The sequence below is a fragment of the Raphanus sativus genome, chromosome 8, assembly GCF_000801105.2.
Source record: "Raphanus sativus cultivar WK10039 chromosome 8, ASM80110v3, whole genome shotgun sequence".
NCBI lineage: Eukaryota > Viridiplantae > Streptophyta > Magnoliopsida > Brassicales > Brassicaceae > Raphanus > Raphanus sativus.
In genome coordinates this window covers 20,128,305-20,200,393 of record NC_079518.1, presented here as the reverse complement: position 1 = coordinate 20,200,393, position 72,089 = coordinate 20,128,305, and the positions used below count along the sequence as shown (strand labels likewise).

Here is a 72,089-nt window from a genome sequence, read left to right as displayed (position 1 = left end):
TTTCTCTTAGGAAATTTTGATGTGTCTTTCAACCTATAATCTCAGCTGTTCATCATGGACATCTTCTTTTTTTCTTTGAGTTTGTTAAGGTTTCAATAAAAATTAGAGCTCTGGGTCTGGGTATGTCTGGCTCTTCCTCCCTGCATGGTTTTAAGACTCTTTCTTAAAGAGATCATTCCAAAAGTTGATGTTCAGTTTCTGTTGGAATTGTGGAAGTCGATGTCCAATTCTTTATTGTCCGGTTTGAACAATATTGTCCACTTTGGACTTAAAAGGCTGACCGCATGGATTTTCTTTTGGATTTCTTCCCAAAAAGCCTCGAACTAATTAAAGGTTGACATCTATTTATGTATTAGACACTTCTTGTCTAATCTTCCAATATAGAACTTTGTTTGATATCTCATATTCTTCTCCTCATAATAAGAACCATACTTTTCTCGTGTGTTTTTCTTCCGGCGAATCAACTTGGCACCATCTTGTACCAGTTATCGCGAGGTTACTATGAGTATGTGTTTCCCACAACAACACATGTTCCATGATTTTCTGAATATTTTCTGTCACAGACCTCCTCTTCCGACTTGAAGGACCCCATTCCTATTCGAAAGGTATTTATGTCTTCTTACAGATCTTTGTCATACCTCTCTAATACCAATTGTTGGAATTGTGAAAACCTATTTACAACTCTTTATTGTCTGATTAGTACGATTTTTTCTATTTTGACTTTAGAAAGTGACCCACATGAATTTAGTTTTGGATTCCTAAGGTCTTGTACTAATTAGAGTTAGATATCTGTATATATATTAGACAGTCTTTATTTAAGCTGCCAATGTGAGACTTTGTTTCTTATCTTCTTTGATTATGCTTGCTTTCTTATGGTAAGGTATAAATCTCCCCGCTCTTATAGATATCCCTGATAAGGCTTAGCTTGGAGTTTTATCCAATGATTGAAATCAAGTGATGAGGGATTTTAAATGGATTAGGGAACGTATTAAGTAGATCTGTGGTATTTTGAAGTTGTCTTAACGCATGATCTTCTTCTAAGTCCGTTTGATTTCCTTAGAGTTTCAAGAAATAGATGGATGAATGCTCTGCAAATCTTACTTTGGCGATAAATGCAGTCGGAGGGTCTGGTGTTTTCGAAGAGGAGCACCATTTTCTGGTGAAGAAGGTTGACCGGAATACTCGCTTGGCTTTGGTGGTCTTCGCTAGTGAAAGAAGTAGCCGGTAGCACCTCTCCCCAATTCAATATTTTCATTGCACGTGTTCTACGTGTAGAACGTGGTGTTGTGCTTATCTTTTTAATTATGGGCTTTGATTGTATTGAGTCTCTTCAATTCCACTTTTTAATCTATTGTTGTGTATCAATAAGAAAAGTTAACAAAAAATTATCATATTTAGTTCCGTATAACATAATTTTTTTTAATATAATAAATTATGATTATAAAATATATAATTTATGATATAATTTTCATTCATAAATGATAAATCAATATTTATTTTATGTAGAATAATATTGCATTAACAGTTGAAAATAAAGAAATATCTATATAAAATTTTGAAAATCAAAATCTTGTTATAATATGATTAAAAATTGTTTTAGAAAATTTTAAATATATATTTATATGATTAAATTAGCTAAATAAGAGTTATCTCTTTTAGGTAGTTCTAATATTATACATGTAAATTTGGTTAGGTTAGAATTTAGACTGTTCCTATTTTTAAGGGCTGAATATTTTTCGCTTAATATAGTAGATAAAATCAAAAAACTGTGTTAAGGAATATTTTTAAAAATATTTTATATTATTAAGATTGGTGTACATTTAAAATTTTAGTATAGCCATGATCAGTTTTCATGTTTCATGGTTTTTATAGATCTACAAATAAATTTTATGGAGTACCATTATAATTTAATAGTTTATTTAGATTCATGTTAGGTGTTTTTAGAATGTTTACATTTATGATTTGTATATCCTGTTCAAGGGACCCTTTTCTAAGGATTTAATTTATGTAGAAAATCTAATATTGTATGAGGATGATGATATCCGTCATCCATTTACAAATTCAGCCAATGAATTGTAACCTAGAAAAATGTGTATTTCATTTTTTTTTTTGTAGAAAATCGCTTTTAGTCGCTAATCGTGTTCACTTTACAACCTAGTTATTTTAAAAATAAAGGTAATGAATGGTGACTCTATCAAGTAGTGCTTTGAGAAATAATTTAGAAGACCATTTGTTTGTTGCCATTCACATTCTCACTTGAATAATACAGTTTCTGACAAAACCAAACAGCAATAAAGCACCTATTTTTCATACATCTAAAAGTAAGAAAACCACCCTAACAATAGCCAACATTGAAAAATAATTTCAATAAATATTTTTAAAAGTATTCAACATCTTTACTTTCACCTGATAAAATAGTTAATTTTACCAAATCCATATTTATAAGAAATACATAAGTTATAGTCATTTTAAAAAGAAAACATATGTTAAACTGTTTCATATAAATTGGATATGTATATATTATAATCAATTTCAGGTATCGGTTCTGTTCGTGTTAGGTATTTCATGTGTCGGATAGAGGGCTAAAGGATCCATATAGGAACATGTGAATTTTATTGTTTGGATCGGTTCATGTAGTTGCAGATTTGGTCGGTTCGGATAACTAAAGTAGGAACTGTGTAATAGCCGAAATAAATCATTTCCCATTTAGTATCGGTTCCTTTTCGTTTATTTTGAGTACTTTTTCAGTACTTTTGTTATATTATAATTAGTATTTCTATACATCCGGGTACTTTTTTGGTTCACATTTTTGTTATTTAAAATATATAAATAGGAAACATTTGAATATGTAAAGGTTTCAGTCCAGTTATGCTTCAGTTATTTTGGTTTCTTCCTGTTTGAATCTTCGGTTCCCTATTTTTTTCCCAATCATAAACTTAACCAACACTATAAATACTTAACCATAGTTTCTAATAACTAAACTCTAGATTCAAATGTAAAATATTTTTTTATTTCTATCTAGTTACGATTTAAAAAAAAAAATTATGGTATTATTATTAAGCAACAAATTCAATTTCTGATTTTATAGCATATTTATTTTATGTTCTGTTTCTATCAGAAATAAATACTTATTATTAAAACCACATTACATTTTTATCAAAAATCTATTACTTTTTTTTTATAAAATCTGCACTTGTCCCACAAACCGCATAAACTGCAGTGAAACCGTACCGCACTCTAATTCCACACTGATATACCATGAATTTTACCTGGTATATATTCTTTATTGAGTCTATTATATGAATTTGGAGTATATTTTATATTGTTTTCAAGTTTAGGTACATTTTGGAGAATTTTGGTGATTATGGAGTTTTTTGAGGTGCAGAACTGCACAGATGCGCCATACGTTTATTTATTGATGGAAAACCTTCCTGTGATGCGATTAAGCTTATATGATTGAGTTAGATCTAATGTTATACCCGTTTTACTGAAGGGTGATCTGTCTACCTCACGAGAGGAAGCTGTCAAAGTGATGAAGGAATGGTGGTCGAAGACAGACAAATTGCGTCGATTTTTGGTGATGCTAGAACTTGAACCGAGTATATTCCAAGACCGAATTAAGACCAGAAGTCATTAAAAATTACCAGAATACCCCTGACCAATTTTAAACCCTATTTATATGTTTTAAAAGCTATTGTTGACGACTAAACTTTCTATTATTCTCTATTCTTAGTTTTAGGGTTGGAAATAAGAGAGTAATTCCTTCAGTTTCCTTTTGGAACTCAATTGGCTTTTGTTTTATATTATATTTTATGTGACAACTATAATGTTTGAATAGACCCATCTATTAGGTTTAGGTTTTCTAGGGTTTTGAATGAACTTCTGAATTATAGAGCTTCCAGGGTGATTCGTAGATCCTTCACAGAATTTTTTCTTACTGCTTGTTTCTAAAGTAGCTAACTATAAATCTGTTCATAAGATAGTTAGTCGCACGCGAGAGCATAGTCTATTACTAAATTGAATTCTGCTGAGCTAGGTTGTTTGGTCCATGTGACGGCTGGTTTAGTTAACCTAGTAAACATATCGATTATGGAATTAAGGCTTGGCTAAAACAGTGTCGATCGGCACTCATACCATAGCATCGATCGACACTCGGTCCATGGTAACATGCGACAGCTGAATAACTAGAGTTAGTAAATAGACTAGACTCACAGCGAGAGCTAGTCGTCTTTTGCATTAGAAATCAAGTTCTCGGATTAACCTTTAGCATCTATAGATTGAGTTATGATAACCTGAATGAAACCCTAAGTGTAGCAACCCTCCTTCCATAAAACAACTCATCAATCAATCGAACAACTGCCTTGTTCAACTTATTTACTGCTTTTAAATATATTGCCTAGCTTAATCGCGACTGTTAAGTTTATTGTGTACACTTGCTCTTTGTGGATTTGATCCTTAAGTACTACAACTGAAACTCTTATTTAAGAGACTAAAATCACTTCTTAGGGTAATTTGAGTGATATCAAATTTGGTGTCGTTGCCTGGGAGCATTGGATCGCCATTAAACTCAATTTGTTTGATTTTGTCTAGGTTTTTATATATAGTTTACTTACATAAATTTTTCTTTCTTCTGTTTTAGGCACATGAACATGAATACCATAAGCAACAAGGGGATATAACTTTTACTCGTAGAGGCACTGGATTTAGAACGTGTGAACCATAAGTCAAAGTGGGAAGTCAAAACTCTCCAATCAGCGATTGATAGCGTAGAAATATAAGTATCGAGAGACACTGCTCCTCCAGTGTCGATCGACACTCTCCAAACAACAGCGATCGACATCAAAAACCAAGTATCAAGCGACACCATCATAACATCGTTGATCAACATTTGTTGTAGAGAGAAAAAGATGGTTAAAGTACTCATACTCAAGGTTGATGGGAATGGAGTCTTCCGAGTCAAGGAAGTCGCACTCGCAACAAGGCAGGAAAACTCATTTATTTGAAGGGGATGCCATACCTGATGATACTACTGTTGCTGTGAATGTTGGGACTGAAAAATATAGGTCACTTAGAGACTACAACATGCCTGAGGATTTCTATGCTAACAGTTCTGCATTGCATCGTTCAACACTGCATAATACTGTCTTTGAGCTGAATCCTGCATATACCTCTCTTTTGGATCAACATCCCTTTCATTGTCTTCCTCATGAAGATATCACTGACCACCTCGAATCAATTTAAGATCTAGCATCAACCATTAATTGCAATGGAGTCTCTAAAAACTACTACTTCTACAAATTATTCCGATAATTTCTAGCTGGAGAAGTAGCATGTTGGTTCAAGACATCACAAACGCCTTCCTCAACAAATATCTCTATTATGCAGCAACAAATCTAGAGATTGAGATGGAATCTATGTTGATATATATGGTAGAGGATGATGAAAAACTTGGATCTGGATAGCTGACTATAGTGGAAGAAACTGATATTGGTGACCCGGCCTCAGCATCAATCGACAAAAATCTCTGTTTTTGATCGGCACCTTTTGAAATCCATGAAAGATCGAGTTGTCTTCAGAACATTGCAGACAGAGAAATCACCATGGAATATTGTCCACTGAAACATGACTCGGCATATCGGTCTGGTCTAGTTTCAAAACACTAGGAAGAATAATAATTGATTGGCAAAATATTAACTTTTGAATAATATTTGTGAAAATAATGAAATATATTAATATATATACATATTGGTGAAACATATTATAAAGTTATATTTAAAATGATTCTCTAATATTTTGAATAACGATTTTGATTCCTTTTGTAATATAATTCCTCATTTCGTTAGGTATAGTAGTATGTTCAAAAATTCTATAAATTAAAAACCTTAACAAATAGTATTAATTCAATTGAAATAAGCATGTACAGTATAAAACCGCAGCAAAATTGAGGCGGAGACAAAATATTTGCGATTTTAAGAAAAATAGAACAAACAAAAACAGGTGTCTGCAACTCTTTTAAAGTGCGTTATTGTAGAAGTTACACTTGTCTAATCATTATGTGATAGAATGGTGACAAGAGTTGAATATCGCACTCACTATTATAATACCGTCCCGCTAATTGGTTCCCATTCATAACGTTAATGTTGACATCGAAGAATGCATTATACATAACTATTTCATACAGAATCCTTGATAAGGATGATGAAATTCTAATGATATTAAACGAATGATTAGATAAATGTAGTCCATGTACACATATTAAGTGCACTATCATATATATGTAGATATTTTTATTCGTTTGAATAATTATATAGAGACAACATTTAACTCTGTTTGAGACCTCTAAGAAAATAGAGGTTTCATAGATATGGAGGGTAATGGTCTCTCTCTCTCTCTTTTTAGAGATAGAAAGTTCTCTCAAATTCTTTCTTAACACACTTAGTATTTCATAAGGATTGAGATATGCCTTTTTGCAAGATATTGGATGTTAGGATCGATTTAGAACTTCTGATTGCGGATTTTTGTTTTCAATGTGGCGAGTTTTTGTTGTGTTCTTTCATCCAAAACCAGGCAGATCTTAAAATGTTAATCTTCTTTCCTGGGTTTGGAGAGTGGTGCTTGGCTCTTTCACATGCGCTTGTTTACAGCTGGCTACTGCATGAACTCTCTGATAATCTGTTTGTCCATAAATCTTCCAAGGAGTATAATGATTTACTTCCCTAACATGATTAGTAAGATAGATATAAAGTTGGACAATTATTTCAAATAGCCTTTTATTAAGTTTTTGTCACAAAATAGCCTTCAAAAAATAAAATGACCAAAATAGTCCTTTTTATTTTGAAATTTTTAATATATTTTTTTTATGTTTTGAAATTTGAAACTCATCCCCAAAAACTTAAAAATGCTATTTGAGAGAACTGTCCAACTTTATATCTATCTTACTAATCGAGCTAGGGAAGTAAACATTAACTTGAATTATAGTGCTAGTTTATGTAGTATCTGTTTAGACCAACATTAACCAGTAATGTGTATGGAATGTACTCCATTAAGTTATGATATTGGGTGGCAGTGATGTTAGGACTTTTCAAGGATCCCTAACCAAATATTGTAGTATAAAAGATTGTCGAACCAATCCTAAGTGATTCTAATGCAAAGGGAATGCAAGTCTATGCTTAATCTAAGTGCAACCAATTGAGTGAAGTGAAGTCAACTAAAACTAGACTAGAAATGCAATAAAAGAGTGAACTTTCTTTCTCAATATGAAGCAAGTGGATTCATGGGGTTAGGCATTTGATCTTGGGTGATGTAGATCCAATCTAAAGGTGACAAGCTATCAATCAAGCACTTTCCTTATGCCTAGACACAATACTAAACAAGCTCTATCCCTAGATGAATGTTCATTTGCTAAAGCAACTCAAGCATCAAATCCCTTTGGTTGAATGTTACTAAAGCAATCATTATGGACAAGTCTACTAGCAATCTTAACACCTTTAACAACAAATCTCTTTGGCAAAGTGCATTAAAAGCATTGAAGAGTTGGTTCAGGCATTTCATCATACACCTTCCGGGCATGAAATGCCTAAGGATCTATTTTAGTATGATCAAGACTAAAATAGCATTGAGAACCCTCAACAAGCAAGGAAAGAAATAGATTTAACACTAAACACCATAGATCTTCACTAATCACCCTTAATCACCCTAGCCCATGAATCCTAGATAGATCTACTCACTAATAGACATGATTAACCCAAAAACCAAAGATGATTCAAGGTTAGACATGCTTAGTGAACAAGATAATCCAACAAACACAAAGAAAATAAGATGAAAAAGGATCAAAGATCCAAGCTTTCTTCAAGGTTTACAAATGTGTTTTTGAGAGAAAAATAGTTAGATCCAACATTAGGATAACAAGAGTATTTATACTTAGGTTTAGAAAGCCTAAAACATCAAGATAAAATGACTAAAATGGCCTTGGGACACTTAATTCTCGACCAAAGACTTAAGAAAAACGGCCTGGGTAGACCGAACCGATCCTCCCCGCGCGTCTCTACCCGCGCACTTCGGATCTTCTCATCCTGGTCATTCCCGCGCGGGTACAGCTCCCCTGTCAGTTCTCCCCGTTCAGTTCTCCACATGCAGGCCGCACGGGTGGAGTTCCCCGGTGGTTCCTCCCCGGTCAGGTCGCTTCTCTTGAACTGGATTCAGGCCGCGCGGGTGACAGTCCCCGCTCAGTTCTCCCCGGTCAGTTCGACCAACATGCTTGTCTTGTCGTCAAAGATGAAGAAGGATTAGTAGCCATTGCTACTAGTTATTTCATGCAAATCTTTGAATCCTCCAACCCATAAGATATTGAAGATCTCTCGGAGGTATCCACAACGATAACTGAGACGATAAATAATGATCTCACAGCTCCGGTTACGGAATGGGAGGTCAAATTAGCACTTTTTGCAATGCATCGAGAGAAGGCCCCATGACCTGATGGAATGATAGCACTATTATATCAAAAAAAATTGGATATTGTAAAGGAAGATTTAACTCATATGGTTAATTAATTTCTTTTTCATGGATCAATGGCAAGTGGTTTGAACGATACAAATATCTGCCTTATCCCAAAAACGACTAAGCAAAACGAGATGATGCAGTCCGACCCATTAGTCTCTGTAACGTCAGTTCCAAGATTATCTCCAAGATCTTATGCCGGAGATTAAAAACAATCCTGCCAAATAGAATCTCTGAGACCCAATTAGCCTTTGTTGCTGGAAGACAAAATTCAGACAATATCAGGACTGCCCAAGAGATGTTCCATGCCTAAAAAACTTAACTGAGCGGCAGGAACAAAAGGATGGTCATTAAAACAGATATGCGTAAAGCATACGACCGTATGGAATGGTCGTTTATTGAGGGTGTAATGGGAAAGATGGGCTTCTCTAAGATATGGATTACTTGGATTATGAGGTGTGTCACATCGGTGAAATACAAGGTACTCATGAATGGACATCCAAGAGGAAATATTGTTCCAGAAATAGGTTTACGTCAAGGATATCCTTTTTCTCCTTTTTCATTTTTATTATATGCACGGAAGCGCTCGTTACCCTTCTTAATAAAGCAGAGAATCAAGGGAAGATAACGGGATGCGTGTTATCCGCGCGTGCACTTCGGTATCCCACCTTCTCTTTGCTGATGATAGCATTTTCTTCTGTAAAGTGGAGCTCCGTGAATGTGAAGAAGCAATGAAAGTAGTCAGAAAATATGAAAAGCATCTGGACAACGCATTAATTTCGATAAATCTTCTCTACTTTTTCGTAAGAGGATTACTGCAGATGTAAGACAACATATCAAAGATACTCCGGAGATCCAAAATAAAGGTGGTATGGAAACTTATCTAGGAATCCCAGAAGATATTAGTGGATCAAAATGCAAATTGTTTGCGTTTTTGAAGGACAAATTACTGCATAGAGTTAATGGATGGACATGCAGATGGCTCTCAAAAGGTGGAAATGAGGTAATGGTTAAATCAATCTTACTAGCTCTTCCAACATACGATATGTCTACCTTCCTGCTCCCATTGGAGATTTGTGAGAACCTTGCTAGTGCAATTAGACAATTTTGGTGGAGCTCAAACCTCCTAAAGAGAGGAATTCATTAGGCAAAGTGGGAAAATGTATGCCTACAACGGGAAGAAGGTGGGATTGGCTTTCGCATGATCCATGAATTTAACTTGGCGCTTCTAGCAAAATAACTATGGAGGTTAGTGCAATACCCGGATTTTTTGTGGCAAGAGTATTGAGGGGGAGATACTATAGAATGAGCTTGCCATTTCGAACAATTTCTGCAAATAGCCCATCATATGTGTGAACCAGTATCTGGGCAGTACGAGAGTTAATATTATTGGGCATCAGACTTTAGGTACATTCAGGATACGAGATCAAAATGTGGTAGGATCCTTGGATCCCTACAATACAATCTAGATCAACAAGGGCCTTGGCCCCAGCTGTGCATCTGAGCATGAGAGTTAGCGATTTCATTGATCAAGACTTTAAGGAGTTGAATGTTGGGTTACTGGAGAGCTACGTTGATCCGGCCGATATAACTTATATAAGAAGCTTGGCTATAAGTAAAACCCACAGAGGGGATACTTACTACTGGAACTACACCAAAAATGGATAGGATACAGTCGAATCAGGATATTGGGTAGCTCGGAACTTACTTGATACTGAGGAAAATGGGGAAGTACTGGAACCTAGCATAACAAAACTCCAAACCTTTTCTTGGAAGATAAAAGCTACACAAAATATTTGTCATCTTATATGGCAACGGATAACTGGTCATGTCGCAGTGACAAAGAACCTAGTCCGAGGTAACATGAGATGTGACAATTACTGTCCACGGTGTGGAGAGCCGGATGAAAATGTGACTCATGCAATGCCCACAAGCCTTACAAGTTTGGTCTCTTTCAGAGACGCCAATGAGTCAAGAGATGTTCCCACTTCCAAGCATTTATGCCAATATGGATTATCTCTTCTAGAGAAAGAACAACATTGTTGAACGAGAACTAGGTAGAGATCTTTATCCCTGGATAATTTGGCATCTTTGGAAGGCCAGGAATGATAATTTGTTTAGAGGTATAGATAGAGATCCTTTGGAACTGGTTCGCTATGAGGAAAGTGAGTGTCAAACCTGGTTTGATGCAAATGAGAGAACACCTTCAGCTTTACAAAACCCTAGTACTGAAATATCCCAAGTCTTAAGTTTGGGCATGCTAGATGGATCATGGACATCTACTGCAAAGTTTAGTGGATGTGTGGTTGGGTATGGCTTGATAGCATGGGGAAGTCACAACTTATGGGGACACGAAACCATATTCGAAGAGTATCTGCTTTACATTCAGAGGTGGAAGAGTATCTGCTTTACATTCAGAGGTGGAAGCACTGAGATGGGCGATGGAGAATATGCTCGAGCACTCGACATGTCAAAGTTTTGAAACGAACTGTAAGGACTTGATTTCAATGATCAATGACCCTCACAATTGGACAAACTTTACAAATGAATTGGAGATGATTGACACTCTGAAGATTTGCTTACCCATATCTCACGAGCGCGAAATAGGATCGTTTCATAGGCCTCTTTATTTTGTTGATTTCTGGTTACCAACAAAATAAAGAGGCCTATGACTATTCCGGTCTGGTTACCCAGACCGCTTCAAGTTTGAGTAATAGAATAGTCTTTTGATGTCAAAAACAAAAACAACTGTAAATGTATAATCATATGCACCATTTGAAATAACTAGAACAACGACAATATGAAAAGCTTGACTAACACATATAGTTTCCTCAACAATTCTTCTTACTAGAAATTGTTAACAAACTTGATAGTCTTGTTTAATCAGATTTCTGTGACTATACACACACGTATGAGATCAATTTTTAACTATCCAACATATGAGATCAACAACCATAGTTGCTACCCTTACAATTACCTTGTACCAATCTCCGGCGGGAATGCTCAACCATTCAATCTTACCATTTTCTCCAGCGTTAACTCTTTTTAGGTTAGCCCCTCTTTATATCACGCTCGATGAATCTTTAATATCTTCTTTCCATATTCTTTGCAATCCATCCTAACTGTTAGGATCGTGATTTTGGAATCTTCAAAGTTCTTAACCCAGAACTAATTTTGCTTCTTGGTATCTTAACGGAACCCAACTGATCGAGTTTTCATACCGGACTTAACCTTGATCAACACATTCAGTCTACACCACTATGCAAGAAACGTGGTAGAGAAATGATAGTTTGCTTCTGGTATGTTTTCTCTCGATTAAAATCATATTGATTGCCGGTTTATTGTATGGCTAGAATTTAATATTTCTGTTTTATCTCATGTATATGTTTTGATATAGCAAGGAATAACATAAGGCTGGCTAATACACATAAAACCTACATAAAATTAGGACCCTTAATGTTAGGTTGATTTTTATCCATAACTAAATTGTCCTTAATAAACTCTCTACTTAGTGAATAAAATACACTCTCCGAAATTATAAATAACACATGGAGATAAATTTCGTTATAAAATAAGACTATAATTTTTTTTTTCCAAAAATCCATATTAATAAATATATTTATATCTAATAAAATGTGAATAGCTCCAAAAAATCTAAATCAATAAATATATTTATTTCAATAGATAAAAGTACGACTCTAAATTAATAGAGTGGACATTTTGTATGGCATATATTATCGGTACGTCGGTACGCTACCAGTGGCGAAGAACCTTAAGACACGTGGGATTGATTGTGACTTAAGGTGCAGTATTTGTGGGGCAGACGAGGAGTCAACTAACCATGTACTATTTGAATGTCCACCCGCACCATAAACATGAGTGTTATCCAGGATTATTTCCCTCCGTGCATCTTCCCATCGTCTTCTGTCTTTACCATCATGGAATATTTTTTGGATGCTTCCGAAGGATGGTGATTTTAGGTACTTTCCATGGATATTGTGGTATATTTAAAAACAACCAGAAATGAAAAGATTTATAAGAATAAGATTGGAAATCCAAAGGAAATTTTTTGTATTGCAGAAGTGGAAGCAGCGTCGTGGGCTGAGGCACAATTATTGGTGACTGAACAACGTGGAGTCACTCAAACTATTTTTAGTTGCCAATCACTGGTAAATACTAGAGTTTGTTATGTTGATGGTGCATGGAGAGAGGAAGATATATACACTGGACAAGGATGTTATTGTCAAAAAGTAGGTTTGACTTAAGTGAGGATGGGAGCGATGAATATGCGACGTAGTCGATCACTTCTACATGCTGAGTGTGAATCTCTGATCTTGGCAATGAAATGCATGAAAAGCCTCCAATTTCCTGATATAGTAGTATTCACGATAGATTGTTCTCATTTGGTGAAGATAGTGTCGTCACCTGAAAAATGGCCTGTTTTTTCTACACATATGGAAGAATCGACGCATTGAAACTTTCTTCCCCAACTTTCGGATCAGGCATATTTGTAGAGCACAAAACATTATGGTGGAAAACTTTGCATGTGGTGTGAGGAGTTCTCATTCAGTTATGATTTATATTGATTCCACCCCTCTGGTTTGGTTATCTGAACCGGTAGGTCTCGTTTCTTCGTTTAATTGATGTCAAAAAGAAATTAATAGAGTAGATAAGATTTGCATAACCAGATCTAATCAAATACGATTTCCCACTTCATTCCCGAGATTGGCTAGACTATAAATCATTACGTTCACCATACAGATTTGAAGCTCGACAATTTATGACGGAAGAAATCACAGTGATAGACTCTTCTATGGTGGAGGAAGGAACAAGGAACTGATGGATCTCTCAAGCTGGGAGGAAGGAAACGTCGTCTGTCGGAGCTTGAGAAATCACACTCGAGGTTGCTTCGAGTGTGAGTGTTCACCGTTTGAGCTCATGCATAATTTTTATTATCGTTTTTAAAAAATGGATGGGGTTAAACTTTCAATTTTCTTGCTTTAATGAGAAAGAAGAGATATCTATATTATTAAAATTGAAGTACATTTTAGTACTGTTTGGGAACATGGATAGTAGTTCTCTAAATAAAAGTTGTTTGGAAACATTGATAATAATATTACATTTATTGCATTTCCATATTTCACTTAGCTTAACAATTTCATTAATTATATTACCTTTACGATAATTAACATCATTAGTTATATTACCATAATGATAATAGCGCAGATTTTTATTTATTAGTTAATCAATATAGATTTTGTGGCAATTATAAAATCAAAAATGTAAATAACTAGGTTTTATATATGGTTAGACGTTCGTTTTAGTTTGTTTTGGTAAAACATTTTTTTTTATTTTAGTTTCAGTCGGTGGAAAATAATGTAATCAAAAACATTATTCAAAGACATGTATTTGTGAATAAAATAATAATTTAAATAAAAAATAAAAAGTGTTACATTTATTGTCACTTAATTTTTCATTTAATATAATTATTTGACTAAATAAAAAAAAAAACTCTTTCTATTTGATATAATTTAGCCAAACACACAGATAGAGTCATTTTTACGAAATCAGTTAGGCATGAACATTGGCTATCCATTTAGATACATGTTGTTTTTTGTATCAATTTTTTTAAAATTAGGTCCAGCTTGAATATTAAAAATTTATGTGTGGGTTTTGAGTTGAGTCCTTCTTGGTCTGGATGAGTTTGGTTTTGATGTATAGAAATCTAAAAATATCTAAATAAACAATGTATCTAAAACGGGCTTGGATATTTGTACCAAAAATAACTATATTACATGTTTCGGTTTACGTCTTTTGAATATATTTAGTTATATTACGACACATCTAAAATATATAACACTAATTATAAAAAATAAATATTGATGTATAAAAATGTAAAAATCAATATCCGCACGGGAGTGCGGGTCAATCTCTAGTTTAGATTATAGGAGGATATAGTGGATTTGTTTTCCTTCAGTAAGGACATATGAGACTATGTCTGGAGATCACATATACCTAAATGTATATATCGCTTCACCTTACCCAGAAAAATAATTAAACCAAGCATACCAAACCAATTTTTATAACCTGAAATGTTAGAGGACTTTTTCTAGACAAGGGAGAACCACTTATTCAGGAATCAAAAGCGAGTGCTATCTTCTGGTTTGATGACTTTAAAGGTGTAACTGGTGACCATTAAAGGAACATTAGGAATAAAAAGGAAAAACTGCAGAGGAACAAAATTAAAGGAATGAAATTCCTTATCAATTTTGGTGAGGAATAAATTTATTCTATGTTCCTTTAAAATAAAAGGAATAACAAGGAATGGAAAGGAAAACCATCCCATATAAATGGTAAAAATAATTAGGAACAATAAGGAATGCAGTATTTTCTTGTATTCCTTGGTCACCAGTTAGACCCTAAGTATGAATGCATCTAAATTCCGTTGCAACTAGGCTAGCGTAGGAAAAATCATGAATGACTAGAAAACTTACCTTACCTGGTTGTCTGCCCATACATAAGTCTGAAAACTCCTTAACCAGTCCGGTTTAGAACCCGCCATAAAATCCACCTAAACGGGGAGAAATTACTTCCGATCTTAGGTTTCATGTTTTATGAGAGACCCAATAATATTTTTCAAGTGGGTTTTGGCCACTATAGTATCTCTGTTGGGCTGTGTAGAGTTTATGGTCTATATGTCTGACTGAACAGCTCGCCAATTTGAAAGGTCAATAGAACAAGATAACTTTTGATGAAGGATCAAGAATATAGGACAAGGTTGTTCATATCTTACATTCATCATAGTTCTATTGGTATCCTCTAAGGAATCCACGTCGATCCATCCAAATTGGGTAAATTCTGTTTTACCCGATTAGAAAAGTTAATATCTACATGATAAAGGGCTGATTTCACTTCTAAGGCATACTCCTGATGAGCTGCTGGCGAGCTAATTTCTAATAAATATATGTTAAATAAAAAAGAGATAAGGTAAGGAGACAAGAGCATAGAAAACATACATGAGAAGCCAATTATGATGTGCTAAAAAACAAAACACTAAGCAATATTTAGGCTAATGCTGAAATATCTGTGTTTACTCATTAATATTTGTAAATTGCTTACTCATTAATTTGTAAATTAATGACCAAAATCTTAATTCTTTCTAATTATGATTTATTTTATATTTCATCCAAAAACAGTGTAGTTGTTTTTTTTTTTTTTGTCAACTTTGGTCACTTTGGACCTTTAATCCTCAAACTGAGGTAGGGAGGGGTCGAACCCCTCACGCCAGGGCCCGAAGGCAGAGCTCAGTAACCACTTGGCTACGAACGACCCGGCAAACAGTGTAGTTGTTAAATATGTTTTTTACTTCTCATTTAAAATTTAGCGGGGGTAAAAGTGAATACTTCATTCTCTGTATTTTCTGATTCTTATCTCTACGTGTTCGCAAACTCACCATTATATGATAAGTAGAAGACAAAACTTACAGCCAAGTAGCTAAACTTATCTCTCTCCAAAACATTTGGTCCATACGATAAAGCAAGAAGAAGAGGAACAAGATGAAGCATGAAAGGAGAAACATGAAGCTACGATGCATATCCTTCTTCTTTCTTCTATTCGGTTTGCTTCTTGGAAATTTTGTAGTCCAAGGTCTTGTAGTTTCAACACATCTCCTGCATATTCTATAAATATTTTTAATTATAATCTATTGAATCCACATCAAGACGCCTAACAATAGTTTTTCTTTTTCTTTTGAAATTCTCTTGTTCGTGTACTTATGAATCAGCTTCAAAAGCTCGTTCTATCGACGATAAGCTTTCACTTCCCCGACAAGTCCATCTCCCGGTATATTCATAATGAGAGAATTGTTGTCTATTAGTAACTACTACAAGGAAACAAGCGATGATAGATGATTTAGTTGTATTAATATTGTAGAGCGTATGTTACAATCTTTTCACACAGTTCTCAAGGAGGCGTATGATTGGGTCGACGGCACCAACTTGTACTTACAACGAATGCAGAGGATGCAGATACAAATGCAGAGCTGAACAAGTCCCCGTCGAAGGCAATGATCCTATCAACAGTGCTTACCATTACAGATGCGTTTGTCATAGATAATAATGATAATCTCTTCTTCTTTTTTTTTGGTAAACAGATAATCTCTTCTTTTTGCACTTGTTTTGTATCGGCTTAATTGCATTTTGTTTTTTGAATGAGATGTTTTGGTCAAAATTATACTCCATCCTTCTCATATTATAAGATGGCGTACAGTTTTTTCTTCGGTATTGGTTAATTTTTAAAAAGTTTCGATGCAAAATTAATTTTAATACTGTATTATGGCAGTGTATTGCTTTTTTCGTCAAACTGTTTTAACTGATATTTTTTAATGCAAGGTTATCTAGGTTCTGAATATATGTGCATTAACCAAAAACATCATAAAGGGAAAAAATGAAGAATAACTCATTAATATATATATATTTTTTTAAAACTCATTAATATTTCTTGCTTAAATATTTCTATTAGTAAGACACTTTACTTAATAGCCATATTTTCGCCGGTGTTCTTTCTACGGTGTGCATGGGATAATAGAATCGTTTGGAGTTTATGTTGGGGTTCGTGTTGATGATGATACTGCTGATGATGATAATAGGGTGGGTGGTGGTTTTACATAAGTGTTTAAAAATAAAAACCATAGGGAGAATCACATGGTCATGTGGTCCATTTTTGAGACATACGTCAAGAAAAGATCACATGAGGGAACTAGAGTTGGTACGTTTGTAATTCTAGCTCTCCCTCTCTCTCTCCACTCCACTCCACTCCACTCCACTCCACTCCACTCCTCCTCTCTCTAGCTCGTTCATATTATTCTTCTTCTCTCTTCCGATGAGAAGCGGTTCAAAAAGGAACAACTATTTATGTAGTTCAGCAACTTTGAATTATTTATGTTGTATAAATTTGCAGTATGGAATAACTATGTAATTTGCTTTTTAATATTTTAATTACTAATTTAGATTTTTAGCTAATTATTATTTTTTATTTTGTATATACCTTTAATTATTAAAATACAAAATCCATTTATATTAATGTATATTATGAATATGTAAATAAAAATAATATTAGAATCATTTATTAAAACTAATAAATATATAATAATTTATTTTAAAGTGATAACAATATTTTTGATCGGTTTATGTAAATGATACAATTGTTAAAATTATTTTTGAAATTGGTATGAGATTAACATCAATTATATACAAATGATATAAATATGTTAAATTGTTTGCACTAAGTGATACGACTATTAACATCATTTCTATAAATTGATATTAATTTTATATCAATACTAATACAAACATCATTTAGAACAAACGATGTAAGTGGTAACAATCATTTTTAACAATGGACACATGCTAACATCACATCAAACAATCTATGGAAACATTTGCTATCTTTTACACCAGTTTTAAACAAAATGATACAAACTGTATATGCATCACCAAAAAGTAAGTACTTTATTTAGCAATCTAAAAATGTATCTACGTCATTTATAACTAATACAAATATCAAAATAACTTATTTAAACTAACCTTTTTAAAAGTTTACAAAAAAAAAAACTTATATAAACTAACCTTTTTGTAGTGAAAATTTATTTACAAAGTATAACTAAATATTAAACTTTCATCTACCATAAAAATAATTTACTTTGATTATTTTTCATACCAAATAAGAATTTTGAGCAAAAATAGGATAAAAGATAATTAAAGAAACTATTTAGAAATTGCCTTTTAAATCTTAAATAAATAAAAATACTAGACTTATAAAAAAATCAATAAAAATAAAATAACAGTTTAGTACTGTTAGATCAATAAAATTTGGTATATTTATTACCATTTTCTTCGAATGACATAGTATAAATTTTTCCAAATGTCTATTATCACAAATCTTGTTGTTTATTCAATCTTTGTAGTAGTAAAATATAATGTGTATGAAAAGTTTAATCAATACTTTTATCAATATTTTAACAGTTTTACAGTGCTTTACCAGGTGAACCGGTGTCGGATCACGGGTTAGTACCAAAGTTTTTTTGTTTCTGCCAATTTTGTTTTGGATTTTTCATTTACTGAGTTTTTGTTAAATCCAAACCAGTTATTTATAGGTCTTCGAATTAACTGGTTCGGCCATAGCTATGGGTTGGATATGAAAAAATTGGCCTGAACCATAATTTTCCAGCAAGGAAATTGGATCCTTCGACGAATATTTGATAACACCAGGGTCAAGTCAACAGGAAACTGACTTTGGGATGGGAAGGATCATACAATGTGATCAAGATGCGGGGGAGTAGGATTATTCAAACTGAAAGACATGTACAACAAGACTCAACCCAATAGATAGAATGTCTTGCATCTCAAAACCTACTATTTTTTTAAAACGATCCCAAGATCATGTTACTACAGCTTTCAAAACCAATACTTAAATGCTTTGGTATTTTATCTATCTAACTCCTGTCATTTATGCTTTACGTCAGCATACTCTTTTTATCTAATATAACCATGAGTTATTTTGACAAAAAGTGCAGTAGGAAAACCAGTTTCGTTAAGGTAAATATAAGATATTGATAGTTGCCTACTTCCAAGTGGCAAAACGCAACATCTAATAGAAATTGGCAGTGGTCTACCTCAAGGGGACCGAGAACAATGTCACACGAGTCAATACATCTTTCAGGTTTGAGATCAAAACAAATATAACCTCTGGGTTCATATCCGATAAAATTTTATACAGCCCCCATATTAAAGTGGAAACTAATAATACACCTTTAGGTCATGAAAAGAAATTCTTTAGAAATTTCCGGTTCCCAAGGTTAAAATATATAGATCTTCTTAGATCAAAATATGAATCTCTTCAAACCTACGGACTCGAAAGAGGAATAACATGAACTCCAAGTTCCTACGTGACATACTTTGATACCTCAAGGTAATACTGGAAATTCATAGTCTCCAAGCCCCAAAGAGGGTGAAAAACCTGGTCATCTACCATCTACTACAATAGTCTCACTTCGCAAGATTGGGATACTTTCCCGAGGTCTGATTTGTTTCTTAAAAAAGAAGGATAAGGTGTCTAGTCTCTTCCCGACACATGACTAAAATACAATGTCTAAAAGAAGGATACGGTGTCTAGTTTCTTTCCAACGCATGACTAAAATACAATGTCTCCTGTTTTAAGAGGATCCTGAAAAGAAAACCAAATAGATAGACATAAAACACTTTGAAGGCATAAAGAAAAAATGAGTCCACATAGGCATAACAAGAATATGAAACTATGAAGGATAAATCCATCGCATAAAGTGAAAATCATAATGTTTCAAGAAAACAAGGGGTCATCAAGGACTAACGACAAAATCAAAAACAAGAAAACTACAATGACAAATCAGCATCAACCTCCATTACCAGTTTATATTAGCGAAACTCCTTCTCAGGCCTCTAGTTTTCAATCTTTTTTTCCAGTAATTCGTGAATAAGTTCCCAGTGAGCTGTGAACATAGCCTTCTGAGTTACCAATTCCACTTGGTTGGTCAAGAATTCTACTTTCGCCTGAAGAATAATGATCGTGTGCTTCAATTTACCTAACTTGGATCCTTGACTAGAACACAACATGATCTCATCACCTCCAACCGTCCATATTCCAGGTGCACTATGCGATACCGGTTCTTCAGTCAGCATATTATCACATGCTTTGGCAGATCAATTAGGTCTAAAGATGGAGCCTTCACAGGAATCATTCGCTTTTTTGGATTGTTCCATAAGAAATTCAGGAGGAATTGTCAGAGATCTCAAAGTGTAGATTGGTAATGCCCTAATTCCAGTAGATTTCCATTTTTAGAGAATAAGATGAACAAGAATTCTTCTCTACTACTTGGAAGAGCATTCTTAGCCACCACAAAAGCTGTTTGTGATATGAAGACCAATCAGCTTTGCCTGACTCTCATCAATCCAAATACATACTATGATCCAGTGAAAGTTGTCAAGCCAAAGACACAACCAATGGAGATAGAGACTCAGCCACGTTTGGTAGCCGCTTGCTATTGTGGTGTTGACGATGATTCTGAAGAATCGATCGATGACCACAACAACAAATCGTTCATTGTACCATCACAACAATTGATCGACAGTGCACCAGCGTTTGATGTCGAAGATAACCATAGATTGATAGCAGCATGCCACTTTAGAGAACAGATTGACTACGAGGAGCTGCTAAATTATCAATAATCAACCGGTATGTCACTTAGGACATCGTTCGATCACGCTCACACCAAATTGATCGGCACCACACTGGATGCATCGATCGATAGTGCTCATACCGACCAAGGATTCACCCTTCCTAACCATTGCTATCTGAGTTTCGCCCTCAACACTCAAAACTCAGCAACAGTCAATTATTCGAATGATGAAACAAGGGAGAGAGATGGTAACTACTCAATTAGCAGATGTGATGAGTATGATGAAGACTACAGAAGAGAGGAAGGCATTGAGAATCAAGGTTTTCACATGGAGGAAGCTAGATTCAACCTTCATTCCCACACATCGAAGGAGGCAACATCGATCGACACAATCAATGGCAACACGATCGACATCAACGAAGGAAAATCGATCGATACTAGCACATATGCATCGATCGGCCCATCTACCATCCTTATATGAGGTAAAAACACAATATGAATCAGAGTATGGTTATCTAATCCCGGATAAATTGTGTACTTTCAGGAAACAAAAAGATGAGAAAATGGCAAGTCCAGACAACATCATTTTGAAACCTCTCAAAAATCGATTCGATGAGCACCATGCCGCATCGATCGACACTGTTTCAATTGATTCGATAGATAGTTGGGAAAATGACTACTATGATCTGAAAGACACAGTCAACAAGAGATGTTATGGCCCTTTCAATGCAACACATGATGATGACTACATAACATAATCAAAACTACCATTTGAATAAGTCTATGGAGTTGACACAACATTATTTCATCTGAATAAATAGAGAACTCAGCCATCGATCGACAGCAACGAAGGCCATCGATCGATATCGACATCCGGCCATCGACCACCAATACCATCAGGAAATCGATCGACAGTGAAGCCTCACCATCGACCGATAAGCACTTAGAATCTGGAGTCTGAGCCTTTGATCTATCTGGAAATAGACAATTCAAATGGGAAGCACGTGATGAGTATGGTATCTACAGAGATGAGCATAGATATGCACAAGTTACTGATGAGAAAGTCATTCTTATATCTAAGGAACACATCAGAGATGTTCTGGAAAGAGCTACAGTTACAGAGCACACCTATATCTGTCTTCCAGAACATGTTGAGCTACTCACCATTCCCCAGGCATGACCAGAGGTATACAATAAGGATGAAATCAATGAGATGTTCTCAGGCATTAGAGGAGCTCAAAAATGGGAAGAAGAAGCTCTCAAGAAGCTTGATAAAATCTACTGCACACTCAATAAAAACATCAACTGGACAACCAAAATGAGCGAGTTTATGCCAAAGGAATTGGATTTGCTACGCGAAAAGGAAGAGTCTCGACAGAAGGAATCAGAATCGATCGATATACTCTCAGCACCATTGATCGACGTGAGACTCGCAGACTTGGAAGATTAAGTGAGATCATTTGCCTTCAAGTTTGATGGAGTCTACTACATGATAAGATGGATAGAGTTACTTTACGTCTAGATGCATTACAACAGGAAGTTGACAGCATTCAGAGACAACTTGATTTTCAAGCAGAAGGTTCAAATTCAAATGATGGACGTCACCAATACACCTACAAAGTAGATCCATATACAAGAGTGAGGTTGATAAGATAGTAGAAGAAATCTACAATGTCTTCTACAGAGCACAAGGGAGGCACCACGAGAGATATGATGAGATTTCGTTCCCAGTTAACAGAAGCATAAGTACTTTACAATCATGCACAGAGAGAATGCAGAAGAAATCAAAGCTATTCAGAGAGAACTCGCGAGTCATCCTGAAACATCAGCATCGATCGACACAGGTCACACGACATCGATCGACATAGGTACACCAGCATCGATCAACATTCCAACATTACGATCGATCGACGCCGGTTCTGCATTAGACCGAGAGAAGCTGATAACAGATAAGCTACAGACGCTTGATTCAATGCAAGAGGAACTGAAGGAACTATATCAGATTACACCTATGATAAGCTTGGAAGGCATCAGTTCAGCATTGAAAATCTTGGAGAGAGGCTACAAATCATCTTAAATGCAGCAGCAAAGATGAATGAGAGATGGACCAGAGGAGATGGCGCCACAAGAAGCTTCATTGCTACATGGTTCAGAATGAGCAGATAAAATGTGGATACTTGTTTTCCAACAAGTAACTTCTTTTCACCATACTAGCCGATCTATCCACCATAGTCAAGCTAAATGACTATAACAAATCGCTGAGTGGGAGGCAACCCACTATTAGATAATTTTTTTAGTATTTCATTTTACACTAGTATTTATTTTGGTTTTCATTATCATTGCAGTTATCAAACAAATCAACCAGATGAGACGACTGCCATTCAAATTGACTGACGTAAGCTAGTTGATATCGATCGCCATTACATAAGCTAGTTGATATCGATCGCCATTACATAACCGCCCACGAATCGACGGACACATCTACCCATCGATCGATTCTCATTCCAGTCAGGTATATCGTTCTTGCTTAAACACTTAGTCCTTATGATGAATTTATTTTCAATAACTCTGACTAGATTTACATTGGGTATACTGTAATTTAAGTCTGGGGGCAGGTTTACTGATGTCTAGTTTATTGATGATTCTTATTAAAATATTTTCAGAAATTTTTTATTGAGTCAAGAAGGGGACAATGAACTTTTCATTTTTACTCGTTTGCACTATTCTTAGATTTACTTATTGCAAAGGTTACTAAAGATACTAAAGTGGATCAACCTGTCAACTATATTCATACTTGCTGAGATTGTTTGAAGGAACCAAAGCTGACCTCCAACCTAATTTGACATTGATTGCTTGTCTTGGGGATTGGTATCGGATTCTTCAAACAAGTCTGGAAGGTAAAGTCTTGTGTAGATATATCACCCTTTCTCTCTCTCTTTTGAAATCTAGATTTGATAGTATTTATATAAAAACGAAGAAGAAAAAGACAAAAACATATATATGTATTATATATTAGGAAAAGAATTTGAAGATGACTTGGTGATTACAACCATTAAGGCTTGATTCATAAGAATTTTATAGGTAAATGATTTGAATAAGACTTGGTGGTTGTAAAGGAGATTGAAAGACAAGATTTGCTAAGTTGTTGGCTAGATGAATTTGGTTGCTAGACTAGGATATAGTATAATATACTTCTATAGTTAGGACTTATTTGATAGAGTGATTATGAGTTTTAAACTTTGTGAGTCCCTACTGTTTTCAAACCTCTTTCAGAAAGACTATTGTTTGTTTTGCTTGAGGACAAGCAAAAGAGTAAGTCTCGGGGAGTTGATAAACCACAAAATTTACCTTATTTCAACCATGGTATATAAGTGTTTTAATATATAACAATTATGTTTTGGAGTCTATTTACAATGTTTACAGGTTCAAGAGTCATTTGGAGTAAAGTGGAGATTTTGGAGCATTTCAGAGTACTTTAGAGATTTCACCGGAGCTAACCATCGACCAACACATATGGGTTGACAAGGAGAGTTTAATATCGATCGATCCACATCCTGTGATATCGATCCACATCGAGTGCACATAAACCCAATTTGGTCACAGCCGATTTAAAGCCAAAGATCATGCCAAATTACAAGAATGCCCCTGACGAGTTTTAACCGAATGTATTTATGTGCTCTGTCGTTGTATTGGCAACACACACGCTTTACACACTTTCAACGCTTCTCATAGCTTTCTTTCACAAAGGTTTTCAGGTTTATAGTTGGAGAGAAGAGAATTACTCCTTTAGAGATTTGTCTTGGAACTCCATTACTTTCTACGTTTCTATCTATGCAGTTTTCTTTATTCATTGTTATGCTTTGCTTATCTATGTCTGAGTAAACATGAGGGGATTAAATATGAACATGAGGGGATTAGCCCAAAATATGGAATTGCTAAGTTGCTAAAGATATTCATCATGAGAACTGTGTTTAATGTTTGTTTCTAAAATAGTTAAATATATACTTGATCTTAGGATAGGAGGTGCAAGCGGAAGCTTGGTTTTCTCCCTGAATAGATTCTCTGAGCTAAGTTGCTAGATACATACGGAAGTTGGTCTATGAATATTAGTGAACATAGTTCAACTCGATCTTAAACCTTCTCTAGAAGTGCATCGATCGATAGTCAAATAGACTAATTGGTCGACGCGGCGAAAGGTGTATCGATCAATACTCCAATAGAGTAATCGATCGACACTTTCTTAATACCAACAAGCGGAAGCTGAGGTTGAAGATCTAGACAATAGATAGTCTAAAAATACGGAAGTTGATCGACATTGCTTTTGTTGAGTTCTTATATATCTTGCATGAGTCATAGTATCCATACTTCTATAATCATGAAATCTTGAATAGAAACCCTAAGCTTAACTTCTTTATCAATATTGTCTAAAACCCCAATCAACTCATCTGAAAAATTACTTGTTCACCACCGCTTGTTTTGATTTATAACATTCGACCTAGCTTATTTATTGCTTTTAGGATTTATTATGTGTCTGAGTTCTCTGTGGATGCAATCCTTAAGTATTACAACTGATCCTCTTATTTAAAAGAGTAATTCTCTCCTTAGTATAATTTGAGTGAGATCACCAGAATATCAATTACATTGGTTGAGGTATTGCTTCTTTGATAGTTTAGAAAAGATTTTGAGACGCTAGAATGGAAAGACACAAGTGATGTCGAGAAAATAACCATATAATTATTTTAGAAGTGTTTAGGTCTGTGAAAGAAAGATTTTAGCCAAGGAGAAACATTTCGATCAATATCTACATCAGAAAAAGAGACGTTTTAAACTAATGTGGCTTATTTGGGTCTGTTTATGGCATGTCGGGTGTGTCCGAGAGATACCGGATGATGCAGCTGCTTGTTCTCCTCCTTCAAGTAGCTGGACACATGTCTCCCCATGACTGGACCTCCTTTAAGCTGATAATGTCGCAACATGATTGGTTGACCACTTCCTGCTTGGTACCCACGACCTTAAGCTTCCCTGAACTCATTTTCCTCACCTATAAATATTTATAGACCCTTTGCCCTTTAATTCATTTCCACACCAAAACCCGACCATAAAAAATCACCCGAGCCATTTTTATATTTCCTTTTAAATTTCTTTTAGTTTTTCATTTATATTTATATTTATATCTTAGTTCCAACTTACGAAACATTGTGAATCTGTTTGTTCTAGAATTAGTTCGATAAAAGTTCTTAGTTGTACCAACGGCAAAATAAAGGTGATAAAGGCTGATAAGAATATTGTGCTAAGTCTAAACCACTCAATCACCCATGTGAGTCTCGGTTATGGGTTGTGATTTTTCAGTGTGTGGTTAGCGTCTCCAAAACAAGAGTATTGACTGATGCATCGCCAGGTTGTTGCGTTTAGAAATATATGATAATTATCGTTCAGGCCTCGGGCCAAGGGGTATAACAAGTATGTGATATATTTATGTTGTGATGTATATACTTGTTAGATTACATGAGGGCTTCGGCTTGAAGGTTATAACATGTTTGAGTATGTTACAGTGGGGAAATCCTTTAAACCACGGACTTCCAGCTGGAAATGATCTTTGAGGGTACGATACTTGAGGAGGAGTTTTTGATAGTCAATTTTTCTACCTGAGTGTCGTGCCTTGTCGTGAACTTACCAAAATTATTTTAGTGCATGATGAAAAGACATGTGCGATAAAACTTACCAAAATTAGTTTTGTGCATGATGAAAAGACATGTGTGATAAGGCTAGTTACCCTCGACTGTGTGGCTGCATGACAAATGAAATGCCTCTTTTGTTGACCTTTTAAGGCTTTACTAGATCATGACCCGCTCGACCGAGCGGGAGTCAATTTTCTTTTTTATCTTTGTTCTTACTAAATGTTATATATGATCGCAATGTGTATTAATATAAAATTTTGATAAATAACAATGTGTACTAATGTGTTTAAATAAGCAATGTGTTTAATTACTAAATCTGATTTTTAAAATTTATGATAACGTAAAGTAGATTTTTTATATTATTTAAAATATATAGTGCTATATATTTTGTATTTTCAACATTTATCATACAAAACTTACATTGGGGTATTATTTATATGAAAATATGTGTAACATAATATATTTATATATTATATAAACATATGCACATCCGCACGGGTTTTATTTTTAAAATATATTCTATATTGTTTAGTTTTATGTAGTATCGAGTTTGTATAATTCAATTTTGTGTTTAAAGAACAATATCAAAACTTTCTTTCGTATGTAAAAATAACACTTTGCAAGCGCGAGTTGTGTTTTTTTATTGTAACACAAAATTTTATATAAAACTTATGTTTTTTGTACATTACGAAATTTAAATTTTTAAAATAATTTTTACGTAATTTCAAAGTGAATTTTATCTCTAAAGTCTAATATATTTTGTGTGTAATGGTTCAAAGCGTTTTCAATATATATTATATTTCAGTTTGGTTTGTTTTTAGTATTATTGTATAAGTATAATACTATACAATATTACTATTTTCTATACAATATATGAAGCTATGTGTTATTTGTTTTAAAAAGTAGATTAGGCCCAACGTAGTTATAAGAATAGTCATAAAGAATCTTTATGTATATGTCTATGACTTATCTACCTAATGTTATTAGTACTAATAAAATTAATATGGCCAATGAAAGTATACTGATCAATTTAAAATGAATTGTATAGGGTAATTATAGTACAATTAATATTTTTAGTATTTTTAGTATATATCTTATCTAAATCGACATGTAATAAATGTAAAAATCATATATGGAATATAGACAAAAAGAAGAACTGTATTTAAAGAAATACATCAATGCAAAGTTAGACTATGGTACGTATTATATATAAAGAATGAGACATTTAATTTAAATATATGAGGTACACCTTTAAAAATCCATCTAGAAAAAATTGTAATGTTCCTGTTTTAATAAGATAGATGACTAGGGTCGGTGTGGGTGGTTATGCCTCTTCAGTCGGTCTTTTTAGATTTTATATCTATAGCCGATATAAGTGAGATGTTTGATTACCAATGACAAGGGGAAAGCCTCGAAGTTCAATTATGATCAAATAACTCGTGAGGAGTGAAGGATTGGGTTACTTGATTGGTTTATTGGGGGGATCATTACATCTTTGTTTGCAGGGGGGATGGATCATTACATCTTTGTCTGCAGGAAACCAAAGGGATATCTTGGGTTGCGAAGGAATAGGGATGCTGGCATACTGTAATCATGTCATCTGCAAAGGAGTATGTATTGTAATAAGCAATCAATTTGAAAGTGGTTCCTTTATATTTTTTGATGTTGTTTTAATCTAAATATTATATGAATAATAAGGGTTTGTGAAAAATTAATGATTTGGTTTCATATGATATCAGTCCTAGTATGGACAAACCAACTATCAGTTTCAAACTCATTTGCAAAGCCTTAAATTGAAACCGCTAGGAATCCATTCTCAGACATTTCACCTTGAGCTTTCGGATTTGATATGGGAACCTCAGTTCGAATATTTGGGCACGGTACTAGCATATTTGATCTGGCTAAATTCTTTTAGTTCATTTTGCTTGTTCGTGTTTGTTTGGTGCATGACAAACTAATCAACTTTGACTTAGTCCGGATCGGGGGTGTTACATGTATCTTTTATAACGCCTCCCTGATTAATTCGTTATTTGGTACTTGTCATAATAAACTACCGATCGTGAGTACCAAAAACGATCGACACCCACCAGGTGTCGGTCGACACCACCCACTGCGAGTAACGATCGACGTCTAATCAATGTCGATCGACACTCTTCAAGATAATCAGGTACGACACTCACTTTCACATGCTTTTATTTCTTCTTTTTGTTTATTTTGCCAGTCTCATAACATATACGCATGCGACATGCAACTGAAGTGGTGGTGGCACAAAAAGACATGTCCTGAACAATCCTTTCTTGAATGCAATGTAGCGTAGATATTGTAAAGGCCAACCGTCCGCGGCTAAGGGGCCTCTCACAATCTCTCAATCAGCTAGTGGGTCCTAATCCGTGAGACATGCAGTGCGGTAATTTTTTTGAATGTTGAAAGTCGTACTGATCATGCAATCACCACATGCCATTTTTCCGTGCTTTGACCTTATTTACACAATATTCCAAATCACTTCCCGATAGGTCAGTCATCCTCCTGTTACTCTAGTTTAATCACACTTGACTCTGAAATTCTTTATGAATATGGTGACAGAAAAAGTAAGTGCACTTTGATGATATAGATAGTCAAATCTATTCTTTTAAGAATTTCTATATACCACAAACTGTGATGTTACAATTTATCCTTTCTCACGAAAGGCAACTTCCTCGTTTATCCATGTTAGTGTGAGCCACATTGAACTCCACACTCATTTGGGTTTGTATATGATACCACTTGTAAACCCACCCGTTTACGGCTAATGGGTTTTCTCATTGATCACTCGGCATGTAGGTTCAATTTTGTGCGGGCGGTGCATTAATTTATTGAATGTTCGAAAATCTTGTTTACAATCCATGCAATCATCACATGATATTTTCTCATGTTTTAGCCTTGCAGAATAGATCAGCCATCTTTTTACTATTTCATCTCAAATCTATAATCTATAATATAATGAGCGAGTTTCTCTCCTGCCTATGTGACATTTTAGTTAATGGACTGTGTTTTTGTCTGGGCTTAAGCATCTGTTTAAGGTTGTGTTTTGATTTTTTTGGCCCATAGCATCTCTGTTCTTCTCGACGGCTAATAAATTAGTTTGACGATATTTTCTTTTTTCCAGATCACTCGCGATCCCTCTTCATCTTCCTCTTCTCCAAATATGAGTTTCTTTTTCTTTTGGTTTCAAATCTGTTTTTTTTTTTGTTTTCTTTTATAACCTAGGCGGCGGTGGCAGCACCGGCGAGTCTTCGTCAGCGAGCGATTCCGGTTGATAATCAAGGACTGGTTTCGGATCCTGGATCGGAATCTGGAGAGCCGGAGCTTGGATCCTCTGATCCGCAAGCCATGGATGCGGAGAAACATGTTTTAACTGATGTGCCTGTGATGGAGATCTCTCTTGAAGCCGCTATGTGGGTTTAGGCGAAGTGGTGACGGATGGTGAGAAGTCGAAGGCAGGGAAGAAGCAAGCTAAGGCTCCATCGGCAAAGCTACTTTCTCAGTATTCTCAGCCCATTCCTCCATTCCTCCCACTCTTTCTCATCAATTCCGGCTCCCAAACGGAACGGTGTACGTAACCGACCCAATCTCCACCTATTAATACGTCTTCTAAAAGCGATGAATCATTACGCCCCTCCGATTTCTGCAGGCCGTTGCTCTAATACGTCTGAGGTCCGTCTACTGAGGTCTTGGGAGGGAAGCTCGGAATATCAAGAAAGGTGGAGAGCTGATGAGTATTGACATGCTTCTCTCGATGAACAGGTAAAGTCGACGACTTTCTGTTCTTATTATTGGCCATTGTATATTCATAAACCAGAAATTCTTACTATTTTTTCATTCTTGTCTCTCAGTCTATGCTTGTCCAGGGACCATCAGTTCAACCCGCGTTGATACTTTCCGGAATCGTCTGAGGGAGGGCTCCGTGTACTCGCTGAGTGGTTTTGAAGTAACCCTAAATTCCGACTCTCTGACTGCATACCAACAAAGAACTACCAGGTTTTGCTCTTCTTTTTTTTCATTAAAATTATCCCAATAGTATTATTCAGCTATTTAACGTCAAATATTTTTATAGATTTGATTCATCCAAAGAGTTTGAAGCGAGTTGTGTTCTTAAAGGCGATCTCTATTTGTAAGGTTTAGGTTGTGTTGTCGAATAGAATTAATTATGCTATGGCAATCCACAGAATATCAAGCCCTATATTATGTTGCGATTTTATTTAATTATTTAAACAGCGTTACAAAGGTATGTTTCAGAATCTTGAATGGATCATTTCTCAAGTTATGTTGTTGTTGCAGTCACTGAATTTCTTTGCTTACCAGAGAAAGCGCTACTGAAGATGTGAAGGAGTTTGGTAGATCTTCGAGACTCTACTTTTGAGTTATGCTGATGCAAGTGGGAGCTGTAATAAAAGTATGTTCTTTAGCTGAATCACATTATTTTCATTTATTGTGGTATTATAGCTCAGGTGAGAACCTAAATAAGATCTCTAAAGATGAAAATGTCTTCTCCAGGCTCCTTTATATGGAGGTCGTTGAAGGTCAGGTCTCATTTGCCTAATTTTTCTCCTCCATTTTTTTTCTTCTAGAGAAGATATGATCTCTAACGATGAACTGAAACCAGGAGATCACATCTATTCCTGGCGCAAGGCTTATATCTGTTCCCATCACGGTACCAATCTCCTTCTGTTCATGGTCGAGCTCTACTAGAAACTATACCTAATAAGGATTTGTCATTGTGTTATGCACCTAGCTAGAAACTATACCTGATTACATTCATTTTTGCAGGTGAGGAGGCTGTAACGGCTTTAGGAAGCAGAGTTGACCGGTTAGAGAAATAGATCAAAGAGCTTGTCCCTGGAATCCGACACGTTGACATCGAAGCACACAATCCCATAGACCAATCTCTATGATCTGAAACTTTCCTCCAAAGGTCTGAGTTATCGATGCATTCTCTTGGCCTCAAGAAATGGAACCCACAAGCCTGGCACTTTTGGAGAAATAGAAAAGTGAACTGTGTCAGGTTTCTGATTGGGAAATATATGCTTATGAACTGTGTCAGGTTTCTGATTGAGCTTTGTTTAGTGAAACCAAATCAAAGTGTAAGTATATCTACTTAACAACCGTTTACCTGTTCATTAAAGTAGATACAAGTTGCTTAAAGAAAATCAAGTTGATTTATACTTCGTAAGCGCAACAAAAGGACACCACTAGAGGAGGTTGCCATTGTCTAAGAATATATATACAGAGCTGTTATAGTGATTCACAAGATCCTATAGATGAAAATTATAGTTTCTGCAATTTGTCATATCTAACGTGGGGATGGGTAAGCTGATATTCATAAGAGAAGATGACTTTTCTTTGAAGTTGTCATTGAAAAGTTCCTCTGCTCTTTTGTATTGACTTGAGTGACTCACAAAATTTATTAATATATCGTTTTTATTAATTTATAGAATGTTAATTTATAGAGTTTCTACAGTATTCTGATAATATTTAGTAAAATTATATTTAAAACAACATATAAATTCTTACACCAAATAATATAATAAAATTGATTTTCTATAATTTAATTAATATATATACAGTAAATCTTAAAAGGTTTTCTAAAATAATAATTCTATAAATTAGTAAAACAGTATATTTCAAATATTATTAATTTATAAGAGTATTTTCTGTATCATATAGTTATGACTTCGACATGCATTTTTGTGAATAGTCTTTTAGAGATTGCTCTTCGTAAATATATAGTCCCAGTTAAAGTTATAAATTAATAATTTATAAATATTAGATTCATATAAGTGCTAGCAAAACATTGAATTATTTTCTTTATATTCACAATGAGGATTCTATTTTTTTTTAACACTTTAATATATTTTTGATAATTTTTAGTAAAATCATATCTAGAAATACATTTAAATTATATGAAACATATTTTATATTCATCAAATAATATAAAAAATAACATACTATTTGTATAATGTATCATTTAAATAATATATATACGACAAAATCAACTATTTTAATTTTATAAAAAAGAGGCTGGATGAGGCTAAGAGAGGTGAGAAAGTTATTTTGGTTTTGTAATTAAATCTTGGTGGATCAAGTTATACGAACATCATGTTGTGTTTATACACGTATTGAGTTCTTCAAGGAGCAGGAGTATTATGATGTTGTGATATATCACACTGAAGTGATCGAAAGGAATCCAAAAGATCTGAGAGTAAGTCCAGTCCTAATAATCTTATGTGCTTCACTACTGTGTACAAAGGCTTCCATATTTGATTGTTTGAATTAACAAGATATTATCATCATTGTCTTCTGGTATTTTGATGAGTATCCCTTAGTAGAATATTTTTGTTCAGTATTTATCTCAATTTGCTTTGTTTATTTAATTTAGTTTTCTGTAATAATACATTTGCTTGACTGTTTACCAATAAAAAGATTGGGTCACATTATTAGTTTATCAATAAAAATGACTACAAAATAAAATTCATTAAGAAACTTATTTTTGGTTATGGATTTTGAAGCATGAATATTAATATATTTCATTACACATTTTTTATCTTTACAAAGAGTGTCTCTCTAGCCAAAGCTTCTTGGATGCGTTATCCACATTTAAGTTGAAAAATTAACCAACTCTCACTAACACAGCTAAGCCCTAACTTAATATATCTATTCGTCGACCAAACTAACACAACCAAATATGCACAATAAGAAAATTCAGAATTCTCTTTTCAGGTAGACGCCACAAGATCACCGCCAACTTTTCAGTTACATTGTCTTCCAAATTGGGTTTATAGGTCTATTCATACCATTCAGTTTTTTCTTCTTCCAAAAGAATATATTGCACTGCATTTTTGTCAGGTAAAGCCCCAACAAACACTTACAACCTACTCTCTTCATTTATCAACATTTCCAACAAAAAAAAAATTTAATTTCCAGTATCAGGATTATACTTATTATTTGCAAATAAAACCATAACAAATACAAAACATCATCAGAAAAAAAAATTAGCATGTTTATCAATACTATGGCTAAACAAAAACTTCACAAACACCACAACACATAAACATTAAGATAGAGCAACAACTACGTCTACGATCCCCGCGCTTGCGGAGAGTAGGAAGGAGACAGTGGGGCAGGGTTTTCTGTTTTGAACACGTCTACGTGACACGGATCAGACCTCAAGAACACTCTTTCATCTCAAATATGCTTAACTTTGAAGTTTTTTTTATGTATGTGTGATCGAAAATGTTAGTATTTTATGATGAGTTGATTACATTATAAGACACATTATAATGTATTTTCTGTTTTGAACACGTCTACGTGACACGGATCAGAACTCAAGAACACGAGTTGATTACATTATAAGACACATTATGAGTTTGGGTTACACTAAGAGACACATTCAACTTGTGGGACACTTTATCTTGTCTTGTAGTGTGTGATAGGACTTTAATGTCCTCTCTTGAGGAAGGGAAGACTAGCGTCGGTTTGATGTTTGCAAAAGGGAAACCGGTTTGGTTTGCATTTTATCTAATTATTGGTTGATAAAGGTGTTTTTTTTACAGCCATTAGATTAAAGTGTACTTCCAATCCAACAACCTTATTTGAAACTTAAAGTAAGTGACAGCTCATTTTGACAATGACGTTTCTAGATTATTAATTTGTGATTTGTTTCCTTCTCCTAGAGGATAGAAAGAAATAAGTGTTTTTGGGGACGAGGAAATATGTTCAGCCTAGTTGTGGATAGGAGAGTTGTGGACAGGTGAGTTATAGACATGGGATTTGTGGACAGTAGAGTTGTGGACATAGAAATTGTGGTCAGGGAGAGTGTGTTAGGGGGTGGTGTTGGCTTGGAGTAGGCTTTAAGCCATCCGCTGGGAAACATGTATGTGGTGAACAGCTAGCTTCGGTGGAAGGAGGTGGTCCGATGGGAAGAAAAGTTATGTCAGATGTAGATGTCAACATATCCACAAATAAAAAAGGAAGTTTCTCAAATTTGTGGACAGGGAATGAACACATACAAACAAGACGAATTGAAAAAATTATATCATCATCAAAAATTCTCAATTTGAGGGGATTATTATGTCAGACAAAACAAACTAAGAAAACTATAATCAAATTTACATAGGATCACAAAAAACCGAAGAAAGAAACAATTGTTTTTGTGCACAAAAAAAAACAATTGTTTTTAAACACAATTAGAGAACCAATTATTTCACTATCTGAAAACATCCAAACATGGATTCAAGCGTTTGATGGTAAGGTTTGAGAAAGACTAAAGCCCAGAACTTTGATTTAAGGGGTCATTTGATGAGAGACCAAAAACCAGGAACTGAAATAACGAACAAACTCAAACATATATAAGTACTGAAAATAAAAAACAAACACTAATGAACTAGAGTTCTGCTCCTACCATTTATAAATCTGAATTGCAGCATTGAAAAGGTCCACAACCATGTCGGTGACATGAGAGACTCTGTTTCACATAGTCTCTTCTCCGCCATCTGATTGCTACATCTTTTGAAGGCATCCGTGGACGAGACAATGAAATCCAATCTCTGATTCTCTGTCACTCTTTTGAAGTCCGCCCCTCCTATCCCAATAGCTCTTCTCTTAGCATCAAGCCTACCTCTGTCACTCTCTTAATTAAGCTTTCCGCCGCTGCATCCGCCCTCACCTAAAACTCAGTTCTAAGCTCTGCCGCATCCACCATCACCGCTTCCAGTTCTTCACATCCTCCGCCACTCACATCCGCCATCACCGCTTCCAGTTCTTCACATCCTCCGCCACTCACATCCGCCGCATGCGGCATTACCTGAACATCAAAAACGAAGCGGCGAATCTCATTTGAAAAAAAAAACAAAGATTAAATTGGGAAAGAAAACAACGGCAAATCGCTTGGATATTATGTAAAATTGTTTCACAAAAAAAGAGTAGATCTGAAAGGTAGGTGTCAGAAACCAGAAACAAAAAGATGTACTTGGAGTAAACAAGAAGATTATAAAATGAACAGGAAGATTATAAAATCGTCAAAAAAAAAGATTTTTGGAGAAGAGTCCAAGTAAGTTTGGATCAAGATAAACACAGATGAAGGTTTAATCAGGGATTTTTACCTCACATGTCTGAAGTCGCCTTCGCAAGTTTATCTACGACAGAGAGGAGCGAAAGCAGGTGTAGAGCGGCGAGACTAAGAGGATTAGGGTTCGGAGTAGATCTCCGCAGTTATCGTCGGAAGAGAAAGAGAGAGAGAGAATCGTGAAACGAAGGAATGATCACAATTCTAGAGTTGAGAGTTGGTTTAAGTTGGATTGGTAGGATTTGGTTTAGAAAAATTCGGTTTGGTTTCACTTACTACAAGGACATTAAAGTCTTTGAACACCTATAAAGTGTTCTTAAAGTGGAATGTGTCTTATATTGTTATATGAAAGTCAAAATGTGCCTTGGAGAGTAATAAAATCTTTTATGATCAGATAGTGAAATCAATTCATTTAAATCTACCGCAAAGTAGAATGTTACGAATATATTTATACATGTGGCAAGTTGGTTTGATGTTGGGCTTTTAAAATACTAAATTTTCACTCATTGGTTTTAGCCCATGAGGCTTTATAAAACCTAGTTAACAAAACAAAAATATCAGCATTCGACAGTTTTGACAAAAAAAAAGAAAAAGAAGAAAAAAAAGCATTCTCCAGCTCCAAACAACGACAATGGCTCTCTTTTCGACCACCAACAACATCCTCTCTCTTCGCTCCTCAATCCTCATGAACCCTAGATTCCTTCCAATCAACCACCACTGTAATCCTCCTCTCCGCCTCTCTGTTCCCCATAAACCCACCTTCAATCTCTCCCACAGAAACCCTAAAACCATTGTCTCCGCCGCCGTCACACTCTCCACCGATCCCTCTCCTCGATTCCCCTTCTCCGACTCAACCAAATCAATCACAACCCTCGCGATTCTCGCCGGAATCGTAACGAAATCCCTAATTCACAAACTCTCCGCCGCCTTCGTAACCTTATCCCCGCAGTTCCAGGCATCTCTCCGAATCTCCGGTCCGCTGTTCTTCGCGGCGGTTCGCGACCGTCCCGCCGGGTATCTCAACACGCCGTTGACGGTTGTTGCGGCGGGTTTGTCCAAGTGGCTTGATATCTACAGTGGTGTACTGATGGTTAGAGTTTTGCTCAGTTGGTTCCCCAACATTCCTTGGGATCGTCAGCCTCTCTCCGCCATTAGAGATCTTTGTGATCCTTATCTGAATCTCTTCAGGAACATTATCCCTCCTGTCTTTGATACCCTTGATGTTAGCCCTTTGCTTGCTTTTGCTGTTTTGGGTACTTTGGGTTCCATTCTCAACAATAGCAGATGATAAGCTGGCGGATTATTACGAATGGATCTTATGAGGTTGTTATTTTCTTGTTTTCACTATGTAGTGACAGTACTATATTGTTGTTGTTTTCAATAAAATAATATTGGAGACCTTGTTTGTGCTGAGAATTAGATCGATATACAAAAGCTATTGGTTTTTATTGACAGCTGAAGAAATAACAACACCAGAAATGATCATGTGTATCTTACTTTTCCACATATTTGGTTTGAGACTAGTTTTAGAACCATTTGGCTAAGCATCATCTAATTAACTTAGCTAAGAAACCCACAACCTCTTAGCTCGTAATTGTGGAATATATATGATGCAGTTTAATTGTGCAAGGTTTCATAACTTTGGAGCTGTTTTGATCACTGATCTGGGAGAGGATATGTATTCAACGTTAGGCTATTATTTATCTCAACTAATATGGATTTAACCGATCTGTTTGATGTTGACTACTGAGTCTCTCTTTCTCTAGTGGATCTAATTTTTTAAGCTGTAAGCAAGCTGGTTTACAGTAACATTTAAGGTTTATGGTTCGAGGATATTGTAAGAGTAAGATAAATGACGTATTTTCTGCTAAACTTGCTAACAAAATTGAAAACTTAATTTGTAGAGCAGAACATTTTGCTGTACTTGCATCGTGTAATGAGACATCTCTACACTCTGTCAGATCTTTTGTTAACCTCCCCAGAGCTTTTTGTGCGTCATAAGTGAGTGAGTTGTTCCGTAGTTTTGGATCTTATGGATGAACAGAAAGTTGTTTTTGTGTGGAACATCTCCCGGTGTGGTTTCATGCTTACTGGCCTGTGAATGACTATTCTGATATTGCTCATGGTTTGTAAAATTGAACGTCTCTGATTTGAAACCCATTTCTCCAGAGTGAGGCAAGGCATAGTCCCATGATGGACATCAATGGGACATCACATCTAACTACCAAACAAGCTGGTGGCACCGATTAGCTGCTTTCAAGGAACTGGGTTGCTAAGAGACCTGCTAGTGTCGAGCTCTTCATTGCTGTGCAAAGCCATATGGTTCAATTAACCTCTTCCACTTGTCTGATAAATAAGTTAAGGATTCTGATTATGTTTGTCATCAGTTCTATTTAATATATTTAACAAAACAGCCTGTAAGCATTACCTAAAGGCATGGATCGTAGAGAACCAATTAACAAACATACAAAGTGCATACAATTAGCATCAAAGGTCGAAGACAGTGACCACAGGCTTTGAGTAGGTATTTGATGGACTGGATAACTCGTAATAAAAGATGAAACTGTTTTTTTTTTTCAATTCGCATCATTCGAATGAGAAACCTAGCGAACATTCAATTGTATGTTATTTCCATTGACAAATAAAATAAAACTAAAGAGAGGAAGAGGAAGAGATAGTTGTTGTTCTAGTAGAACGAAAGAGAGTAAAAATGCCAAAGAAAGAAAAATAAAAGAAAAAAAAGTTTAGTGAAGATAAATATTGCATTAACCAGGTTTATTCTTATAGTAACTTTTATCGGCATTGATTCTCTAAGATACAGTTTATTTTTTTGATTAAAAATTTATTTATGTAGGGATCAATTATATTTTTGATCAAAAAAATTATTTATGTAGAGATCAATTATATCTATACTATTATTTGCGAATGATTTTTTAGTATTCGAACTCTTTTAAAAGTTAAATCGAGTAATATATTTTATATCTTTAATGAATAATTAAAAATTTTAATATATATAACCTTATAAACTATAAATGAATTTTTGTGTTATCCATTTATAGCATAAAATTTTAATAATTTTTAATAAGAAAGATAAATATATATATATATATATATATTTTTTTTTTGTTGTTTAATTTATTATTAAATATTTTGAATACATGAAAAATAAATTATTATAAAGGTTTTTGAATGATAATATATCTATTTATAAATATTTCTAAAATTATTATATCCGCATGGACATACTAACATCTAGTAAAATAAAAATTTGATATAAAAAGATAGATTGGACCATGATGCATATACCCAAACTATCATATAACCTGAATATAAGTTCGAGTCCATCTTGACTTAAATTTATGCGTACGGCTCCACAACCTAAGCCATTGAAACCATCAGTACCTCACTCGTCTGATGTCAATGCCTCGCTGGGGAATATTGTAAAGCCTCAGCTCGCCGATAGCAACATCACGTTCAGATCGGCATTGCAGGAAAAACAAGTCAAATCTTGTACAGAGTCTGGCCAATATATGGCCTCAGCTGATGATCTTATACCGCCATATGACTTTTGCTGGTTGAGGAAGATGTCTTGAGAGAGGACTTGATGTTGATGCAGATGGATGATCAAGTAAATAAATCACTTGAGCGCTCTATTGATCCTAGAGTATTTATAGATTCATGTATGTTTTGGAACAAAGTGGTGATTTTGAAGATAAAGATAGAAGAAATTCGTAACTGATCATCAAACCAATCCGAAGTCGACATCAGAGTTAAACGTTGATCGACAGTAAAGCACGAAAGGCCCAACTTGGTTCCCAGCCGCTTATAGATCAAGTTCCACACAATTACAGAAATACTCATGGCCGAATTTTAATCTAGTATTTATATGTTATTTCATTGTATTGGACAACACACGCTTTCTTTACTTTTCATACTTTTCACTGCGAACAGTTTAGGGTTTATAGTAGTTTGGATATAAGATCTAAAAGTCCTTCAGAACTTTGTGTTGGAACTCCAATTATTTTACTTTGTTTTATTTATGCAGTTTATTCAGATTATTGTTATGATTTGCTTTGCTATGTCTGAGTAATTCACCTGTTAGATTTAGGGTTTAATTAGGGCTATGAAGGATAACCCAAAACTATAGAATTGTTAAGGTGATAGATATCCTTCAACGAATTGCTTGTAATGCTGGTGTTCTAGAGTAGCTAACTAGAATTCTGATTTTAGGATTGTGAACAACTATGACGATAGGTTCTTCACCATAATAGACTCCCTTGAGCTAGGATTTCTAGAAACAAGCGACATTTGATTTAGTTAAAACTAGTGAACTATCGATCAAATCTTTAAAGCTTGTCTAAGTGAACATCGAGCAACATTCATACCATAGCATCGATCGACGTTTGATCCATATCAACAAACAACAGCTGAGATACCGGAGCTTAGTCAATAGGATTGATTCACATGAAAAATCTGGAATACTTTCTCATAAGAATTCGAGTTCTAGGATTGTCAACCTAAGTATTCTATATCACTATAATCCTCATTAACTAAAACCCTAGATTTAACGCTTTATTGTTATTGCTTACAAACCTCAATCAATCCACTGAACAACTATCTTGTTCACCATATTTATTTACTTAAAAAATATTCACCTAGCTTAATCACTGATAAGGACTATTGTGTGTCATCGTTCCTTGTGGATTCGATTCTTAAGTACTGCAACTGAATTTTTTATTTGAGAGATTAAAAGTCACTTCTTATGATAATTTGAGTGATATCAATTTATAATGTTTGCCAATTATACAAACTTCACGCTCATCATTTTTAAAAAAAATTATTAGGTGAAACAATCTTAAAGCACAAGAATGAGGGTTCCTAATCTGGCATGCAAAATTGCATTATTAGCAGTAGCAGTAACATAATAGAAGGTCAAGAAAAAGAAGAGGTTGGCTTTGTGTCGTTAAGCATATACAAGCCATCTTTGGATAGTCCTTTTCCAAGCAACTTAATGGTTTTAATATCCTGAAAACTCACATAATACTGAAAATAACATTACAGTTCAAATCTATAGTTGCTTTTTTTACAGATTACATGTTAGATTTGAGGCTATGCATATGAAAGGCTTTAGATTCTTTACAGAGCAACCTAAGACCGTCAACACATTTTATTTGTATTCTATCTCCATTTACCGTCATTATATTTCTCTAAGACTGGTTTTACATTGCTGAACAGATTTAAGTCATTAATCGTATGATGAGATGCTCTTAACATCTACAATCAATGGCTTAGAGATGTTTGATGCATTAAGTTAACTACCAAATACTTTACCATTATTCTCCTTGATGCCATTTATAAAAGTATCAATATCAGACATTATCACCATTTCATCTTGAGTAGTTACCAAGGAATCATGAGTAGATACCAACGCCTTCACTTTTCTCTCATTGAACCGTATAGAAGAACCGACTGCTTCATTGGAGATGTTAGCTTTTGGTTCTTTAAAATTTCTTGGTTTGATATTAAGAATATAGAATTCAGCCTTTGTCTTTAGTATGACCCTTCTTTTTGCAGTGATCACACATCCACACCTTTCTATCTTCATGCTTGAATACTCTTTTGTTGGACAAGTCAGAAGATCTCCCTTTCAACTGAGGTGTCCAAGTGAACCTTTCTTTTTTGAATCTGTGAACATACTTTTTCAAGAGTTTGGATTTTCTCTGACGTTAGGATGTGCTTAATCAAGTCATTGTAAGTAGGATTGAAAGTCATCAATAAACCAAAGACCTTTTCTTTTTTAAGCCTCTCATTAAGGACAGCTGGATCATCCGAGTTTGGTCTTAACATCTCAAGCTCAGCTCACAAGGATCTAACTCTCCAAAGTGTTGAGAGAACTATATGTCTTTTTTTGGCTGAGATCATTGATATCCTTCTTGACTTCAAAGATCGAGCTTAAGTTGGAGGTATTCCTATATATCTTTTTAAGAGTCTTCCAAAATGTCTTCGTGGTTTTACAATATGAGTAAACCTCCAAGGTTGATTCTTCTAGGGAGTTTAGAATGATAAACAACGCTTGCTGGACTTCTTGAAATCACTTGCCTTCATCCACATGGATAATCTCATTACCATCTTGTTGAATCTTTTGTTTTAGAGATTCATCTTCAGCTATATAACTTCATAAACCTAGACACCAAAAAGTAGTTTACCCTTTTAAGAGTGATTGGAACAACCAATTGCTTTGACTTTTCCATGGTCATATCTAGAAAAACATAGAATAAAATAGATTGAATGTGGAAGAGATGAAGAAAATGGGAGTTTAATGATCTGATACCATGAGAGAATATAAAATTAACTTGAATAAAATGAAGAAGAATAGAGATAATATGAAGATATTTTAGAGAGAATATACAGAGAAACTTAATTCCTTTAATCTTTACAATTATGGATACAAGAGACTATAGATAAGTTTAACACTATAGAGAAGCCAAACAAACTTAATTTACTAAGAAAAGGTTTAAAAAATTATATTTGTTTTTATTCTTTTGTGTCACTGTTTATCCGCAATTAGTATTCGTTTCTTTATTTTAACTTAAACCAACTTCAATTTCAATATCTATACTATTAAAATGGGAAAATCGCATAAAAAATCCTCAAAGTGTAATTTACTAACAATTTAAACTTTGGAAGTTTTTCCACTAACATTTTTAACCTTCAAAGTGACATTTGTATCATAAAAAACCTCTAATGCAAAAAATTGACCGGTTCAGCAGGTAATTTTTCAAAAATAATTATTTAACTAATAAAATAAAAAAATAAATAAATAAAAATTCAAATAAAAAATAAAAATCGAGAAAAAAATAAAAAAAAATTAAATTTTAGAAAATTACTTAAATATTTTTAAAATTAAAATTTTATAAATTATTAATAAAATAAAAATAACTAATATTTAATAATAAATAAGATTAAATTTATATAGAGAAGAACTAAAGTTCACAATTTTTTAAAAAAATGGAAAATAGAAAATTCAAAATTCACTAGTGACGATGATGGTTTCTCACATAACCATTAGTAATGACGATAGTAGCTATATCTCCAATGATATTTTCCAACATCATCGTTGAAAATGACAGAAAAATCTTTTTCAAACTTTTGAATTTTCTTTTTTTTGAAATATATATTTTTTTTTATTTTTCGTTTTTTTAATTTGATCTCATTTATTTTTGAATTTTAATTTTCTAAATATTATTAATTTATGATTTATTTCTAATTTTCTGATTTTTATTTAATTTATGAGTTTTTTTAAATTTTACGATTTTGTTTAATTTTCTGATTTTTTATTTACTATTTTAATAATTAAATAATATTTTAAATAATATTATTTAATAAGTATAGTAAACAAAAAATTAAAAAAATCAGAAAACTAAACAAAAATCGTAAAATTTAATAAAAACTCATAAATTAAATAAAAATCAGAAACCATCATTGTCACTAGTGATATATTTGAAATTTTTATTGTCTACGATGATATGATATATATTTTGAAAAAAAATATTATAATTAAAAAAAAAACTATTTTGAATTTTCTATTTTTTTTAAGCTTGAACTTTTTATTTAGTTATTTTCTATTTAAATTTAATCTTATTTCTTATTAAAAATTTAGGTATTTTTATTTTGTTAAAATTTTAGAAATTTATTTAATTTTCTAAATTTTTAATTTTTTATGTTTTCATTTTTGTGAATTTTATTAAAATTTCGATTTTTATTTATTATTTGAATTTATTTATTTATTTTGTTTATTTTATTAATTAAATAATTATTTTTGAAAAATTACTTGCTGAACATGTCAATTTTTTTATTTGGAGGTTTTTTTGATAAAAATCACTTTGAAGGTTCAAAGTGTTTTAGTGAAAAAAACTTCAAGGTTTAAAGTGTTAGTAAGTGACACTTTGAGGATTTTTATGCGATTTCCCCTTTTTTAAATAAATTTTATTACAAAACTACAAAATTTATGAATTTTATAGGAATAATATTATAAGCCACACAAATATTATTATAAAATTAGATAATATATAACACGAAATTGTATTAGTTTATTAACATATTTTATTGCATGATATAAAATATTTTAGTATTAAAGAAATCCGGATCAAAATCTGGTATCTAATCTATTAAAACTGAAGTACAGATAGTATTTAACCCTGAGTTTTGCACAAAAATTATATACTTATACCACTGATTTAAAAACTGTAATTTTGAAACTTTCCTAAACAATCCAACTTAAATTCACATGATATAATGAGTTTAAAAAACAGAATCTAAACATATCTTAATTGTGTCTAAACTTAAGTTACATCTATATTTTCTTTCTACGTGTAAAGAGAGGAGATTTCTCTATTAAATACGTAATCTCAAGTTTATTCAATCACTCTCCTTTGTTTTATTTTTTTGCCTTATTAAAATATTTTCTAGGTTACCATTATTGGAACTAACGAGGCGATAAATAAGGGGATTTTTAACCACCGCTGCTCCGCCGTCAAGAGCTCTTCGCTCGCCGGCGTTTTTTCCCCTATTTCTCGTCTCCTCTGCTCGCTCTCTTCTCTCGCTCATGTCTCTCGATGCTCCTCTCCAAGAAGAAGTATCGTCCCCCCTTTGCTCTCTCGTTCAAGGCTCGCCATCTGCTCCGTTCTCTGAAGCGCTCCGATATGACTAAGAAGAAGATGAAATCCATCTCGTTAGCCGTAATCCCTGATTCCGGTGTAGCTGTTTCTGGATCTACGATCCTTGGTTCTGATCTTTCTTCGTTGGTCTCTTTCAAGGGCGTCTCTCCTCCGCTGGTTTTTGGGTCCTTTGTTCCCTTCCAGTCTGTTCCTGCCTCTCAGTCAGCTTCTCCTCCGCCGCCGGCTGTTGTTTCTCAGGCTGCTAGTGCGTCTCAGCTGGCTTCTCTGTCTCCTATTGCTTCTTTGTCTCCGCTGGCTTCTCTGCCTCCGCTGGCTACTCTGTCTGCTTCTCTGTCTTTGGTGGCTACTACGTCTGGTTCTCCGCCGGTGTTTGCCTCGCTGCCTGCACCGTCAGATGCTCCCGGGATGTTGTCATTGAAGGAATTCCCGTTAATCAAGCAGTTCTCCTCTCCGGAGGTTCAGCCTCTCAGTGGTGTTCCTCCCCCACTACCTTTAGGCCCCAAACCTACTGAGGTTAAGGTAGCCGAGGTGAGAAACTATGCTGCCTTGCTTAAAAGCTCTACTCAGTTGCAGCAGATAGGTACTCCGGTTGATCATGTGTCGGGTGCTCCTTTCGTCCTTATTCCTGACGAGAACATTGAAGCTGCAAAGCTTGAGTTCAAGGATTTCGTCTATGCTCGGTTTCATGGAGATTATCCATCTATGGGTAAAATTATAGGCATCGTTAATGCGGTCTGGGCTCGAACGGGTCCACGGATTTTTGTCCATAAAATTGGACAAGGTATTTATCTTCTACGGGTTCCTAATCCTCGTACTTGTGACGTTTTACTCTCTCGGACCTGCTGGAATATTGGTGGCATGCCTATGTTTGTAGCTCCTTGGGCTCCTGATTACTCTCCGGAGGAACCCCCGCTTACTGATGCTATTGTGCCGGTGGAGATGAGAAACGTGCCGTATCTACTCTTCAACAACGAGAGTTTGAGTCGTATTGCGACGGCAATTGGTAAACCAGAGTCTCTTGCCCCAGAAACAGAGCGTAAGGAAAATTTTGAGGTCGCGAAATTGTTTGTTAGAGTTGATCTTACAGCTCCTCTTCCAAACAAAATTATCTCTGGGTTTACCAATGGTAGAGAGGTTGAAATCGATGTTACGTATCCTTGGCTTCCCGTAAAGTGTGATCTGTGTAATAAGTATGGTCATATTTCTTTGCAGTGTTCAGATGGTGTAGCAGAACGCGCTGCAGGGAAGGGGGGGCCGAGGGACGCTCCACGTGAAACCGCAAGAAGGCGTTTTAAATCAAGGCCAGGGCGTTCTACTGAGAAAAAAATAAATCAAGGCGTGCTTCGTTATGTTCCGGTCACTCGTGACTCTCCTGAACATTCAAACCACTTACCTTTGGAAGTTGCTTCAAATGTCTCTGTTTCTACTAAAGCTATGGAGGACACAAACCGACCTACGGCTCCTATCCAAGTAACTACAGTCAAGGAACTTGAGGAAGGTGAAATCGGTCAAGATGATCTGGAGGATACCGCAGCAGCTCAGACTGAACTGGGCATTGACAATGCGCTTCCTCAGCAAGTGCTGGAAGTGCAGAGTGGTGTCGTAGATCAGCCAGCTCTTGTGGAAGAGCAGAGTGTTGTCGTCGATGTGGCTAACGTCGATGGTGCTGTCACTACAGCTGTGGTAAATGAGAATATAGTAGTGGAGAATTCAGAGGTTAGTGGGATGGATATGATGCTTCTTCCGACTGGACCGGTCTTGAGTAGCTCGATGGATATGATTGCCTCTACTGTGGAAGTTGAGGATGCTGTTGCAGTTCTGCCAACTGATGAACCTGCTACGGTTGCAGCTCTGCCTACAGATGAATCTACGGCTTCTGATTCTGATAGTGATCCTGCAAAATCACAGCCAGAAGTCTTAGCTCAGGAGATCTTTTTTCCTGAAGAAATGCCTGCTCAAGTGGGGTTATCTGATGAAGACTGTTGTCCTGCTGTAGTGGAGGAGCGGGAAAAACCTTTTATCCTGGTTAACAACAGGAAGAGCAGTCGCAAGGCTGCGAAACGCCATTAAAATAATTAGATATGTATTTTGCGTGGAATGTAAGAGGGCTGAACCATCCACGACGCCAAACAATGACTAAGGATTGGATTAATATCCATAAGCCTTTATTCGGAGCTTTTTTGGAGACTCATATTTTGGAGAGTAATAAAGAGAGAGTTTTAGGAGCTATACCTCGGGGTTGGAAGTATTTTGGTAATTTTGCAGAGGATGCTTCGGGTCGTATAGTTATCGTTTAGGACCCAAGTGTTCTACTGGTCATTTATGATGCAACAGCTCAATCAGTTACTTGTGGGATTTCTCTTCTATCGGAAAATATCTCCTTCACGGTAACTTTCATCTACGGATTTAATTTGGTGGAGGAGAGAAGAAGTATGTGGGATAGACTGATCGAACTGCAGGCTACGACTCCGGTTTCTTCTCGTCCATGGGCTGTCCTGGGAGACTTTAATCAGATGCTTAGAACTTCTCATCACTCCAACCACCTGGTTTCTCGTATCGATGACTCGGGGATGGATGAGGCGAACATTTCTCTTCAGGATGCTCAGCTCTTTGAGGCTCAAGCTAAGGGATTACCATTCACTTGGAGGAACAGCCAAGATGATAATCCGATCTCTACAAGAATCGATCATGCTTTCATTAATCAGCCTTGGTTATCTTCTTTTCCTGATTCTTATGCGGACTTCCTTGATCCATCTCAGTCTGATCATGCCCCTTGTCTGTTTCGGATGCCTTCTCTCCGTCGCCAGGTTGTTAAACCTTTTAAATTCTTTCATCATGTGATTGACCACCCTGAGTATGCAGGGACAGTAAGGGACTCTTGGAACACTGATCTTATCACCGGCACAGATCAATACAAGCTGGTCCGCTCCCTGAAGATCCTTAAGAGGCCGTTACGGAGCTTAAACAAACGGAACTACAGTGGTATATCTCAGAGGGTTAAGGAGCAGAAGGAGAAAGTTGATGAGTTGCAGAGATCATTACTTACTGCGCCAGACACTCACACTGCTCGGGAAGAACACAGTGAGAGGGATAAATTAAATGTTTTACTTAAGGCTGAGGAAAAGTTCTACAGACAGAGATCAAGGGTACGCTGGGCAGATGTGGGTGACCGCAATACCCCATTCTATCACAAGACGGTGTCTTCTCATGCCTCTAGAAATCATATCCACTTCCTCAAAGATGCAAATGATCGGGCTCTCTACTCTATTGAGGAAATTAAAGCGCATGCTGCTGATTATTTTCAGGAAATCCTAGGCTCTACAGAAATTACTTCCTCTCCGGTTACATCTGATGAGTTGCAGAATCTTCTCCCCTTTCGCTGTACCGAGCTACAACAGAACTACCTTAAGCGCGAAGTTACTGCAGCAGAAATTCAGGCTACATTGTTTGCTATGCCGCTGAATAAGAGCCCCGGACCGGATGGATATTCTGTTGAGTTTATCAGAGCTTCTTGGGATATAGTTGGACAGGATATCATATTGGCGGTTCGAGAAATTTTCAGGAATGGAAAACTGCTCAAGGATATGAATACGACTGCGATAACACTTATTCCTAAGAAGCCAGAAGCTTGCTCTCTCACTGATTATAGACCAATCAGCTGCTGTAACGTTGTCTACAAGCTAATATCAAAGATCATTGCCAACCGCCTTAAGCCTATATTGACTGAGTGTGTCAGCCCCAATCAGGCCGCTTTCTTAAAGGGTCGTAGTCTTGGCGAAAATGTTTTATTGGCAACTGAGCTTATCAAGGATTACAACAAATCATCTTGCCTCAAAAGTGCTATGATTAAGATTGACATACGTAAAGCGTTTGATACGGTCTGCTGGGATTTTGTGATCAAGGTCTTACAAGCGCAGGACTTCCCTCCCATGTTCATTGCTTGGGTTACTGAATGTATATCTTCCCCGCGGTTTTCTGTTGCTATAAATGGTGAATTGGCAGGTTTTTTTGCAGGAAAGAAGGGGCTGCGACAGGGTGACTCTATTTCTCCCTACCTCTTTATCATGCTTATGGAAGTCTTATCCCGTCTGCTAGACAAGGCAGAAACTGAGGGCTCCTACAGACTTCATCCTTTGTGTGCTTCTCCAAAGCTAACCCATCTCTTATTCGCTGATGACTTGCTAGTCTTCTCGGATGGATCTCGGGCTTCTACTTCAGGGATCAAAGGCGTTATGGATCAGTTTAAGGACTGGTCTGGTCTGGCAACTAATGTTTCAAAATCAGAGATTTTTTATGGGGGATATTCTGACATTCAAGTATCAGTTCTGAGTGATCTTTCGGGTTTTCGCCGTGGGGCATTCCCAACTAGATATCTTGGACTTCCGCTTAGCCCAAAGAGGATCTCGGCAGCTACTCTGCAGCCTTTCATCGACCGTATCACAGCAAAGTTGCATTCATGGACAGTAAAATATCTATCCTTTGCAGGGAAGGTTATGATGATCTCGTCGGTGATTTATGGCATGGTTAATTTCTGGAGTTCGGTGTTTGTTCTCCCTAAGTGGTTCTATGCTAAGGTGGATTCTCTGTGTTCGGGTTTTTTGTGGAAGAATAGTACATCCTCTGCGGCAGGAGCAAGGGTCTCCTGGAAACAGATTTGTACCCCTAAAAAGGAGGGTGGCCTCGGAATCAGGTTGCTTGAGGAGTTTGAAATGGTCTTCAGGTTGAAGAGGCTGTGGTTATTTTTCTACGGTTCAGGATCCCTTTGGGTCCCTTGGATTAAAGAGAATAGGTTCAATGGCAGGAGTCTATGGCTTGTAATTGATGCGCCAAGGTTTTCAAGTGCGGTGAGGAGTATGCTACAACTGAAGGATCAACTGCATACATTTCTTCGATGTGGCATCGGAGATGGAAACACAGCCTTGTTTTGGTATGACTATTGGGCTGAGCTGGGTCCATTGCATCTTCTTTTCGGAACCACGGGTTCTCGTTCTCTTAGGATCCCCCTTACTGCCACCGTCTCTCGGGCAGTTACTAATGGCCACTGGAATCTCCCTCCGGCTCGCTCTGATTTCGCTGAAACTCTTCAAGTCATCCTGTCGACGACGACGGTTCCTACCTCTACTAGCGGTGCTGACGTTTACTTATGGAGACTTAGCTCTGGTGGTTTTGGACCTTCTTTCTCCTCTCGGGTTACTTGGGAGAGATTGAGAGTCGCTACTCCAATGGTACCGTGGCATACAGTGGTTTGGTTCAAAGAGGAAATACCGAGATGTTCTTTCATTTCTTGGACTGCTTTCCTTGGTAGACTTCCGACTCGGGATCGTCTCATTTCCTGGGGTCTTTCAGTCCCGCCAGGTTGTGCTCTCTGTTCTTTAGCAGATGAATCTATATCACATCTGTTCTTTCTTTGTCCATTTGCGGTTGCTATTTGGACTCGTTTTTGTGGCAGGTACTTGGCGTCAAGGCCCACCTCCCTCGCCGACATTGTTCGCCTGTGCCAGCAGCTTTCCGGACCTCATGCCTCCCGTGCGGTGATTGTGCTGAAGCTTCTGAACCAAGTCATCATCTACAGTCTGTGGCGCGAGAGAAACACCCGCATCTTCACAGGAGTATCATCGACGCAGGAGGCGATTTTCAGAAGGGTGGACCGTGCTATGAGAGATCGTTTGCTGTCATTATCTCGGCCTACTGCTTCTGCACCTTCTCCCTCTTTGCTTGAACTTTATTTCTGGTTTCTTGACCCTTATAGTTAATTCTATTCTCTTTTGATTGCTCTCTCCCTTGCTCCTTTGTCCTTTCTTTGTAATAAGTTGTGCTTCACAACAATGTAAACTCAAAAAAAGTGGTATAAATTTTGACATTTAGACCAAAAAAAAAAAAAAAGGTTACCATTATTGTAACCTTTTTATCACTAATATGATATTTAAACTTTAGCAAAAAAGAAGAGAAGAGTTGGAAAGATGAAGATCAAACTCAAAAAAGGTAATGTGCAGCAAAATTATCATAAATATATATATGTGTAATGTGAATAATAAAATTAAATATAAAATCCAAAGTAAATCAGAAGTAAAACGTTATTAATAAATTGTAGATAACAAAAATAAAAAAACCTAACTTCTTTAATAAAATTATATAAAATAAATTTTAAAAACTAGAAAAAAAGAAGTAAAAGTTATCTTTTAGGTCAACCAGTGGTTCAACTGGCAACCGGGTTTTAGTGATTTTTTGCGGATTCACAAGATTTTTCAATATTAGGTTTTTCACAAAACCTAAAACCGGATTTATCTTGGTTCACCGAGTTTACCGGTTTAACTGCGGTCCGGGTCGGATTTCAAAACACTGAGTATGAGACTTTCATTTTCGAGTCGATTCCGAATTGGGTTTTTTGGGTATGAATATTCTTGACAAATTATGTTAAGTAACTACTAATAAAATATAATATGTTGCAAGCTTTAGAAACAAAGTTTAAAAATAATTTCTGGAATGCATATGACACAAGTATGTAGTTATGTAACTTGACATATTTAATATACTTACCAAAGTTATATTAAATTAAATTAATACTAATTACAAATATAATTACAGAAAAATATAAATATAAAAATTAAAATTTTCAAAATAATTAAAACAAATATATACCCGTCTTTTAAAAGGACGGGTTAGAATCTTGACTTTAAAAAAACTTATGATAAAATATGTTCATTTAAAATTATTAGAATATATTGAGAAAACAAATATATATTTGATAATTTTGGTGATAATTTAGATTTTACTATATCTAATGGTATAGTAAAAGTTTTTCTTTTAATCATATTTTAATCTAAATCTATTAAAACAAAAACATGATATATTAATATATGTTTGGTCCAATTATTTTAATAGAATATATCAAAATCTCTGATTAATCATTTAAGAGAAATATTATACAAAAAACACAAATAAACTAATAACGCACAAATATAAAAATTAAATTTTTTAAAAAATAAAAAATAAAAATATGCCCGCCCTTAAAAGGGCATGTCAGAAACTAGTATATGTTAAAATTCTTGCAAAAAAAAATGTATCAAAAGTGAGTTCCAAATTTCCAATAAATGGTGTTTAAAGCGGCACCTGCAGTGACAGAACCACTTTGTTGGCAGGAATATTAACTTATCTATGTAAATTTCTGATTTAATTTTTTTTCACAAGTATATTTTTAAAAGAAACTGGAGATAATACTATTTCCGTTAATTGACTCCTGCAAAATATATTGGTTATGAAATGATCCCACCTAAGATATTTTCATGCCTCTGCCACTGGAAACCTGTGTTGCTTAGGAAACTTGCGTAGCTAGATCTCCTGCCACAAAGACATAAGAACCAAACCGGAGTAGAACGTTGGAGACTGTACTCCTCTTCCTTTTGAAGAATGCATACCGTTTCTAATTTCTACGTTTGAGTCGTTTGCTGTTCAGAAAACTGCAATCCAAAAAAAAAAGAAAAATAATCGAAACAAATGGTCTTTATGTAACTTTCGTTAGTTTAAACATCACATCATGTGTTTCAAAAAAAAAACATCACATCATATAATACTTGTAGTAGTAGACAATGGTCTTCTTACTATAGTTCAATTAATTTATGTTCTTAATATTTCAGTTTTAAAATTCGAAGTTTAATATATAAAATGTCTTTATTTATGATTCCGTTAATATTTGCTTAAATCCACCTTGTTCAATATTTGGTGATGTAGTAGCCGTTGTTCAAAAAGTAAGTTATGTAGTACACACATGGTATTGGATTTCCAATCCAATTCAAGGTTTTATGCTTATATGTGTTTCGTCTGTGATCTTGGTACTGATGACCTACTATAGCTAAAACCAAAACGCTTTACCGTTGTAATTTACACATTCACTGGTTTAGACGTCTGTTAGTTAAAGCTTTTTTAGTGTTTTCCAATATCAAACGGCTAACTCATATATTAAACGCGTAAACATAAGAGTTTTTAAAAGATCTTTTATTTATCATTCCACTTATAACATAAGCTTAAATCCATCTTAGTTTAAGTCTTCTGCTTGGTAATTGAAATCTTCATCGGCATAGGAGACTTGAAGCTTCATCACTTTGCTCTCAGGTAACTTAGACAGAGCAGAGGAATGGCAGATTTTTGGGAGAGAAGCCTTTCCTTTGTACGCTTTGCACACCCGGGCTACTAAATCATTAAGCTGCATCCCCAAGAAAAAAACAAAACAAACACGTTTTCTGATTATAAAATGTCTTAAATAAATGGAGTCAGGTTAGTATTATTTACGAAAACAAGATTTCTACCTTGTATAGTGGTTTGCTGTTTACTGTGACCCATGGTACGTACTTATGTTTCGGCTTCAAACTTAAAGTCTGGTTTGCATAACCAAATATGAGCTGATAAACAAAAAAAAACGAAATTTTACAAAAAGAAAACGAAATAGTTATGACTTACTGGATTATATAATTAATTATACAAAATGTGGGTATATTATATGCTTTTATGTACACTTACAATTTTAGAGAGATCACTGGAATAACAATCTTTGATGGCCTTCTCACCTCCATATTGCGCGAAGCATGATGATTCCCAGTTTGTTGTGTCGTTTTCGATGCACCTTATGAACCAGTAATGTACATTCTGAGTTTCAAAAACCATCAATCAAGTCAATTTCTAATAGTCATTTTCCCACATTCCACACGCACATTAAAAACCACCAAAATTCCTTGAATGGGTGACCAAAACAACCCGGGTGATCCGGTTCATTAAACTTTTTTCCGGTTCACTAAACTCTTAAAAAGTTTACAAAAATTTAAACATATTTTAGATAATATACTTTCTATAAGATTTAAGTTTATATTTTATCCTATAAACAGTGAATTAAGAATACATCTCTTTTCGTCTAATTAAGAGTATCAGAATTGTAAATTTTTAGTTTAAAATTTTTAATAATATTGTAAGTACATATATGAGTTATATACCGGATCGGGCCAAGTTCTTATGGCGCAAGCTTCAATGGCGTTTAGTTTGCATTCCTCTTCACCATGCTTCACAAAAATTAATTAGTTAGAATATAGTATAAATAAACATAAATATGACATAAACTATAATCATTTAAATAAGAACGAATAAATTAGTTTATCAACAAGAAAGAAGAGATCATATATATTTTGGAGAGTAATACTTCAAAAAATCGTAAAGATGATAAAATCGTAAAGATGATCCCCAATCTTGTAGATCATCCTAGAATATTTTAGAATATCAAAACATCGAATGGCGTACTAAAACTAGAGAATCTGCATTTAACAGAAAAAGGAGGAGTTTAAAAGAACCTGGCAAGTGACAGTTAGATTATCGGAGACATGAGCGTTACCGAATGGAACGAGCTTTAGATCAGTGATTGTGTGGAGATCGGAGTCAAATATCTTGACTAGACCATCGGCTATGAAACTCTGACAATAGGGACAAAGTGATTCGTAGTAAAGATTGAGCTTCACTTTGTCGGATTCACCAGCCACAGAGTTGTAAGAAAAGGTGAACAGAAGGCAAGCTAAGCAGAAGAACACAAGCCTGTGTGACGAAGAAGAAGCCATTGTAAAAAGCACTCTTAGTACAATGTTTATACCAAAAAAATATTTGAACTGAGTGGCTCTCATGAACGCTTTGTGGATACATTTATAGATATTATTTTTACCATTACTGTCGCTTGTTTTTTCTTTTACTAGTTAGTAACATTTTCTCGTGGGATCTCGTATCTGACTTTTGTGTCCAGCGTAGTAACTCAAGTGTCAGGGTGAGTATAGAAATACCATGTGCAATAAGAAATTTTTAAATTATATTTAAAAATAATTTTTTTGTTAATATAGTATATTTTATTAATAATTTAATTTAATTAAATATAAAATTAAGATAGAAATAATTTTTTATTTAAAATTATATTTAAGGATATATATGTATATATTTAAAATTATAATCTTAGACAGATTTTCCTATCTATTTATTTATGTTAAATATATTAAATAAATTAAGGGAATTTTCAAAAATACAACTTTAAAGGTACTATTATTCATCTTTACAACCACTAAAAACGTATTTTCAAAAATACCTTATTTATTAAAAGGTTAAAGACTATTATATACATGTTTTTATATGCTTTTCAAAATTCTAACTTCAAACTCTAAATCCTAAACCCCCAATTCTAAATCATAAACCCTAAATCCTCAACTCTTAACTATAAACCCTAAAATATATACCCTAAATTCAATACCCTAAACCCTAAGCCCTAAAACATCAACTATAAATCCCAAATCCTAAACTTTAAACCCTAAATTATATACCCTAAACCCTAAAACATCAAATCTAAACCCTAAATCCTAAACTTTCAAGTCTAAATCCTTCATTAAAATTAGTGGTAAAATTGTTAGTGTAAACATGAAAATTGGTATTATGAAAATGGTATTTTTGGCAATTTTCCAATAAATTTTTATAAAATTAGTGAAAACTGATATACAACTGTATAATTATCAAAAATTAAAGAGAAACAATATTTTTAAATTTGTAGATATATAAGAAAGTAATTTTTATGATTAATATTTTAATTTGTTTTTAAAAATTGTAGAGATGTATAATTATAAAAAATTAAATAAAACAAAATTTTCAAAATTTATAGTGTCATGTTTGAATATATTTATTTTAATGATAATGTATGAGTTATTATCATATTCTAAAAAATTTATAAAAATAGATATCAGTACTAAATATAATGTATGAGTTATTATTATATTTTAAAATATTTATCAAAATATAAGTCAGTATTAAATGTAATTGTGTATGTCATATTTAGTCATAAGCTATGTCATCAATTTTATTAGTCATTTCATATTTTCCTGTGAAAATAGTTGTAGAAAAGATATATGAAAAAATCACTTATCAAATAATGTAGATAAATTCAATAATCTAATCTATTAATTTACGCTCATATTTTTATCTACTTTTTAAAAGTCTAGTATAACCATTTTATTAGGACCATTTCATTTACTAATATACCATATTAATAATATTTAAATCTATCATCTTAAATTAAACTTGCATCTATTTAGAGAATCAATGTGCTTTTATTGAGGAGGGGTTATTGCTAGAGAATGTGTTGTTGGCGTCAGAGCTTGTCAATGGATATCACAAGTCAGTAGGGAAAGGGAAGTGTGCGATTAAATTTGACATTTCGAAGGCATTTGACACAGTAAAATGGTCATTCATCATCTCTGTTCTGAAAGCGATGGGTCTGCCATCACAATTCACTAACTGGATTCGGCTCTGTATCTCAACGGCAGCTTTCTCAGTCTCAGTTAATGGTAGCTTAGAGGGATACTTCACTAGTGCCAGAGGCATACGGCAAGGGTGCTCTTTATCTCCCTATCTATATGTTATCTTGAATAATGTGCTCTCAAAGCTCTTGAATGAAGCGGCAGAGAGGGGAGATTTTGCTTATCATCCACAGTGTAAGGAAGTCAAGTTAACACATTTGAGCTTTGCTGATGATATTCTAGTCTTTACAAATGGCACAGCTGAGTCTCTTATGGGTATTATGGGTACCATGAAGCGGTTCGCAACGATGTCAGGACTTCACATTAATGCAACGAAATCATCTATATTCGTTTCTGGCAGCAACACCAGCGATCTCATTAATGCGGCTGAAATCTTGCGAATTAAAGTGGGAACTCTCCCCATCCGCTACTTAGGCATGCCTCTCACAACGAAGTCTCTTACAAGTCATGATTATGAGCCATTGATTGATAAGATTCGAACCAGAATGCTCTGCTGGTCCAACAAGTCCCTCTCCTTTGCAGGCCGGTTACAGCTTATCCAATCAGTCATCTCCAGCACTGTTAATTTCTGGAGCTCAGCTTTTATTCTTCCTGCTAAATGTCTTGACACAATTGAGAGCATGTGTAGTGCTTTTCTTTGGTCAGGATCACCTAATCAAACTCACAAGGCAAAAGTCAGCTGGGAAGATCTCTGCTATCCAAAGGATGAAGGTGGTCTTAGTGTAAGGAAACTAAGGGATTCTTCCAAAGCCTTTGCTCTTAAAATTATATGGAGGTTGTTTACTCAGGCGTCATCACTGTGGGTAAGCTGGGTGCGCCATTATCTGTTGCGATATAATTCTTTTTGGGATGTCAGAGATGTGTCTCAGGGGTCATGGATCTGGCGAAAGTTACTTAAGCTCAGGGAGGTAGCTTATCAGTTTATCAGGATAGATGTTAAAGATGGACGAAGCTGTCATTTTTGGTTCGACAATTGGACGGGCATGGGTCGGTTGATAGACATAACAGGTGCTGTGGGAACTACTTACCTGGGTGTACTGCGTCATGCAAAAGTTAACAATGCTGTAACAGCAGGAAGATGGGAGATAAGAGGATCTCGTAGCAGGCGTTTTCATGATCTACATGACTGTATCAAGGCTATTGAACCACCTCTGCCTGAGAAGGGCAGGGATGTAGTGTTGTGGAAGCATGGGGAAGATGATTTTCAGCCTTCGTTCTCAGCCCGCAAGACTTGGGAACTGTTGAGATCTAAGCGGAACAAGGAGATATGGAGTAAAATTGTATGGTTCCCTCAAGGAGTGCCTCGGTACTCATTCATTACTTGGTTAGGATTCAAGAACAGGTTGTCTACGGGAGATCGTATGAGACAATGGGGAATGACACAAGGCTGCGAGTTTTGTGGAGAAAGAGATGAGACCAGAGATCACCTTTTCTTTGCTTGTCCCTGCACTTACACAGTTTGGGAAAGTCTGGCTCGAAACTTACTTGGCGATGGGATTAATCCGGATTGGCAGTGGACTGTCCAGCGACTACGGAATATGGGAGTCTCAGGCAAGGACTCTTGCCTCGCCAGGATGCTTTTTCAGACAGCAATCTACCACTTCTGGAGAGAGAGAAATGCAAGGAGGCACCAGCAACCAAGGAAATCCACAGACACGATAAGACAATTAGTCAACAAGGCTGTGAAAAATAGGATCTGTTCTCTCAAATTCAAACCTAACCATCAGCTGGAAGGGTTGTTAACTAGATGGTTCCAAGTCACGTAATAGCTTATTTTTTTGCTCTAGTTTACAGCATAAGGTTTATTTGTACATAACATTCTTTTGATCGATCAATAAATTTGAAATTTCATCAAAAAAAAAAAACATCCTGCATTCCTAATACTTTAACAACTGAATTTTTTTATGAAAGATATCATCTCACTAATTTTTTGGAGATGAAAAATATTCTTTACCATTACTACAATCATTACATGCTCGACAAACATATCTTCTTAACAATTGATTAGATATAAGTGCAAAAAAAAAAAAGTCTGTTCTTCAAAAGCAATTAGTTTATGTTTTCTTTTGGGTTGTGGTGACAATATAAGCACAAAACTGAAATGTGAAATATAATTTTTAAAATAATAGTTGACAAATTTTTTTATATTTTAAATATAGTATGAACTAATTTATTTTAGTCACATAAACATTTCAACGATGCAAATTTTCTAACAAAAAATCTAATAAAATTAGTAACAATTCATATAAAACTAATGTTTAGAAATATACTTTTAAATATGTTGTTAAGTTTAAAAAGCAAGTGGTTAGTATATGATTAGCAAAATTTCATCAAATAAAAATTACACCAAGTATATTATTTCCAAATAATATTATATACAAAAATTGATATAAATTTTATATCTTTATAACATATTCTATATTTTAAATATTGTTTTAAAATAAACATATATACGTATGGACGTGCAGATTCAAACGAAATTAACATATATTTTCTAATTTGGTATACAAATTTGAGATATACGGATTTTTAAATATAATTAAAATATAAAATGATTCAATAAAACAAAATAAAAAACCAGACCTATACGCTCGAACTAAACTCGAAACTGTGTCGGGTTTTATTTGAACCAAATCAAAAACCAAAAAAAAACCAACCAAACCCAAGTTTATACATAACCGAATAATTACTATATTTTAAAAACTGATAACCAAAACCCACAATTAATTTGGAACCACACCAAAAGTCAAAAATACAATTAGAACGCAAGCTGAAATTTATAAAATGTCATCAAATCATGAAATTATAATTTTAAAACACAAATTATAAATATTTCCGCGCAATCGCGCGTATCACAATCTAGTTAGCTTTTACGGTGGACATTATGTTTTAGTTAGTAAAGCTCATATTGTACATCTACTTGAAATATCTATTAAATGTGTATTTTTTTCTTAAAAAATTATTGTTTTTATATAAAACTATCTATAAAATTTTACAAGTAATCATGATTAATTAAAAGGTTTATATAATCAGAGATATAAATAAAGTGGTGTTCATCTCTATTATTAAAAGAGAAGTACACTTAGGAAATGCATCTGAGTTTTCAATGTTAATTACACTTCTATGCCACTGAACTTATTAATTAACATTCCTAAAAAGATTATTATCTTAATTAACTAGTTTATTAAATGTATCTTTTTAACTCTTTTTTTCCTGGAAAATGGCCTATACAACTTTCACTTCTCTTTTTGAAAACTAAAGCACGTACATACCACTACATCTAAAGGATCGTGTATCCAAATTTTTTCCTTATAACTCGCCTAAAATAACTTAACTCTTCAATCACTTCAATAACTCAAACACCATCAAGACTCCTATTATTGAGAACTTTAGTCTCCATATTTCTCCACGTAGAGCTTCCTATGTCTGTTTATATACCAAAGTATGATAAATAATTTTTTTACCCACATCTAAAATCATTTGAACCATATTAATAATAGAGATACATGTAATTTAAATATGTACTTTTTAATCAGTTGATAGAGATAAACCAACCTATACCGATCCATGATTATTAATTTTTCATCAAGCAAATTAATAAATTCAAAATTTAAACGAAATATCTTTCCTTACAATAACTTCTTAACTATAATCACTCAAAATATTTAATATATGTATAAAATATAGAAACTGTTTCCTATAATGTCGCTTACTTCTAAAAAAATGACTTAATTACTAACTTTTTTTAAATGCCCTTCATTAATCAGTTGATAGAGATAAACAACCCTATACCTAGGCCTGGACATAAAATCCGGAACCCGAAATCCGAACCGAACCCGAACCGAAAAACCCGACCCGTTATCCGACCCGAAATGTAAAAATATCCGAACGGATCTTGTAGGGTGGTATAAAAAATATCCAAACCCGAAGTGGTATTAACCGAACCCGAACGGGTAACCCGTAAAACCCGAAACTAATAGTTAATATAAATATTTTGAAATATATATATATATAAGTATTTTAGTTATTAAATTTAATATTCGTGATAATATGATATATAATAATAAATATTAACAATGTTAAAATGTTTTAAGTACAAAATTAGTTATAAAGAAGTAATTTATAATTTGTTCATTGGAATAATAAGTCTACTCTCTATAATATAATGTATATTGTTTACAAATAATGTTTGTTTTCATGTTTGATTTAACATTTTATTGTTATTTTAGCAATTTTATGTGTGATAGATTAATTTTTATTAATTTAGTTGTTTTTCTTTATGTTTTCCTTTAAGTTTTTGTTTTTTACTTTGGTTATATCCGAACCGAACCGATATAACCCGAACCCGAATGATATATAATTACTTTATGGATTTTAGGACGCAATATAATTATCATCCGAACCCGAAGTGTTATTATCCGAACCCGACCCGTACTAATGAAATTTTACTATGGGACCTATGAGCGTAAACCTGAAAACCAAAACATCCGAAAAACCCGATCCGAACGCCAATGGGTACCCGAACGCCCAGGCCTAATTGATGATTATTAATTTTTCATCAAGCAAATTAATAAAATCAATACTTAAACAAAATATCTTTACTTACAATAACTTCTTAATCACTCTCAAATATTTAACATACTTATAAAATATTGAATCTATTTCCTATAATTTCGCTTACTTCTAAAAATTCCGTTTTCATATATAATGTTTCCATTTTTTTTTCAAAATCTATTATTGAAAACTTAATTTGGTGAAGAGTATAACATTAATTATTTATGATTTTTTAAATATTTCATCGCCAATTAATTGCGAGTATTTAGATATAGAAGTCGTTGTTTAGGAAACACTATTTAATATGATATTAAATAATAGGATTTTATTTCGAAAATGTGCTTAGGTATATTGTCTTTATTAGGGTTTATATAAATATGGGCCAATTTCATCTCATAATCAACTATATATGTATTTATATAAATATGGGCCAATTTCTTAAAGCCCTTTCTAATTTGTATTTCTTTTACATATCACTTTTATTAATTCTTTATTAATTATTTATAAATCTTAACAACAGCATTTTAATATGTTATATTTCCATAGAAGATAGATAAATAAATTGATGTTACAAAATATATATTTATTTATCTATTTCATATATCTTACTAACTCAAAATATTTTTTTCGACATATTTAAAATTAACTAAATTGATTTATATATTTCGTATATAATCTATCATTATTCAGTTTAACCTTTCTTTATATAATACAAAATATTTACACACATTTGATTGTTTTTACAAACTCAAAAACAACTCATTTTATCACAAATAAGTATTATAAAATACATCATTTAGAATAAACCAAAAAATAAAAAATAAAATAAATACCCGTCCGGTCATCGTTTAGTAATAGATTAAAAGTGAGGGTCCTAGGTAAGAAATTATTAGTTAAATTAACTGTAGTCTGTAGGTTCTACTATGGATCTATTCTATACCTATCGGAGTAGGACTTCGATGAATCTTTCGAGTTAAACTTTATACCCAAGTGGGTCTCTAATTTTAACTGAATACTAGATTTTGATCCGCGCTTTCAAAGCGCGGGTTTATTTTTCTTTATTTTTTTTTAAATTGACAAATATTTAGTAAATGTCATATTTTATATATTTGTTTTTTATAAAAAACTTAAGCTTTTTATCTTTGTTTATCGTGTTTCATTTTAAATGAGTATAGGTCTGAACACAATATCCGGACCCGAAGAACCAACCCGAAACCGACCCGAGTAGGGTCCCGAACCCGATCAGACCCGGGATAAATATTCGAATGAGTTCTATTGCTATATCCAAAGAACCGGTCCCGAAACCGACCCGAGTAGGGTCCCGAACCCGATCCGAACCGAGAACCGAATGAGTACCCGAAGATATCCGAAATGTGAATATATATCTAAAATATATGTTATAATTATATTTATAATTATTTTAATATTTTAAATTAATATTATAAGTTAACTATAGTAGTTATTTCTGTATTTTGAGTATTTTTGGATAAAATATGATAGTTTGGATAAAAGTTTACCCAAAAATGTATATAATGGATATTTTTGGTTACTTTTAGTTACTTTTGAGTAATTCGGATACAAAAATTTGAACTGAATCAGATACTTTGGTTACTTTGAGTACAAATAACCGAACCCGTTTTAGATAGTTTGGTTATTTGGTTATTTTTCAGGTTCTTATGCATGAGAACCGAACCCACCCGCACCCGAAAAGACCCGACTCAAACCCGACCCAAAATTTTATAATACCCGAATGAGGTTCAATTTCAAAACCCGAACGTCTAGGTCTAATGAGTATTTATGTTTAGAAAATTAAACTTTATTTTTAATGAATTAAGTTGGTATAGTTCTGATAAATTAATTTTATTATGTGGTTAATTTTTTTAAATAAAAAAATTGTAACCTTTTAATAAAGATTTATACTTTTCAATGAAAAAAATTCAATTTTCTTATAAATGCTTAAATTATATTAGAAAAGAAAAAAACATAATAATTATTTGAATTTGGAGGAAAAAAATAAGAATTGGATCTGATTTCTTAATCGGCCCAAATGGTCCAAGAGAGATCTGATGTGTGCAGTGGGCTGGATCCAAAAAAATTGACCCAATATAGATGTATTATTAATATTACTTGATTACCCTTAATGAAATATGCAATGTTAGTAAAGAAATTGGTATTTGTAGTAAAAAAACTCAATAGGATCCTGCTTTAATAGTATAGACTAGATTTTGACCCGCGCTTTTAAAGCGCGGGTTTATTTTCCTTTATCTTTTTTTAAATTGACAAATATTTAATAAATGTCATATTTTCATATATTTGTTTTTTATAAAAGACTTAAGCTTTTTATCTATCTTTATCGTGTTTCATTTTAAATGAGTATAAGTCTGATCACAATATCCAGATCCAAAGAACCAACCCAAAACCGACCCAAAAATCAGGGTCCCGAACCCGATCAGACCCGGGGTAAATATTCGAATGAATTCTAAATTGCTATATCCGAAGAACCGATCCGAACCCGATCCGAACCGAGAACCAAATGAGTACCCGAAGATACCCGAAATGTGAATATATATCTAAAAATATATGTTATAATTATATTTATAATTATTTTAATATTTTAAATTAATATCATAAGTTAACTATAGTAGTCATTTTTAGTACTTTTGAGTATTTTTGGATAAAATATGATAGTTTGGATAAAAGTTTACCCAAAAAACTGTATAGAATGGATATTTTTGGTTACTTTGGTTACTTTTGAATAATTTGGATACGAAAATTTGAACCTAATCGGATACTTTGGTTACTCTGAGTATAAATAACCAAACCCGTTTTAGATATTTTGGTTATTTGGTTATTTTTCAGGTTCTTATGCATGAGAACCGAACCCACCCAGACCCGGAAAAATCCGATTCGAACCCGATCCGAAAAAAATAAAAATTGAATCTGATTTGTTAGTCGGCCCAAATGGTCCAAAAAGATGATGTGAGCAATGGGCTAGATTTAAAAAAAATGACCCAATATAGATGTGTTATTAATATTACTTGATTGCCCTTAATGAAATATGCAATGTTATTAAAGAAAAGGGTATTTTTAGTAAAAAAACCAATAGGATCCTGTTTTAATAGTATAGATATGTATATTTTCCCTTAAAATAATGCAATAAAAGTAATTTCGAATAAACTCAAGTTTCCATTTCGTCATGAATATTCACTTAGAATAAACACAATCAATTTTTAACTAGAGTACAAACAACTATAGGACAACGTTTCAGCTAACAACATAATTTGAAATCTTGTTACAAGATTTAACACGTGCAGAGCAGATCACTAATTTGTTACATTTTTCAATATAAATTTGTGTAAGATTTTAAGTAATGTCGTTAAAAAAAGTATTGTCGTTTCAATTTTATAATTTTATAGGCGTTTTTAAGTTCTTTATTTTTTTTATTCAAGGGTGCGTGTCGATAAAATTATGAGTTTGTCACTTTTACATTAGGGATTGAGATTCGACAATATTTTTAACCTTAAAACTGAAATGTTTAACAGAACAACAATCTTGTGGATTTGCTAATTTTTACGTAGAAAAATAATTCTGAAAATGTCTCAACAACAAAAGATAAAACTATCACCGGTCAAGTTTTCGGTTTTGTGCCACAATGTTTTTTTTTTTTTTTTTTTGTGCCACAATGTTCCGAGGGAAATCTATACTAATCCAAGCCATACATTTGATAAATAAGGCCATTGCTGTTTTTTTTTTCAAAAAAGAGACCAACGCTGATTTTGTACTAAAGAAACTCGTTAACTTGTTTAGTAGGTACGTCTGAAATAAATTGATTAAATTCATAAGACATAAAAATAACTATTTTATGTATATAATTATTTACATTCTTGAATTAGTGATCTAGGGTCAATTTTCGATATAAAAATCCATTAAGCAAATAAAATGTGATTTTTTTTTTCAAAATTAATCCAAACACGGTGACATAAGCCAAAAGAATACTATCATTTTGTTAGAAGCAAATATTTAGTTCATACTTGATAAGTGATCTTTATGTATAACTGTAAAAATAAAAACCTAGATATTTCTTAGCTTGATAAAATTCATTTATTATTTATAATTAAACCGGTTTCTGAATAGAACTATAGGAAGTAAAGTCCAGCTAAGAGTTTTCGTTCCAAAATTTCAGTATTCATCTAAAGGTGACGAACTTTGGGAAACATCTTTAGGTTATAAGTGGATAGTTAATTAGAAGCTAGTTCGTTTCATATTGAGGTACATTGCTAATTATTAGTGTCTGAAACAACTCTCGTCCTCAATTTTAAGCTTCAGTATTTGCACAACAAATTAGTATTTGCACAATAAAGGAGTTTATTACACTCAAATTTGTTTTCTAATATCTTATAAGAAAAGATATTTAAATAGATTTCTTTATAAAACTATAGGAGGTGAAGTCCAGCTATAAGAATTTTGGCATTTCTCCCAAATTTGAATATTTTGAAGGTTTGGGATATATCGTTAGGTAGACTCGGTATTAGATGCTAGTTCGACTCATATCGAGGTACATTGCTGTCTTCAGTTCACTTTAAGTTATTTTGTTTTCGTGGCGTAAAGGAATTGCTTACATTCAATTTTGGTTTTCACTAATAACCGTTCTTACAGAAACCAAACGTTTATTTATAATTGATTTCTAAAAATCTATAACATTAAAACATAATTATTTTAGAATAGTTTTGCTGTAAAAAAAAGATAGAATTATTCCTGTTTTTCTACTGATAATAATTTTTTTTTTTCAAAATACCCTTAAATTTACAAAGAAATTTTGTTTATTAGAGATATTTCAGTGTTTTGTTTTTAGGATTACATGTACACCTAAATGAATTAATAAATATTGAGCATATACATATATATATATATATTTTAAAATATACTAACTTCAAAATTATATAAACATTCTAAGTTTAAATTTTTAAATTTTGGGTCTGCATATATGATAAACCTTATATAGATTAACAAAGATAATGATATCGATCAGGGAAAAAGTGGACTTAGATTTTGTATGATTTACAAGTTTAACCTGGTGTTACATGTAAAACAAATTATGGAGATTAATTCATAATTCAGATTCACTTGACAAAAGTTTTGCGGGAAAAATATTACTGGCCTAGTTGGATCAAGTTCAAATGATAATCCAGGGACATGCCTTTCAGCGGTAAGATCGTTATTGATTTTGAGAGAGACAGAAGATTCACTATGGGTATGAGGTCAAAGCATAGAAAGATCTTTGGATCCCAACTAAACCTGAGAGACCAGTTAGGCCTACAATTTGTTTATCTGCAAATGACTGTTAGTGATTACATTGATGCTGAATCAAAAGGCTAGGACGTGGAGATGCTGAAAATATTTGTGCATACAGAAGATATCCCATTGATTAGAAGCTTAGCCATAAGCCGAACCAACCAAAGAGATAGATATTGCCTGAATTTTACGAAAAGTGGACAGTACACAGTGAAGTCAGGATATAGGGTTGTCCGGAACATCCTAGAGAGAGAGAGAGACTTATGTTGTATACTCGGAACCAAACATCTCTAAGCCACAAGCCTTTGCTTGGAAAATTCATGCCCCACAGAATATTCGTCATCTGATATGGCAGTTGATAACTGGACATGTGGCTGACAAGGAACCTAACACATCGTCGTTATATGTGATGCACTGTCAAAAATATTAGAAACAATATGAATCTACTAATCATGCCATTTCTTAGTCTCCCCGAGCATTACATGCATATACCTTTTCAGCTACTCCTTCTAGCCATGATATTGTCCTAGTCTCAAGTATCTTCACAATATAGATTACCTTTTTGGGGGGGAAAAACAATATTGAAGATCTGATACTGGATAGAGATTCATATCCGTGGATAAATTTGTATCTCTGAAAAATTAGGAATGATATATAATTTAGAGGGATTTACCCGGATCCATCAGAATTAATCAGACATGAAGAAGGGGAATGTCAATCTTGGTATTGATATATCATGTTTTTACCGGTTTTCCGTGCGTCCCTGATAATCTATTCTTCTAGGATCTCTTGAATGGTATGGTTCGAGGGTTGGCCAGGAAGGTTACTATCACTTCTGGTCGATGGAAATTCTCTTCAGAATTATGGAAAGACTCTAAAGATGCTTAGCTACTCTCTAGACGCAGGATAACCCTGTGTAGTGTCTGAGATGGATCACGATAGATCACTCTACCTTATGTGAAAGATCAATGTTCTTAGGCTGAACAGAGAATGCACTGAAACGAAACAAGCAATTTGCTTAAGGGTTTTTAATAAAATTATGTGTGTTTCAACCAAAAGCGGCGACAATGATATAAAGGAAAATGAAAGCGCCAATCTTAACTACCCTGACTTAGCCAGAATGATTTGCTTTAGTCCGTTTGCTAATTGAAATTGGTTTAATATCCTAATCCTACCCAAAGTTAGTTTAAATCAATTACAAATCGAAAACACATTAAACCAATAAGCTGGTTTATCTTCTCCTTTGGCCTTTACTTCTTCCTTCTGTCTCACGACATTAGTTAAGTGCTGGATAGCCTGCTGTTGAGATTTAGCTCTTGCTCTGGTCGTTGGTCCTGTCCAGAAGTTGATTAGTTGCTCTGGTTCAGTTCTGGTCTTCTCTGAACTCAAGGTCATCTGTTTGGATTCGTCTCTATCGCCTGATACAGGTTCAATACCCTCATTCTCCTCTGACCCATCTAGTTCAGTCTCCATCTCACTTCCCGAGCTCTCCATCAGCTTCTCCTCATCAGTCAGTGACTCGTCCATGATCGTACCATCACCTCCTTCTTTAAAAGGATTTGACCTCAAATCCAGCTCATCTGCAACAAAAGGAACTATAAGTCAGATACATTAAAAGTTGAACTAATATTGTACTTCCCTTGAAGGTCAATCTGGTAGGCATCGTTGTTGATTCTCTTCAACACTTTGAATGGACCATCCAGGCGTTTGAACAACTTAGACTTCCTTTCATTAGGAAACAAATCTTTCCTCAAGTGAATCAACACAAGATCTCCTGGTTCCAGCACCAACTCCTTTCTGCCTTTGTTCTCCTTGCGCGCATACACCTTTGTTTGAGCCTCTATGTTCTTCCTAACCTGTTCATGCAAAGATCTAAAAAACTCGACCTTCTGTTGCCATCAAGATTAGCTTGTTCTTTCAGTTTTTAGAACATTAGTAAAACCTAGACTAAATCTAACTAGACAAGATCTAATGGCAATCAAAGCTCTCCGGCAACGGCGCCAAATTTGATATCACTCAAATTACCATAAGGAGTGTTTATTCTCTCTCAAATAAGAGGTCGAGTTGTAGCACTTATGGATCGAATCCACACGAGTTAGAGCGCACACTAGATCAAAATAGTTATATGATTAAGTTAGGCTAATAGTTTATAAGACAATAAATATAAATAAATCAGTAAACAAAGCATTAAATAAGATTAACAAGACAATTGTTCAGCTTGGCAGAGAGTTGTTTGATGGAATGATGGTTTGCTGGATCTAGGGTTTCTATTCAGGAAGTCGGAATTATAATGATATAGAGACTAAAGCATGATAATATAGAATTCAACAATAACAATAACCGATTAACTTTTGTCTCTTGGGTTATCTATTACTAGATCAAAGACCTTCAACTCTCATTGTCAAATCTTAGAAAGCGTCGATCGATATCTCTAGAGGAGCATCGACGGATACGCCTTTCGTCGCGTCGATCGGTATCTCTATAGGAGAATCGATCGACACGCTTCTAGTAAGCATTAAGCATAGGTTGATTACAAGTTCACTAGGGTTTGTAGATTAGCTGTCGCTTGTTTCTAGCAATCCTAGCTCTATAAGGATTTATTCAGATAAGAGACCGAGCTGTCGCTGTCGCTTGCGATAACTATTCTAAGATCAAGGTTCTAGTTCGCGACTCTAAAACACAAGCAGTAAAAACAATCCTATATTGATGAATATCACAACTTAGCAATTCTATATTTGGGGCTAATCCCTCCTAACCTATCTAAACCCTAGACTTAACAGGTGGATCTATTCAGACATGATAGTTGTCACAGAAATCATAGATGAATATATGAAATTATAATATAATAGAAACCAAAGGAGTTCCAAGAGGACTCTGAAGTAGTTCCTCTTTTCTCTACTAACTAAGAACAATGAGTAAAAGAAAGTGTAGCCATCAACAATGGCTTAGAAAACACATAAATAGGATTTCTGGTCGTCCAAGGGTATTTTGGTAACTTTGTGGTGGCTCCTGGGCTTCAGTCGGCCATAAAATATACTCGGCCCACATTCTGACATCCATGTCTATCAATGTCCAGTGTGCTGCATGGAACCGACATATATTCCTCTTCACGACAGCTTTTGAGAAGCTACTACATGCTGATGATCATCAAATACTCCATTTTAGGAATCTAGATGCATACCTCTATCTGGTGGTATATGAGATTCATCTTCAACCACAGTATAGGGAACCAAAATATTCACAGGGTCATGTATCCTCTTCACTCTTTTGTAAATCCCAACAGCTTCTTCTGCGCATATGGGTCTTAGATGTTCAGGGACAGCAAGGTATGAGGTCTCATATTTGTGCATTTTATCCCCAATCGGTTCCATCTCAACTGTGTATACTGGTAGCTCGTCCAAACATGGATGTCGATCAATGCAATCAGGTGGGTGTCGATCGATCCTATCTGGTGGGTGACGATCGATGATGTAGGGTGGGCTTAGATCGATTATGTAGGGTGGGTATCGATCGATGCCAGCTTCTAGTGAATTTCTAAATCTCTTCCCGAAGTGTACTTATCAAGCTTCATCTCCAATTCTTGTCCCAAATTTTCAGGCTGTTCGTCATCCTCTAGCTCCAAGAAATCTTCTGTGGAAACTTCTCTACTCGAATCCAAATATCCAAGTTGTTTTTATCCTTTGCCTCCAAGAAATCATCCATGGTAATTTCTATGTCCATATCTAAGGCAGGATAACAACTTGGTACACCAGTGCTCTTCTGTGTCGAGTCTGCAATGTCCTGAGGACAACTCAATTTTTCAAGGATTTCGAGTGGTGTCGATCGATAACTGGAGTTTGTGTCGATCGATGTTGAGACGCTAGTGTCGATCGATGATGAGGTGATGTTGTCGATCGATGCTGAGCTTGTGTCACTAATATCGGCTTCTTCAATTCTGCTCAACTTTCCAGATTTATGCTGATCATCACCCTCTACCATATTATGATTAACCAGATGTCCTTTTGTTCAGTTTATCCGTCTGTGTATCCTCATCTGCATGTTGAATTTGTATGTCAGGCTTCTTGATGTGAGTGCTCATGGTTTTAAATTCTCCATTCGGCTCATTGTAGACTACACCCAACATCTGACTGAATCAAGACATCAATTCCTTCTCCCGACCTTTAATCATCTGGCCCAACATATCATCAAACTTCCTCTGTCGTGTTGCTGCAGCTTCATAGAGAAATTTGCTAAGGAATGCACTTTTAATGTCCTCCCAGCATGTTAGAGATCCTGTCTGCAGTTGACTAAACCAGCTGAATGCATCTCCAGAGATAGAGTAAGAGAAGATCTTGCAGATAATGTGATCTATAGATACTTTATTCTGCTCGATTGCTGAGGCTACCTCCTCAAGCTCTTTGATATGGTGTCTGGAATCTTCATGAGGAAGACCTCATAAAGGCTCCACACTTCCCCAATCATACCATTCGCTGTTCGGATCGAAGTCGTTTATCTCAGCAACAAAAATCACATCAGGGATTACATCACCCTGAGCATTAACCAATTGTCATGCGCTGTTGCGAGTGCGACCTTCTTTGTCTCTTAGCATCTCATTCTCATCGAAGCTCAGTATGATTACTTTAACTTTCTCCAAGCAAGTGGTGTTGGTCGACCCTTGATGAATAGAAATTTCATTGGATGAACAGTGTCTAGATGAATAGTGTTTCGGTGAACAGTGCTGTGATGAACACTGTTTCGATGAAAAGTGCCGCGACGAACAGTGTCACAATGATTAATGTCAGGATGAACAGTGTCAATTGACGTTGGATGAATAGTACTTCGATGAACAGTAACCGGATGAATAGTTTCACGAGGAACAATACAGCGATGAATAGTATCGCGGTGAACAGTGTCGACTGATGCATGATGAACAATGTCGATTGATTCAGGATAAACATTGTCAATCGATGCGGGATAAACAATACCTAGATGAACAGTACCTTGATGAACAGTACCCTGATGAACAGTATCACGATGAACAGTACGTCGGTGAACAATACTTGAGTGAACAATGCACATATGAACAGTGTCTCTCAATGGATAGTACCGAGATGAACAGTATCGATCGATTCAAGATGAACAATGTCGATCGATGTAGGATGAACAGTGTTGATCGATGATTGATGAGTATTGTCGATCAACATCGGAGGAATAATGTCGAGGTGAACAGTACTCGAATGAATAGCACCGGGGTGAATGGTGTCCGGATGATCAGTGTTCAGATGAACACTACGAGTCGACACAAGATGATTAGTGTCGTTTGATGCTTGGTTCACGTTGTTGATTGATGTTGCTTGGAGGGTGTCGATCGATACTTCCATTATAGACTTACGGATAGTGCAAAAACTAGCAGACTGCTTCTTTGAAGAAGTTAAAAATCATCTCTTCATTGTTATTCATGGTACGTACCTGAAACAAAAGATTTTTTTTTTAATCCTTTTTTGAACAGTAGTAAAACCTAGACTAAATCTAACTAGATAAGATCTAATGGCGATCAAAGTTCCTCGGCAACGGTGCCAAATTTGATATCACTCAAATTATCCTAAGGAGTGATTTATACTCTCTGAAATAAGAGGTCGAGTTGAAGCACTTATGGATCAAATCCACAGAGAGCTAGGACACACACTAGATCTAAATAGTTATGCGATTAAGCTAGGCTAATAGTTTATAAGACATTAAATATAAATAAAGCAGTAAACAAGATGAACAAGACAATTGTTCAGCTTGGCAGAGAGTTGTTTGATAGAATGATTGTTTGCTAGATCTAGAGTTTCTATTCAGGAAGTCAAGATTATAATGATATAAAGACTAAAACTTAATATTATAGAACTTAACAATAACAATAACTGATTAAATTTTGTCTCTTAGGTTATCTATTACTAGATCCAAGACCTTCAACTCTCGTTGTCAAATCTTAGAAAGCGTCGATCGATGTCTCTAAAGGAGCATCGACCGATACGCCCACGTCGATCGATATCTCTATAGGAGAGTCAATCGACACGCTTCTAGTAAGCATTTAGCGCGGGTTGATTACAAGTTTACTAGGGTTTCTAGATTAGCTGTCGCTTGTTTCTACCAATCCTAGCTCAATAAAGATTTATTCAAATAAGAGATCAAGCTATCGCTTGCGCCTAACTATTCTAAGATCAATGTTCTAGTTCGCGACTCTAAAACTCAAGCAGTAAGAGCAATCCTATATTGATGAATATCACAACTTAAGAATTCTATATTTAGGGCTAATCCCTCCTAAACTATCTGAACCCTAGACCTAACAGGTGAATATATTCAGACATGATAGTTGTCACAGAAATCATAGATCAATAGATGAAATTGCAATATAATAGATATAAAAACCAAAGCGGTTCCAAGAGGACTCTGAAGGAGTTCCTCTCTTCTCTCCTAACTAAGAACAATGAGTAAAAGAAACCGTAGCCATCAACAATGGCTTAGAAAACACATAAATAAGGTTTTTGTTCGTCCAAGGGTATTTTGGTAACTTTGTGGTGGCTCCTGGGCTTTAGTCGGTCATAAAATATACTCAGTCCACATTCTGACATCCATGTTGATCTATGTGCAGTGTGCTGCATCGATCGATATACATTCCTCTTCTCTACAATTTGCTCTCGCGAGACAGACTGATCACTCTTTAGTAAAACGAACATAACTTCTGCTACATGATGTTGATTGACCTCAAAACGGTGGCATTGGAAATCTAAC

At 34.6% G+C, this 72,089-nt stretch overlaps 4 protein-coding genes and 1 long non-coding RNA gene across 19 annotated transcripts; 4 read left to right on the top strand and 1 right to left on the bottom strand.

The window, feature by feature from the left end:
* The first annotated feature begins 15,946 nt into the window (after positions 1–15,946).
* On the top strand, positions 15,947–16,778 carry LOC108820912 (EPIDERMAL PATTERNING FACTOR-like protein 9). 2 transcript variants are annotated; one of them, XM_018593943.2, is made up of 3 exons: positions 15,947–16,143; positions 16,280–16,338; positions 16,429–16,778. In XM_018593943.2, exons 1-3 carry the CDS (start codon positions 16,053–16,055, stop codon positions 16,609–16,611), a joined length of 333 nt encoding a protein of 110 aa, XP_018449445.1. In that variant the 5' UTR covers positions 15,947–16,052; the 3' UTR covers positions 16,612–16,778. The 2 variants fall into 2 exon arrangements, with proteins under 2 accessions (XP_018449445.1, XP_018449446.1); XM_018593944.2 differs by having other exon boundaries at positions 15,952–16,143; positions 16,456–16,735.
* A 12,712-nt stretch (positions 16,779–29,490) lies between these two features.
* LOC108823019 (uncharacterized) lies at positions 29,491–31,586 on the top strand. Of its 14 annotated transcripts, none has more exons than XR_008937863.1 (7): positions 29,493–29,976; positions 30,056–30,168; positions 30,258–30,402; positions 30,479–30,649; positions 30,727–30,817; positions 30,900–31,075; positions 31,192–31,586. It is a non-coding gene; the product is annotated as an uncharacterized LOC108823019 (long non-coding RNA). The 14 variants fall into 14 exon arrangements; XR_008937862.1 differs by having other exon boundaries at positions 29,494–29,976; positions 30,919–31,075; XR_001945009.2 differs by having other exon boundaries at positions 29,494–29,976; positions 30,479–30,817; positions 30,919–30,944; positions 31,028–31,098.
* Positions 31,587–36,041: 4,455 nt separating this feature from the next.
* On the top strand, positions 36,042–36,933 carry LOC108819235 (ylmG homolog protein 1-2, chloroplastic). Its single transcript, XM_018592236.2, has one exon. It carries the CDS (start codon positions 36,117–36,119, stop codon positions 36,771–36,773), a length of 657 nt encoding a protein of 218 aa, XP_018447738.1. The 5' UTR covers positions 36,042–36,116; the 3' UTR covers positions 36,774–36,933.
* A 12,028-nt stretch (positions 36,934–48,961) lies between these two features.
* On the top strand, positions 48,962–49,916 carry LOC108820231 (uncharacterized). Its single transcript, XM_018593200.2, has one exon. It carries the CDS (start codon positions 49,017–49,019, stop codon positions 49,914–49,916), a length of 900 nt encoding a protein of 299 aa, XP_018448702.1. The 5' UTR covers positions 48,962–49,016.
* A 2,173-nt stretch (positions 49,917–52,089) lies between these two features.
* Positions 52,090–53,807, bottom strand: LOC108820878 (gamma-interferon-responsive lysosomal thiol protein). Its single transcript, XM_018593899.2, has 5 exons — positions 53,496–53,807; positions 53,145–53,210; positions 52,678–52,803; positions 52,467–52,559; positions 52,090–52,363 (listed from the first exon to the last, which is right to left on the bottom strand). Exons 1-5 carry the CDS (start codon positions 53,754–53,756, stop codon positions 52,196–52,198), a joined length of 714 nt encoding a protein of 237 aa, XP_018449401.1. The 5' UTR covers positions 53,757–53,807; the 3' UTR covers positions 52,090–52,195.
* Positions 53,808–72,089: the final 18,282 nt, after the last annotated feature.

Bases quoted from the DNA above. Each gene is read 5' to 3' on its own strand.
- LOC108819235 (XM_018592236.2), top strand. From the start codon at position 36,117: ATGGCTCTCTTTTCGACCACCAACAACATCCTCTCTCTTCGCTCCTCA.
- LOC108820231 (XM_018593200.2), top strand. From the start codon at position 49,017: ATGCTACAACTGAAGGATCAACTGCATACATTTCTTCGATGTGGCATC.
- LOC108820912 (XM_018593943.2), top strand. From the start codon at position 16,053: ATGAAGCATGAAAGGAGAAACATGAAGCTACGATGCATATCCTTCTTC. The intron at 16,144-16,279 runs GTCTTGTAGTTT...CTTATGAATCAG, and splicing joins TGGAAATTTTGTAGTCCAAG to CTTCAAAAGCTCGTTCTATC. The intron at 16,339-16,428 runs GTATATTCATAA...TTAATATTGTAG, and splicing joins CCCGACAAGTCCATCTCCCG to AGCGTATGTTACAATCTTTT.
- LOC108820878 (XM_018593899.2), bottom strand. From the start codon at position 53,756: ATGGCTTCTTCTTCGTCACACAGGCTTGTGTTCTTCTGCTTAGCTTGC. The intron at 52,560-52,677 runs GTAAGTGTACAT...TTTGTTTATCAG, and splicing joins CCAGTGATCTCTCTAAAATT to CTCATATTTGGTTATGCAAA. The intron at 52,364-52,466 runs GTAGAAATCTTG...TTGGGGATGCAG, and splicing joins ACAGCAAACCACTATACAAG to CTTAATGATTTAGTAGCCCG.